This window comes from Mustelus asterias, chromosome 18 (genome assembly GCF_964213995.1).
Source record: "Mustelus asterias chromosome 18, sMusAst1.hap1.1, whole genome shotgun sequence".
Classification (NCBI taxonomy): domain Eukaryota; kingdom Metazoa; phylum Chordata; class Chondrichthyes; order Carcharhiniformes; family Triakidae; genus Mustelus; species Mustelus asterias.
The window spans coordinates 75242327-75314415 of NC_135818.1; positions in this window are offsets into that span (position 1 = coordinate 75242327).

The following is a 72089-nucleotide window of genomic DNA, read 5'->3' on the forward strand; positions in this document are numbered from 1 at the left end:
AACCTCCATCACCCTTTGTGTGTAGAAGTGCTTTCTAACATCTCTCCTGAATGGTCTGGCCCTAATTTTTAGACTATACCTCCTAGTTTTAGAATCTCCAGAAATGGTTTATTTTTACCCTGCCTTTTCCTGTTAGTATAGTGATGCACTATCAATAAGGCGAAAGACTACCGATATGCCAATATAAGTGTAGGCTTTTATTCACAACAGAATCAGGAGCAGATCCCAACAATTAACCGACCTGGACTGAACAAGGGGGAGGAGACAGCCACCTTTATACTAGGTGCTGAGGGGAGGAACCAAACTGGAAGGGGATGTGTCCAGGTATGACAAACACACACAACGGTGGTCCATATAGGACAAAGGCACAACTGAGGTCCACCACATATAGTGAACACTTTGATCAGATCACTCCTTAACATTCTAAATTCTAGAGACAACAGGTCTAAGCTAACATCATGGGAACAGATGTGACGGAGGCAGAGAAACTGGGAGAATGGCATGGAGTCCTTACAGGAAACAGGGTGTAAGGAACTGTCGTCAAGATAGCTGTGGGAGTCATTGGATTTTAATGAGCATTGATGGTCAGTCTATCACCAAAAATGGAGACAGATGGGTGGCACAGTGGCACAGTGGCTAGCACTGCTGCCTCACTGCGCCAGGGACCCGGGTTTGATTCCAGGCTTGGGCCAATGTCTGTGTGGAGTTTGCGCATTCTCCCCCTGTCTGCATGGGTTTCCTCCGGGTGCCCTGATCTCCTCCAACAGTCCTAAAGATGTGCTGGTTAGGCGCATTGGCCATGCTAAATTCTCCCTCAGTGTACCCAAACAGGCACCAGAGTGTGGCGACTGGGGGATTTTCACAGTAACTTCATTGCAGCATTAATGTAAACCTACTTGTGCCATGAATAAATAAACTTCAACTTAAACAAGGAAGGGAAAGAAAGTGTCAGGGATGGACCATGTGAAGGTGAGAGAGGGCTGAAAATTGGAAATAAAATCTTTACAGTTTTCCAAATCCAGACTTGAGCTGGAAGAGGCACCGATATAGTCATCGATGAAACAGGAAAAGAGTTGTGGGAGAGGGCCAGTGTAGAACTGGAACAAGGAATGTTCCACATCCCCACAAAAAGACAAACATAGCGGGGAATCCATAGCCACAGCTTTTATTTCCAAAGACGCTCTTACTTTCATCAAAAGGTGCTATGGGATTGTTTCCATGTATTCCAGGAGGCAAAGGGAGTCTTAGTTTAACATCTAATTCTGAAAGACAAAACCTCCAATAGTGTGGAAATGTCCTCAGTACTGTACTGTAATGTTAGCCTGGATTAGCCATCGTGGGCAGCACGGTGACACAGTGGGTAGCACTGCTGCCTCACAGCACTAGGGACAGGGGTTCAATTCCAGTCTCAGGTGACAGTCTGTGTGGAGTTTGCACGTTCTCCAAAGATGTCTCCAAAGTCCAAAGATGTGCGGGTTAGGTTGATTGTCCATGCTAAAATTGCCCCTTAGTATCCTGAGATGCGTAGGTTAGAGGGATTAGCGGGTAAATGTGTAGGGATAAGGGGGTAGGGCCTGGGTGGGATTGTGGTCGGTGCAGACTCGATGGGCCAAATGGCCTCTTTCTGCACTGTAGGGTTTCTATGTTTCTATGTTCTCCCCGTGTCTGCGTGGGTTTCCTCCGGGTGCTCCAGTTCCCTCCCACACTCCAAAAATGTGCAAGTTAGGTGGATTGGCCATGCTAAATTGCCCCTTAGTGTCTCATTAGCCATGGGAAATGTGCGGGGTTACGGGGATAGAGCGGGGGACAGGGCCTGGGTAAGATACTCTATCAGAGAGTCAGTGCAGACCCAATGGGCCAAATGACCTATTCTGTACTGTAGGGATTCTATGATTATGGGCTGTGATTTCAGGAGAGATATTTAAACCTTCTGACTCAGAGGCACGAGGGCTACCAGTTTGCCCAAGCTCAGACCCCTTGTGCAATGTTGACAGTTGTTTAACTTTTTTTGTCGTTCAACTAGCCACACTTCTGCATTTAATCTTAGATGCCGAATGCCTCATTTTCTTTCACACTTTAGGTTAAAAGGATCCAGATAATAAATAATGAATCCTAAAACTTAGCTGACACTCATTCCAGGAATTACAGATTAAGCTTGTACTGATACAACTATTTGCAACAAGAATAGAATGAGATAGATTGTGACTTTCTGAACTAACAGAGTGAAACTCTCATTTATTTGATGTATCATGCAGTGATCTTATATTCAAATACACATGCGTGTACATATACTTCCCATTTTATGCCATGGTTTAGTTCATGCTTAACAGGATGCTCTACACATTTAACATATAACTGGCAGTTACCCTGAGGTGCTGATGTTTTATCATTCAAATACTTCATAATGTTAAAAGTGTGCAAAAAAGGGATTGATGATTTAAACTGTTTTTCATTCATAATTGATGAAGACTATGTGATTTTAATCATCGTTTTAATCTTCCCTCCTGAAGAATAGAATTTTTTAAAATTCATTTGTGGGACATGGGCATCGTTGGCTGGCCAGCATTTATTGTAAGAGTTTTAACAACACCAGGTTAAAGTCCAACAGGTTTATTTGGTAGTAAATACCATTAGCTTTCGGAGCGCTGCTCCTTCGTCAGATGGAGTGGAAATCTTCCACTCCATCTGACGAAGGAGCAGCGCTCCGAAAGCTAATGGTATTTGTTACCAAATAAACCTGTTGGACTTTAACCTGGTGTTGTTAAAACTTTTACTGTGTTTACCCCAGTCCAACGCCGGCATCTCCACATCATGACGAGCATTTATTGACCATCCTTAATTACCCTTGGAGGGTAGTTGAAAGTCAACTACGTAGCTATGGCTCTGGAGTCACATGTAGGCCAGACCGGGTAAGGACAGCAAATTTCCTTCCCTAAAAGACATTAGTGAACCAGATGAGTTTTTCTGACAATCGACAATGGTTTCCTGGTCATCTCAATTCCAGATATTTTATTTTTATTGAATTCAAGTTCCACCATCTGCCGTGGCAGGATTTGAACCCGAGTCCCCAGAACAAGAGCTGATTGGTTTTTACAACAATCCATGATAGTTTCGTGGTCACCAATACTGAGATGGGGTGTCATGGTGGCACAATGGTAAACACTGCTGCTTCAGCGCCAGGGACCCGGGTTCAATTCTGGCCTTGGGTGACTGTCTGTGTGGAGTTTGCACATTCTCCCCATGTTGCGTGGGTTTCCTCCGGGTGCTCCGGTTTCCTCCCACAATCCAAAAGATGTGCGGGTTAGGTAGATTGGCCATAGTAAATTGCCCCTTAGTGTCAAGGGGGACTAACAGGGTAAATAAGTGGAGTTACAGGGATAGGGCCTGGGTGGGATTGTGGTCAGTGCAGACTCGATGGGCCAAATGGCCTCCTTCTGCACTGTAGGGATCCTATGACATTCCAGATTTATTAATGGAACTTAGATTGCACCAGCTGCCATGGCAGGATTTGAACCCCTGTCCCCAAAGCATTAGCCTGGACCTCTGGATTACTAGACCAGTGAAGTCACCACGATACCACAGTCTCCCAATAAATCTCCCTCCTGAGATAATGGGCACAAATGGGATTAGAAACCATAATCGGAGATTGTCTGACTGTACCTGGATAGATACAATGGAAAGGGCTGCGGGTAGTCCCAGCTGGTTGGATATCAGAGGAGGTGGATGGTGTGGCCAACCATGTCATAGGCTGAAGACAGTTCAAGAAGGATGGGTAGGAATCATTTGCCATGATCACAATCAAATAGGATGTTATCTGTGACTTTGATAAAAGGCCATTTTCAGATTGCAGTGGGGCAGAAACTTGATTGATGGGACTTAAACATTGAGTTGAGGGAAAGATGGGCATATGTTAAAGGGGTGACAACAAGTTCAAGGGCTTTGGCAATGTAGAGGACATTGGAGGTGGGCAGTAGTTCACAAAATTAATAGGGTCAAGAGGAGCTTGGTGATAATGATGGATTGGAAACAGAGAGAGCCACCTAAAGGAAAAGGAACTGTTAAAAATACCAGATTTAACGTTGGGTGGTCAGTAGTTTGGTGGTAATAGGTTTGAGGGACAAGGTGAACTTGGAGAGGGCATGAGGAGAAATGGAAGAGATAAACTAAAAAGGATTAAACAGGTTCAGGGGCGGGTTGAAGCTTCAGATAGATTATGGTTTGGTGGGCAAGGGAAAGTGAGGGAAATGGTAGAGGCTAAAAAACACGGGGCGGCACGGTAGCACAGTGTTTAGCACTGCTGCCTCACAGCGCCAGGGACCTGGGTTCGATTCCCGGCTTGGGTCACTGTCTGTGTGGAGTTTGCACATTCTCCCGGTGTCTGCATGGGTTTCCTCCGGGTGCTCCGGTTTCCTCCCTCAGTCAGAAAATGTGCGGGTTAGGTTGATTGGCCATGCTAAATTGCTCCTTAGTGTTAGAGGGATGTCAGAGGGGATTCACAGTGTAAATATGTGGGGTTACAAGGATAGGGCTTGGGTGGGATTGTTGGTGGTGCAGGCCGATGGGCTGAATGGCCTCCTTCTGCATTGTAGGTATTCTATTCTATGAACAAATGACTGCAATCTTAATGACAAGAGGTCCATGAATTGCATTTACTGGTGGGAGCAGGTTGGGGGGTGAGAGGAAATTAAGAAAGTTTTTAGCAGGGATGAGAAGCTAAGGGTTGTCTCCAGGACGTCACTGAAGTAGTGATCAGTTTTAGCAGAGCATAGAAGGACTTGGTTCAGCTAGATCTAAGATAAATTGTCAAAGCAGTCGTTTCCAATAGACTTTCAAGTCTGCGTCCTTTGGTCTTAAGAAAGCTGAGATGTTTAAAGTTTATTTTATTAGTGTCACAAGTAGGTTTACATTAACACTGCAATGAAGTTACTGTGAAAATCCCCGAGTCGCCACACTCCGGCGCCAGGAGAATTTAGCACAGCCAATGCACCCTAACCAGCACATGTTTCAGACTGTGGGAGGAAAGGGGAGCACCCGGAGGAAACCCACGCAGACACGGGGAGAGCGTGCAGACTCCGCACAGACAGTGACCCAAGCCAGGAATCGAACCCAGGTCCCTGGTATTGTGAGGCAGCAGTGCTAACCACTGTGCCATCGTGCCACCCATGTGAACTGTATGAGGGGAAATGATGAGGGGAAATGTCCAGGGTGAGAGCCAGAGCAACAGTTTGACTGGTGCCTCAATGGTGGACAGGCAGGGTGTGACTGCATTATTATGGTCAGTAAAAGGGCCATGGACTGTTGGGCATTTGTAAACGCTCTTGTTACTTCACACCCAATTTAGAAGTGTATTATTAAGTTAGGAACATATTTAGATGTTTACAGCAGCTGGAGTCTCCAACCCATAAATAAACAAGCAGGGCTCCAATCCCTATCTGGAGCGGCATTAATACTCAGACTTCCTTTGGGGAACAAATTTGCTGGTCTGTGTGTGAAAGGAAACATAGAACAGAGTCAATGCCATGGTCTTACCGTTAGAAATCAATGTGTTTTAAAGCTGAGACATTTTACAATGCCCCAAACCGGGAGAGGTGATGACAATTCAAAATCGAACCTTCCAGTGCTGGAACTGAACAAAAGCTCCCGATAACTTTCCCGGGAATCTCTGTTGTCAGCTGCTGGTCAGAGACAGGTCTGCACCCTTTAGGCCAATGGGCATCTTCCCGTAATACCTCTGACTATTTTTACAGAGCCCTCTGGTGAAAGAGGAAGGAAAGTCATGTGCAAAAAACGATGAAAGGCATCATTAACACAACAAAGGGAAACAAAACGCATCTCTTGTTAAGAGTGCATAGCAATAACAGGTGGTTGTGTGGGGTTACCAGGCTGCTGTGTGCCTGGTGACAATGGCCCAGATTTTTCTGTTGAAGTAACATCGAGCTTCCTTTTGCCGAGAAAGAATTAACTCATGAATTAGGAATTGCCACAAGTTACTGGACAGTTTGTACCGTTCCACAGTTAGCCACACAGAGACAACAGCTTGCTCTCAACCTCCCTGTCAGCTCTTGTGAAGTTGTTGCATTTGTGCATTAATTGCCAATTAAGCCCGCTACAGAAAGTTAGAGCGGGAAGTTAGCAGAATCAGAATACAATGCCAATCAACATCTTCAGGCCAGAAAGTGCACAATTTAAGTATGGACCAAATTGTTCTTACAGATGTGTAAAATTAACTTACTCGAGAAAAAAAAACCTTGTTTTATCGTTCCGTCCCTGTTATCTGTCTCGCTCACTTACTCTGATCTTTTCTTTTCTCTTTCTCACTTGGTTCTAATTTACCCTATTTCTTTGTCATTTTCTTAATATGTCAATCATAAAGAACAATGATACAATTTTATTCCACACAGTACATTGAAAGAATGGTCCCCTTCAGTCAGTAAATTACATTACCATCACCAGTTCCTGTTAGAATTACCACGTGTATGCAATTGTCAAGTGTTTTCCTGTCGTGTGATCAGAATGAGGTCTTCAATGCTGTGCGTTTTTTTTTAACTTAATCATCATATTTTAGTGAAAACAATGATCAGAAAGAACTCTTTATCTTCTGTGAGTTTGAACCACATCAATACAATTTCCACCACAGGTAGAGCAAGCAGGCATGTCCTAAATATACCCCAGCCAGGATAGGGATTGAACCCACTGTGTTGCTGGCACCAATCCCTCAAAGGAATTTTACCGCCACACCTGCCCCGGAATCGCAGAAAGACATTCTCCGTTGGCCTCGGACGGGATCTTACAAGCCTCGGGCCGGCGAGGCGGTTAAATTCTGGCACGAGTCTCTGAGCCAACATGCGCTTTCACACACATGTTGCCACCTGGAGATAGTGATGGTAGAGACACCAACTTCCTTTCCATCACATAGCTGACCAGGAATCTCTCCTGTTCCTACCACCTGTCTTGGTGTGTGTTAGAAGGATTTATAGATTGATACTTATCCTGTTTGGCCGCATTATCAACACACCTTCCTTGGCCACCAAGTCCTGGAGTGGGACTTGAACCCGGATCCGCTGGCCCAGAGGCAGAGACACTACCCATTTCACCACAGGACATTCGTCCCCATCTTACACTGAACTTTGTTTACTGCAGCCTCAAACATCAGAAATGTACAAAAGAATTATTGATACGGAACCATAGCACTGACACAGGGCATGTGGTTCAACTGGTCTAGGCCAGTGGTTGTGCTCCAATCTACCCCCATCATTTTCATCTACCCAATCAGCATATCTTTCTAATCTGGTTCATGACCATAATGGCAGGAACATGGTTGATGTGCGTTTTCATATATTTCCATATCATTAAAGACAACCCCCTCAACCATATATTGACCTCAGGTCCGATTTTCAAACCTTGCCAACGTGATGCATCCTCCGGCCTCTGCGGTGGGGTGGGGGCAAGGTTACTTTCTGCTTTTATCAAGGCACCCTTGATGCCCCAATCTCAGTGCAGCCAGGCTTTGCTGGCGCGTTGAGCTGGAAATCGCAGGCATTCGAGGGCAACCAGGAGAAAAGCCAGAAACAACCCAATTCTGCCTCACTTCCTTGGGAATATTTGGCCAGAGTCTATTACGGGTTTCTGTCCCATTTCCTGTCATTAGTGTCATGGAATAAGCTTTGCTTAAGTGGTACTGACAGAAAAATCCTGCCCCATACCCTAAAGACCAAAATGAAAAGTGGAAATCTAGCAATAGAATCACCACAGGAAATGGGCTCCATGCAATGGAGTCCACACAATGGGGTCCACAGGATATAGGGTCCACACAATGGGGCCCGCACAATAGGATCTGCAGGAAATAGGGTCCACACAATGGGGTCCACAGGAAATGAGGTCCACACAATGGGGTCAACAGGAAATGGGATCTACACAATGGGGTCCACAGGAAATGGGGTCCACAGGCAATGGGGTCTGCAGGAAATGGGGTCAACAGACAATGGGGTCAACAGGAAATGGGGTCAACAGGCAATGGGGTCCCCAGGAAATGGGGTCAACAGACAGAAGGTTTGCTCTGTGAGGCAGCAGTGCTAACCACTGGGCCATCGTGCCGCCCATAATCTGTTGAACTCTGTCTCCTTCCCCAAAGATGCTGCTTGACCTGCTGAGCATTTCCCAGCCTTTCCTGTTTTTATTCCAGCATCCACAGTGATGACAGGACTGTGAGTGTTCTAATTTACTTTGCACTGCTCCAGTTTCTGCCCAGCTCTTAGACATTGCACCCTTATTACTATCTTGTTTCCCCGGATCAGAATATGGCTATGTGTGGTCTTTTATTTGTCAGGCTTTTTTTCTCTCCCTCTTTCACACACCGAACCTCCTCCAGTCTCTGTTATTACAATTACAGTGCATGTGGAACATTCATTCAGTGTTCTAATCAATTAAGGAGTGATTTGTTTGTCCGACATCTCGTTGGCTGATTTTTATTTTAAAACAAGCACTTAAATTTACAGTATTGATAGCAGGGATGGATTTGTCCAGGTTGATGTTTGGGTTAAATTTCAAGACTCGCTGTTGTGCTATCCTTCCGAAGAAAACACAATCCTTTTGAATTTTGTAAGCATTTGGATTTGCTCAGTGTGTATGAAGAGGCAGACACTTTAAACACCTTTGCCATCTCACCTCAGTGCTTAGCTTTATTAAATTGAATGTAGACAAGTACAATAGAAAATTCAATGGGGACTGAGGTACTGATGTGTTCCATACTCTGGTATAGCTCAATGATTCATTCCCTGTAATCTAAAACTTCCTAGGCTACATGCTCCATAGGTCCAGTTTGCTTTAAGTTATTCAAAGGTAAAATACGGTGGATGCTGGAATAAAGCCGGAAAGGCTGGGAAATGCTCAGCAGGTCAAGTAGCATCTTTGGAGAAGGAGACAGAGTTCAACAGATTATGGGTGGCACAGTGGCACAGTGGTTAGCACTGCTGCCTCACAGCCCCAGGGACCCGGGTTCAATTCCGGCCTTGGGTGGCTATCTTTGTGGAGTTTGCACATTCTCCCTGTGTCCGCGTGGGTTTCCTCCGGGCGCTCTGCTTTCCTCCCACAGTCCAATGATGTGCGAGTTAGGTGGATTGGCCATGCTAAATTGACCCTTGTGTCATGGGGACTAGCTAGGGTAAATGCATGAGGTTAAGGGGATAGGGCCTGGATGGGTTTCTGGTCGGTGCAGACTCGATGGACCAAATGTCCTCCTTCTGTACTGTAGGATACTATGACATCTATGGGAGCGGCGTTTGCAAGGTGGGGGTTGCAGGGAGAGGGGGCAGGGGGATTGAAAGCAAGGGCACAGTGTTGGCTCTCAAGAAGCCCAACCCCCAACTCCTCCCATTCCCCATGCTGATATCCCGCACTTTAATCAGCCCTTGGCCTTTGATTGAGTGAAGCGTCTCCCACCAAGGTGGCCATCAGCCCACAGCAGTTCACCTGTCCTGCACGCCACATGGTGACAGGCCCTCTTCCAGCTGGGTTTTTCCCAGCAGTGGTGGAGTGAGGCTCTTAAGCGGTCATTAATTGGCCGTTCAAGGACCTGAATTGGTGGTGGGGACGGGAAGGTCGATCTTGCTGCCTGGAACTTAATTCTGGTGGGGGCAGAAAGGCGGCAGGTTTCCAGTAAGTACATTTCTATTAAAAATAAATAAATATCATCTGGTATTTAGCCTTGCTCCGGAACATTTCATGATGTCAAGTGCAGTGAGAGAAAGAAAGTCAATTGCTTCACAATGAATGGAAGGGGAAATTTTACTCGCCTTCGCTAAACAGCAAAAGAAATGGGTCTTAAATCCACCCTAGTAAATGCCCTTCCCACTTCCCAGCCCTGCACCAGCTGGAGCAGAATATTCCATCTGATGTGAAGTTCAACAATCTCCGATGGTAACTTTCCCGGGACGGAGGGTGACAGTAACGCTTCTGCTGTAACCACCTCCACTCATATCATTAGTTTCTTTATTTTCCCAGCCACCCCCCCGCCCCTCCCCCTCGTCTTGTGCCTTCACGATCCCTTTAATCAATTAATAATCACTCCTGTAAACCGTCCCCCCAACCCTACCACAGGCCTTCCTTTTTGATCTTTTCTCCACTCAAACCCACCGCATTATTGCTGTATGTGTTTTGAATATCTAACCTTGTAAAGTTTTTTTATTAGTGTCACAAAGTCAGCTTACATTAACACTGCAATGAAGTTACTGTGAAAATCCCCTAGTTGCCACACTCCGGCGCCTGTTCGGGTACAATGAGGGAGAATTTAGCATGGCCAATGCACCTAACCAGCACATCTTTCGGACTATGACAGGAAACCGGAGCACCCAGAGGAAACCCACACAGACAGTGGTCCAAGCCGGGAATCGAACCCGGGCCCCTGGCGCTGTGAGGCAGCAGTGCTAACCACTGTGCTATCATGCCGCCCTTCTTCCAGCGCTAATGAAAGGTCATTCAACGTTGACTCTGTTTCACTCACTCTAGATGCTGCCAGACCTGCTGAGTGATTCCACAATTTTCTTTCCGAAAAGTTGCTCTGATACAAAGATGAATGGTGTGTAATCTGCTGCAGTGCGAATGTATTGCCGATAGGACTGCGTTTAACAATTACTGCAAAGCCACTGAGTATATATTTGATAAAGAAAACCCATGACAAGCCATATTCATGTCGAAAACCCAACCACTCCGACTCCCTCACAACCTCCCCTCGCCGGGGCGGCACGGTGGCACAGTGGGTTAGCACTGCTGCCTCACAGCGCCAGGGACCCGACTTCGATTCCCAGCTTGGGTCACTGTCTGTGCGGAGTCTGCACGTTCTCCCCATGTCTGCATGGGTTTCCTTCGGGTGCTCCGGTTTCCTCCCACAGTCCGAAAGATGTGCTGGTGAGGCGCATCGGCCATGCTAAATTCTCCCTCAGTGTACCCGAACAGGCGCCGAAGTGTGGGGACCTGGGGATTTTCACAGTAACTTCATTGCAGTGTTAATGTAAGCCGACTTGTGACACTAATCAATAAACTTTCCAAAGTTAGAAACTCAAAACACACACATCACCAAAGTGGTGGTTTTCAGTGGAGGAAAGATCAAAAAGGAAGTCATGTGATAGGGTTGGCGGAGGGGTGGGTGGCAGGAGTGATTATTAATTGATCGAAGAGATCGTGAAGGCACAGGCCGGAATTTTACCGGCAGCCCTGCCCCGATTCCAGGGGCGGGGCGAGGCTCGGAGGACAGCATTCCCCGTTGGCCTCGGGTGGGATCGTACGAACCTCGGACGGACGTGCCGGTAGAATTCCACCCACAAGGCTGGGGGGGGGGGGAGGGGGTGGTGGTGGGGGGGGGGGGGGGGGGGGGGCTGCGGGGGGGGCAGGGGTTTGGGGGGTTGGCTGGTAAAGTAAAGAAACAAACAAAATGAGTGGAGGTGGTTACAGAAAAAGCATTACTGGCACCCTCAATCTCGTCAGAGATTGTTGAACGTCACATAGGATGGAATCTTCTGCTCCAGCTGATGGAGAGCTGGGAAGCGGGAAGATCATTTACTTGGGTGGATTTAAGATCCTCCGCTGTTCGGCGGAGATATTGCCGTGTGAATGTGAGCCTACTTGTGACGCTGATGAATAAACTTTTTAAAAAAAACTCATTCAGAGGGTGAATGCTGGTGGAGAATGGGTTAAAAAGGGAGAACCGCAGGGGCCACAAAGCTGGTCCCCGAACGCTACTTCTCGGCATGTTACTTCCTCCTGCATATTGCACTGTGCTGTTGTTTATCCCTCGGAAGGATTGCGACTATAGATAGAATCAGTGGCACCGTGTCTGTCAGGGAGCAGCTGCTTCACTCAGCCGCACTGTGTTAATTGCTCTGCTGTGCTTGCAAATGATTCAGCTGAAGATCTGGCGGAAGTTAGGACTCTGCTTGTCAGGTGGAGCAACTCAACAGCAGGAGGAGAAACAAAGTGACCAGGGGGGCCCCAGTGGCCTGTTGCCAAAATGTTTATTTTTTCAGGGGCTTGGGAAAGAGGTGGGGGGTTGGGGGGAGTGGGGGTTGGGTTGGGATGGGGAGGGGGTGGCGGATGGTTGCTCAGGCTTCTATAGTGACAGACAGACTGCGACAAGTGCCAAGACGAACACTCGATTTCTTATTCATTACCTACCCTGTCAGTCAAGCAAGTGTAAAAAGATCGGTGCTGGAGAGAGAGAGGGTGGGACTGAGTTTACAAGCTTCAGGGTCCAGGTCTGTTAGTGGAGTGTAGCCTGGTGTGATTCCAGCATCGATATCAATACTCGCTGCAAAAACTTGCTCACGTTTCAGCAGTTTTCCCTGGACGTGCGGATGGTTGAGGGGCAACCGGCTGTAGCCTACTCAAATTGCTCGATCTCCATTAGCACGTTGATCGAAAACAGACCTTTCGTACACTCCAATTGGCAGCTCCTCACGTTAATTTTCCAACTCGTACGTTTGAGAATGTGAATTAATGAGAAAGGAGGGTGAGAAACGCGGAAAGACAAGAAAGAGAAAGGGGTAAAGGAGGAAGGAGGGACACAACGAAACGGAATATTTTCCAGCCAGGACTGCAGTTCCAACAAAGCAGCCGGCCTTAATCAGAAATGTCAAAGTCCTGGTATTAATTACAACCTGACTTGCACCCTGTGCTTCAGGTTCCTGCACAGGTTTTTCACTCAGAAACAATGACCACATATGTAAGTTCAGCGTTTTCGCAAAGCTGTTAACCAGAACGTACTGTCCTAGGAATTGGGTGAACAGTTGTTATTTGACTCAGTAACACAAATGGACTGCTTTCTCACTTTCGCACAGTTTGTGCACTGTTTTTGCTCCATCTGGACCTCTTAGATAATATCACAAATCTATTTCCCATTCACCACGCATGCATGTTTAAATGGAGACATGGCATCGCATCGTCTTGTCTGATCCTTGAATGCGGGCACGGAATGGATGCCAGTTGTGTGGGTCGATTTGCCAGGTGAATGCACCTGACCTAATGCCCAACCGCATCAAAGATCTGGATTTTCCCGACCGTGGGGTGGTGGACTTTCGGGGAGGAGAGGGGGGTGGGTCTGGGAAATTGAGAGGGAGCTGATTGGGTTGGCTCCCTGACACATTCCCAACACTGGGGAAGTTGCCCAGAGGCAGACCGGGACGCAAATCTGCTGCCTACTGAATAGAGAGGGAGGCAGCCAATTTAGTTAATTAAGGCCCTGGTTGTGGGCAATTGTTTGGGCTCACTGGCATTTTCCCAACCAAAGAGGATCCCCTCTACGAAGGGAGGCCACCATTTCAATGGGGGCAGGTGGCAGGTTTTGGTGGGGGGGTGGATGGCGGTGGTGGGGTGGGGGGGGGGGGTGGAGGGGGGGGGGTGGGTGGGGGGGGGGGGGGTTGTGCCAGAGACTCTAGCCTTCAAAGTGGGCACCGCCAACAGCAAAGGCCACACATGCGGTCCAACCACTGCTGCCAAAAGGCATTTCCCTCCACTCTGGAGGAGTCTCCTTGCCTCTCTGAATGTAAATGTTGCCTCTGAAGGCATCTCCCTTTCGAGGCCCCACTTGAGATTTCCTACCTGTCTCAGGAACACCGACTCCCTTTGGGATTGCCAAGAATCCAGAGCTGCCGGCTTGGTGATTGGATTAAAATCCAGCCTACCATCCTTAATTGAGTGTCAAGCACAAGGATGGCCAATCAGGACACCACATCTGGGAAAATAGCCCCCCCCCCGCCCCCCCAATCTGGTTCCCAGTAAGTGTGGGCTCAAGATCCCTATTTGATTCCCAACTTCGGGACATGAAACATGGGGAAAATCCTTCCTATTGGTTAGTTTTTAATGATAAAATTCACAAGTGGCACAAAGATAGTTTAGTGACAAAATATTTGGTTGGTTTCCTGTTCCAATATTTTTCACAGGGGTAGGGGGAGATAAAGAAAGACTTATCTGGAGGTTCAAATATTTTAATTACAGGAGTTGGGTGAAGTGTTGCCAGCTCATTTTCAACTTCACGGTGGTTTGAACCTTTGAGTGAATATTCCTCTCTCAGGGTCATACAGTCATAGGGCAGGATGCTCCATCTCTGCAGCGTGCTTTGCGGCAGCCAAGGTGGCCCTCCATCCGCTGGAGGTGGGATCATCTGGTTCCATCGCTGACCATGGGGCTTCCTGTTGTTCAGAGGCTATGAATGCTGCAGCGAGTAACTCACCTCCTGAGTCCTAACCACCATCTACAAGGCACAAGTCAGGAGTGTGATGGAATACTCCCCACTTGCCTGGATGGATGCAGCCCCAACAAGAAGCTTGACATCCAGGACAAAGCAGCCCGCTTGATTGACACCACATCTACAAACATTCAATCCCTCCACTACCGACACTTTGTAGCAGCAGTGTGTACTATCTACAAGATGCACTGTAGCAATTCACCAAAGATCCTTAGGCAGCACCTTCCAAACCCACGGCCACTTCCATTTAGAAGGACAAGCTACAAGGGAACAAAATCCACCTGCAAGTTCCCCTCCAAGCCACTCATCATCCTGACTTGGAAATATATCACCATTCCTTCACAGTCCCTGGGTCAAAATCCTGGAATTCCCTCCCTCATGGCAATGTGGGTCAACCCAAAGAACATGGACTGCAGCAATTCAAAAAGGCAGCTCACCACCACCTTCTCAAGGGTAACTAGGGATGGACAATAAATGCTGGCCAGCCAGCGATGCCCATGCCCCACAAATAAATATTTTAAAAACCCTCCGCTGCCAGGGGTCACTTTTGGTGGGACCAGAAGATTCCACTGGCGGGAACAGCTGGAAAATCCCGCCCAGAGAGTCATGTATCGCACAGAAGGAGGACATTTAGCCCATCAAGTCCACATGCCAGCTCTTCAACGATCATCCAAGCAATCCCATTTCCCCACTCCGTCCCTGTAACTCTGCTAGTTTATTTCTGTCAAGTGCCCAAGCAAATTTCTTTTGAAATCATTAATTGTCTTTGCTTCCACCACCCTCATGGACAACAAGTTCTATTCTTGAGTGCGAAAGCCTTCACATCACTGTGCGTTTTTGTTTCTTATCTAATTAGTCAGTACAAGTCAACCATGGGGAGGCAATGGCCCAGTGGTATTATCGCTAGACTGTTAATCCAGAGATTCAGCTCATGTCCTGGGGACCCAAGTTCGAATCTTGCCACGGCGCATGGTGGAATTTGACTTCGATAAAATAAATTTGGAATGAAGAATCTACTGATGACCATGAAACCATTGTTGATTGTTATAAAAACCCATCTGGTTCACTAATGTCCTTTAAGGAAGGAAATCTGCCGTCCTTACCCGGTCTGGCCTACATGTGACTCCACAGCAATGTGGTTGACATTGAACTACCCTCTCAAGGGGCAACTAGGGATGGGCAATAAATGCTGGCCCAGCCTGCGACACCCGTGTCCCATGAATGAATTTAAAAAAAACCATCCATCAGTGGCACACTGGTTCGCGCTGCTGCCTCACAGCGCCAGGGATCCGGGTTCGATTCCCGGCTTGGGTGACTGTCTGTGCAGAGTCTGCACATTCTCCCCATGTCTGCGTGGGTGTCCTCTGGGTGCTCCGCCTTCCTCCCACAGTTCGATTGGTGCTGGTTAGGTGCATTGGCCATGCTAAATTCTCCCTCAGTGCACCCGAACAATGCCGGAGTGTTGCGACTCAGGGATTTTCACAGTAACTTCATTGCAGTGTTAATGTAAACCAATTTGTGAGACTAATAAATAAAAGAATATATATATATATATCACTGAGAATTCTGTGTTCGCATGCTGCATTTTTCTTTGCAATTGTGAGCAAGAGCATGGGAAGCTAAATAATAATGACAACCCAGATAGGCATATAGCAGGAGTGGGGTTTCATGGTTAAATGGTTTCATGATGGGTAAGAATGGGTGTGTAGGTGTGCAAGCACTGAGTGATTTGTAATTACGCCACGCTATACATGCAGACACAAACTGAATTGATAGTTTCACAGATTTGGAAAGAAACTGGTTGTGCTGAGTGAAAGAAGCTACAGTAGCACATTATAATAATTGAGCATTGTTTTCTAAGGTGTATCAAGATATTAGCTTTGTTCCAACTGAGTAAAAGCAAGGTTTTAAAACAAAGGTTATTTTCTTTACAATTTTATTTTCACAATCTAGGCATGTCTGCAGTGTACAAGGAAGGGCCATGTGATACAATTCTAATGATGTGGAGATGCCGGCGTTGGACTGGGGTAAACACAGTAAGAAGTTTAACAACACCAGGTTAAAGTCCAACCTGTTGGACTTTAACCTGGTGTTGTTAAACTTCTTACTGCTAATACAATTCTAATACAGGCAACTGGCGAATTCTATCTGTTCAATTGGGCGGCAAGGTGGCACAGTGGTTCGCACTGCTGCCTCACAGCACCAAGGATCCAGGTTCAATTCCAGCCTTGGGTGACTGTGTGGAGTTTGCACGTTCTCCCCCGTATCTGTGTGGGTTTCCTCCCACAGTCCAAAGATGCGCAGGTTAGGTGGATTGACCATGCTAAATTGCCCCTTAGTTTCAGGGGGATTAGCAAGGTAAATACGTGGGGGTTACGGGGATAGGGCCTGGGTGGGATTGTTGCCGGTGCAGGCTCGATGGGCTGAATGGTCTCCTTCTGCACTGTAGGGATTCTGTGATTTTGTGATATGTTTGATTTGTGTCTCAACATGTTGCTGAAATTGGGTGATTGGATTAATTGGGTGAGGAGAGGTGCCAAGAGACACCAGAGATGGTCAGCGACTAATTGCCATGAAAAGATTACTTTTAGAGACCTTGGCTGGAATTCTCTGGTCTCATACCCCTCGCAACCGCTGCCAGCGAGAACGGAGAACTTGGTGCTCAGCTGGAAAATCCCAGCTGCAGGCGAGATCGGAGAATTCCAGTCCTTAATGTCCAGTCCAATTTGCATAGCAGTTTGACAACGTATGTATCTGTCTGTTACTTTTCCCTCTTCCGAGGGAATGAAAGACCTGCATTTATGTAGCACCTTTCACAATCCCAGCCAATTCCAATGTGTAGCCACTGTTGTAATGCAAGAAAAGTGGCACACAGCAAGATCCCACACACAACAATATGGTAACAATCAGATAATCTGTTTTTAGTGATACTGATTGGGGGATTTATTTATTCATTCATTCATGGGACATGGGCATTGCTGGCTGGCCAGCATTTATTGCCCATCCCTAGTTGCCCTTGAACTAATTTGATTTGATTTGATTTGATTTATTATTGTCGCATGTATTAACATACAGTGAAAAGTATTGTTTTTTGCGTGCTATGCAGACAAAGCATACCGTTCATAGAGAAGGAAATGAGAGAGTGTAGAATGTAGTGTTACAGTCATAGCTAGGGTGTAGAGAAAGATCAACTTAATGCAAGGTAAGTCCGTTCAGAAGTCTGACAACAGCAGGGAAGAAGCTGTTCTTGAGTCGATTGGTACGTGACCTCAGACTTTTGTATCTTTCTCCCGACGGAAGAAGGTGGAAGAGAGAATGTCCGGTGTGCATGTGGCCCTTAATTATGCTGCCTGCTTTGCCGAGGCAGCGGCAAGTGTAGACAGAGTCAATGGATGGGTGGCTGGTTTGCGTGATGGACTGGGCTACATTCACGACCTTTTGTAGATCCTTGCGGTCTTGGGCAGAGCAGGAGCCATACCAAGCTGTGATACAACCAGAAAGAACTGAGTGGCTTGCTATGCCATTTCGGAGGGCAATTATGAGTCAACCACATTGCTGAGGCTCTGGAGTCACACGTAGGCCAGACCAGGTAAGGATGGCAGATTTCCTTCCCTAAAGGACATTGTTGAACCTGACACTAATGAGAACCAGTGCATCATTGCTTCTCATGACTTTCCTAATGGGCGCTCCCGTGAAATGTTCCTTCGACCGCCCTCTATTTCCATAGCCAATGAGAATCAATTGGCACCATTTGATATATCAAATAGCCAACCATTCGGTCAGGGGAGGAAGGCTTCATCTTTAGGAGTGGTGCTGAGCCCAAGGAAAATGCCAAGAGTAAAAACCTCAAACTGTAACTGTCATGTTCATACAAATTGAAAGCTATTGGCCGGAATTCTCCCGTCGCCACTGCCGGAGATTATGGAGAAGTTGACGCTTAGCCAGATCTTCATTTCCTGCAGCAGGACGGGAGAATCTCGTTGGCATGAACGGCCGGAGAATCCTGCTCATTGTGATTGCTGGATATTGTGAGCAAAACACAAACTGAGATGGTTGTGAAACCAAAGAGGGCTTTGGTACAATCCTTGTGGGAAACCCATAAGCCAAAATAACCAAATTTACCAAATGACCCCCCCCCCCCCCCCCCCCCCGCCACTAAGAGAAAAAAAGTTATCAACAAGGTTCACTTTTTGTAACTTTTACTTGAGTCAGAACCAAAACAAATTACACATGAATTAATGGGCGGATGGTACTTCACATAAAAAGGTAAATTTCACTTTAAATTGCCAATACAGCAAAGATACATCTTCCACAACCAGAAGCATTCCCCTTCAGTATTAATGACATTACGTAGTTGTGATGTGGAGATGCCGGCGTTGGACTGGGGTAAGCACAGTAAGAAGTCTCACAACACCAGGTTAAAGTCCAACAGGTTTATTTGGTAGCGATTTGCTACCATAATATGCTGTTCTTTACTTGCTGTTTTAGAATACTGAAGGGCTTGGATAGAGTGGACATGGAGATGATGTTTCCATCCGTAGGAGAGACTAGGATCCAAGGGCACAGCCTCAGAGTAAAGGGCCGACCTTTTCGAACCGAGCTGAGGAGGAATTTCTTTAGCCAGAGGGTGGTGAATCTGTGGAATTCATCGCCACAGAAAGGTGTGGAGGCCAGGTCATTGAGTGTATTTAAGACAAAGATAGATAGGTTCTTGATTGGTAAGGGGATCAAAGGTTATGGGGAAAAGGCAGGAGAATGAAGCTGAGAAACCTATTGCCATGGTTGACTGGCGGAGCAGACTTGATGGGCTGAATGGCCTAATTTTGCTCCTACATCTTATAGTCTTTTGTTTTTATTCATGCAAGATAGGTCATGAGCCTTATCTGACAAAGATCTCACCTCCGTATTTGACAGGTACAGTTATCATCAGCAAAGCACATTTCAATGAATCTTCCTTCCTGTGGGTCATGATAATCCTGATGATGTAGCATTTCAGAATTATTTTTCAACCGACCAGCCTGTTCATAGTTTGTCCACTTCTGGTAAAACATCCAGATCTTTTGCGCCTCCAATCTAGTACATAGGCTTTCAGGTTTCAGGCCTTTTTAGCCAGCTCACACAGTGCCTCCAAAATTCCCTGGTCTCTTTAACAGAAAAACTTGACCTCTTCCTGAGATAAATTAATTTCTTCCCACAGCAATGGTATCTGTTCTTCTTTCTACCTCTGGCTACTTTCTCTTTCTGTCTGCACCTGTCCACTGCTCACAAATCCTTTCAAATATTGATTTAATTCTCTTTAAGTGATGATATAGGCCATGAAATTCCATATTCCCAGAGTTGCAAAAACCAGGGATGAGACCTAATGGGCAAGTCTCTGGCCATTTTTCTGTCCATCAGCAATTTTAATAGATTTGTCATGTCATGTACACAAAAGGAGGCTGATTGTATCTCCCATTTGTTCCCAGTAACTTCACACCAATTAACAAGAACAATGAATGGGATTTTCTGGCCGCTCCTGCTGGTGGGATCGTCCAGTCCAGCCGATGGTGGCTGGGATTTTCCAGGCCCATCTGGCGCATGCACAAATCCCAGCATGGCTGCTAACTCTGACAAGAAACCCATAACAGGATTCGCGCCAGTAAGTTCTCAGAATGAGAAACCAGTCGTGATGACCAGGCCGAGGGCTCGGAGGTGAATATCTCCCCCAGTTGGTGAGGGAAATGGCTGGGCTGTGCCCTGGCACTGTCCCTAGCACCTGAGGGGGTTATAACGTCCTGATGTCGGTGATAGGATGAGGAGGTCTTTAACTTAAATTTGAAATCGGTACACCCTGATATCTATGGAGCCGGGCTTGCCGGTGTCTTTAGGCCCTTCCCCTCAGGAATGACGGTACAAAATACTGCTTTTTTTGGACAATGTGTCAGATGATCTGGAGAGAAAACCTATCAGTTTCTCTTGAGAGAAACATATGGTTTTCAGTCAGAACCTGCCACTTTGCTATTGTTTTGGAACATTCCACCCGGTGAGTCCTTGCCGCAGGTTCCCTGGTGATGGAGGGTGTAAACAATGGGAAACCCCGTTAACAGCAGTGGGACTAGAAGGTCCCGTCGCCAACCTGATGGCGGGACACTTCCAGTGAAATCCCGCCCAACGTCTTTAGTTGAAATATAGCGTATTGAAGTTAGCAAATCATCCCTCGGCATACCAGAGGAGCAGTAGCAAACAAAATTTGCCTCTGAACCACATTAAGACATATTAGGTCAGGTGATCAAAAACTTGGCCAAAGAGATATAGAATCATAGAATCTCTACAGTGCAGAAGGAGACCATGAGGCCCATCGAGCCTGCAACGACAGCAATCCCACCCAGGGCCTATTCCCACACATATTTAGGTGAGAATAACTTAATTCATGAAGGATTTTTTTTTAATTACTGTCACAAGTAGGCTCACATTAACACTGCAATGAAGGTACTGTGAAAATCCCCCAGTTGCCACACTCAGGCGCCTGTTCGGGTACAATGAGGGAGAATTTAGCATGGCAAATGCACCTAACTAGCACGTCTTTCAGGCTGTGGGAGGAAACCGGAGCACCCGGAGGAAACCCACGCAGACACGGAGGGAACGTGTAAGCTCCACACAGGCAGTGATCCAAGGCCGGAATCAAACCCGGGTCCCTGGTGCTGAGAGGCAGCAGTGCTAACCACTGTGCCACTGTGCCACCCTATATATATTGGAGCAACTTAATTGAAAAGAAGGCAGAGAGCGAGAGCGGTTTGGGGATGGAATGTTACAAGTTAGAGCCCAAGAACTGAGAGTAGGACAAAGAAAATCAGGGGTCAGCAAGAGGTCAGGACTGAAGGAGCTCCGAGATTTTAGAAGGTTACCGAGTTTGAGGAGGTCACACAGATCGGGAAGGATTTGAACACAAGGATGAGCACGTCAAGACTGAGCCTGGGGGAGGAGACAATGTAGGTCGCTGAGCACATGCGTGGTGACCGAACAGAGTTCGGATACGGGCAGCAAAGTTTCGGATGAAATATAGAACAACATAAAAGAACAAGAAGGGGTTAAACGGTTGAGTAGCCACCTGTTGAAGGTGGCTTTACAAACTGATACTGTGACCACAAAACAAACCACAAGGCATTTAATAACTGATTGGAGTTGAACCTGTGAAGGACTGAAAGACAGCCACGCACTCAACACATTGTGTGAGAGAATACACATCTCCACAAGCTGCCAGAGTCAAGCATGCACCAGTTACCAAACCACCAGCACTTCCTGGAAGTTGAGATGAGAGCGGGCGTCGGTCGGTTCATACCTGCTATCGGCTGCGATATAGTATGCCCGACCCAGGGCTAGATTGACTTATCACCATTACATCAGATTACAAAATTGTTATCTCTTCCGACTGAATAACAAATTGGCACGGCGCCAAAGACACCGAGAAGCCCCAATCCCTCTCTCTCTCCTTTCTTAAGTATTTCAACTGATGTGAGGCAAGAATGTCATTTTAATTCCACCCCCCTCCCCCCAACCCCAGTCAATTGATTTGATGAAGAAGTTTGTCATCACCTTCCCCATTTCAATGAGACAACCGGATTGTATTTAAAACAACTTTCCAAAGAGGTACACAGCAGCTCGGTCAATCCAGCTATGGCAAAGTCTGCTCCTGAAACATAGACTGAAGTCCATGCTAGCGTCATTTCAGCCCTGAGCAAAAGTTGAAGATAGACGTGCCTTCAAGGATCACTGAGAAAGGAATGTTAGGAGTGGGATAAACAGAGACAGGTCTCTCTCTGTTCATTACATTCTAACATTCCTTTACCTCTGACCCTCAGGAACCATTCAAACTTCCCATTATAATAACAGAAGCCAGGCTGTGTCGAGGAAATGAAACTGAGTGCCGAGGCAATGCCTCCACGAAGATCACTAAAGCAGTTTACTTGGTCATTTACCTCATCGTACTGGTGGGAACTTGCTATGTGTAAATGGGCTGTTACATCTCCTTATCTTATGAAAGCAGCTATATTTGAAAACAGTGGTGCAAGGTGCTAAGGAACATTATGAGCAGTGCAATCTAGATGCATGTTGGGTGTGATTTTGTGGGCTCATTAGCCACGATGCAAATTTTGTTACGGCTGCGAAATATCATGAGAGGCCAAAAACAGGATTTGCGCCAGTGGCACGGTGGCACAGTGGTTAGCACTGCGCCAAGAGCTCGGTTCAATTCCAACCTCGGCTCACTGTCTGTGCGGAGTCTGCACGTTCTCCCCGTGTCTGCGTGGGCTTCCTCCGGGTGCTCCGGTTTCCTCCCACAGTCCAAAGATGTGCAGGTTAGGTGGATTGGCCGTGCGAAATTGCCCCTTCGTGTCAGAAGAACCAGCAGGGTAAATAAGTGAAGTTATGGGGATAGGGCCCGGGGTGGGATTGTGGTCGGTGCAGGCTCGATGGGCCGAATGGCCTCCTTCTGCAATGTCGGGATTCTATGAGGTTTCCGATCACCACCTTCCACCCTCCCCCCATCCCGCCCATCCCAATGACGTGAACATGTTCACACCCAGGGAGGGTGAGAACCTAATTTGCATCAACTTGAATGGCAGACTTGAGTTACGACTGGTTTTTAAAAACAGGAAGCAGGCACCATGATTTCTGAGAGGGAGGAAGGAGATGGGCAACCCGCCTCCACCCTATACCATGGCCATCTCCATAGGGGGGCTGTTCAAAGATGTTGGGGGGGAATGTCGTGGGCCTCCTCTGGGATGGGAGCTGTGTCTGGTGTGTCTTGTCCTGCAGCCTGTGTGTTTTAAAAAGTTTCCAGTGAGCTGAGTCGGTCTGCAGCTTGTGTTGTCAGTAAATTAAATGAACACTCAGTCAGGCTGACACCCACACCTGGTATTCCCAGCTCTGCCTTTGCACCTCAAGCAGCTGAGGGATAAACGTGTCCAAATGCACAGCACCTGGCTGGGACACAGCTGTGTCCTGGGATCCAGCAGACTGCCGACTGTCCAATCCTGTGGGACATTCCTGCCTCCACTTGATGTGCATCAGAAGCAGTATAGTGCTCACCAGATAGCGACCCAGGAGCCTGCCTGCTCATGTCGCCCACCGTGGTGTCTGTCCCTTCGATGGTGGATGGTGTGGGTGATGGCTGTGATGCCTCATCCATGTCCTCCTTGGTGATCTCCTCCGAGGTGCTGTCGAAGGTGGGGACAGATGGGCCAGGCTCTTCAGTTGCTGTTCCCGTGAGGCAAGGACATGGGTTTAATACATGGCCTGGTCAAAGGTTTGGACTCCACAGAACTCACTTGAGCCTGGTCATCTGGGTGAAGGTGTAGTGGCTCCTCACTTTCCTCTCTCAGGCCCAGCTCGCCCTCAGTGCAGGTCCACTCCTGCCCCACCCCTGTGAGCTGCATGGGCCTCTCCTCGAATGGAGTAAGGATGCTCACCTAACAGTATCCATTGCCCGTCTTACCTCTCTCCTTCTCCCTTTATGGTGGTGGGCTATCTTCTCCTGTAGGGACACAAAAGGGGATAATGTGAGCTGAACACCTGGCGGTGCAGACATCGAGGACAACCAACACGTGTGGGCCCTGCACATTAGCAGGGAGGAGTTCTGATGAGGAGTGCCATTGGGGAGGGAGGTGATTGAGGATGATGCTGGGAGATTGGGTGCTGAGGCCTATGAGGCATGTGGGTTCCAGCTGACATTCTGGGGGTGGGGTGACACTCGGATGGAGTGCCAAGGGGAGTCAGGGTGTACTTACCCTTGCAGACCATAGTTGGTCGTTCATCTTCTTCCTGTATTGAATCCCTATCCTCTTGCTGTTGGCACTGACCAGTGCTGCCACCAAAATAAACCTGTTGGACTTTAACCTGGTGTTGTTAAAACTCTTACTGTGTTTACCCCAGTCCAATGTCGGCATCTCCACATCATTGGTGACCTTGCCAGAGGATCTCCTGCCAGCCTGTGTGTAAATTGTGCCCCCCCACCCCATCCTCCCACACCCACCTCCTCCACGGCATCCAGCAAACAGCTGAGGGCCCCTTCGAAAATCTGGGAGCCAGTTTCCGAGCTGTTGACCTCCTGGCTTAGATAGAATAGAATAGAACAGTACAGCACAGAACAGGCCCTTCGGCCCACGATGTTGTGCCGAGCTTTATCTGAAACCAAGATCAAGCTATCCCACTCCCTATCATCCTCGTGTGCTCCATGTGCCTATCCAATAACCGCTTAAATGTTTCTAAAGTGTCTGACTCCACTATCACTGCAGGCAGTCCATTCCACACCCCAACCACTCTCTGCGTAAAGAACCTACCTCTGATATCCGTCCTGTATCTCCCACCACGAACCCTATAGTTATGCCCCCTTGTAATAGCTCCATCCACCCGAGGAAATAGTCTTTGAACGTTCACTCTATCTATCCCCTTCATCATTTTATACACCTCTATTAAGTCTCCCCTCAGCCTCCTCCGCTCCAGAGAGAACAGCCCTAGCTCCCTCAACCTTTCCTCATATGACCTACCCTCCAAACCAGGCAGCATCCTGGTAAATCTCCTCTGCACTCTTTCCAGCGCTTCCACATCCTTCTTATAGTGAGGTGACCAGAACTGCACACAATATTCCAAATGTGGTCTGACCAAGGTCCTGTACAGTTGCAGCATAACCCCTCGGCTCTTAAACTCCAACCCCCTGTTAATAAAAGCTAACACACTATAGGCCTTCTTCACAGCTCTATCCACTTGACTGGCAACCTTTAGAGATCTGTGGATATGGACCCCAAGATCTCTCTGTTCCTCCACAGTCTTCAGAACCCTACCTTTGACCCTGTAATCCACATTTAAATTTGTCCTACCAAAATGAATCACCTCACATTTATCAGGGTTAAACTCCATTTGCCATTTTTCAGCCCAGCTTTGCATCCTATCTATGTCTCTTTGCAGCCTACAACAGCCCTCCACCTCATCCACTACTCCACCAATCTTGGTGTCATCAGCAAATTTACTGATCCACCCTTCAGCCCCCTCCTCTAAGTCATTAATAAAAATCACAAAGAGCAGAGGACCAAGCACTGATCCCTGCGGCACACCGCTAGCAACCTGCCTCCAATCCGAAAATTTTCCATCGACCACCACCCTCTGTCTTCGGTCAGACAGCCAGTTACCTATCCAATCGGCCAACTTTCCCTCTATCCCACACCTCCTCACTTTCATCATAAGCCGACCATGGGGGACCTTATCAAACGCCTTACTAAAATCCATGTATATGACATCAACTGCCCTACCTTCATCAACACACTTAGTTACCTCCTCAAAAAATTCTATCAAATTTGTGAGGCACGACTTGCCCTTCACGAATCCGTGCTGACTATCTCGGATTAATCCGCATCTTTCTAAATGGTCGTAAATCCCATCCCTAAGGACCCTTTCCATCAATTTACCAACCACCGAAGTAAGACTAACCGGTCTATAATTACCAGGGTCATTTCTATTCCCTTTCTTAAACAGAGGAACAACATTCGCTATTCTCCAGTCCTCTGGCACCATCCCCGTGGACAGCGAGGACCCAAAGATCAACGCCAAAGGCTCTGCAATCTCATCCCTTGCCTCCCAAAGAATCCTAGGATACATTTCATCAGGCCCAGGGGACTTATCGACCTTCAGTTTATTCAAAACTGCCAAGACATCCTCCCTCCGAACATCTATTTCCTCCAGCCTATTAGCCTGTAACACCTTCTCTTCCTCAAAAACATGGCCCCTCTCCTTGGTGAACACTGAAGAAAAGTATTCATTCATCACCTCGCCTATCTCTACTGACTCCATACACAAGTTCCCACTACTGTCCTTGACCGGCCCTAACCTCACCCTGGTCATTCTTTTATTCCTCACATAAGAGTAAAAAGCCTTGGGGTTTTCCTTGATCCGACCCGCCAAGGACTTCTCATGTCCCCTCCTAGCTCTCCTAAGCCCCTTTTTCAGCTCATTCCTTGCTAACTTGTAACCCACAATCGAGCCATCTGAACCTTGTTTCCTCATCCCTACATAAGCTTCCCTCTTCCTTTTCACAAGACATTCCACCTCTTTTGTGAACCATGGTTCCCTCACTCGGCCATTTCCTCCCTGCCTGACAGGAACATACCTATCAAGGACATCCAGTATTTGTTCCTTGAAAAAGTTCCACTTTTCATTAGTTCCTTTCTCTGACAGTTTCTGTTCCCAACTTATGCCCCCTAATTCTTGCCTAATCGCATCATAATTACCCCTCCCCCAATTGTAAACCTTGCCCTGCCGTACGGCCCTATCCCTCTCCATTGCAATAACAAAAGACACCGAATTGTGGTCACTATCTCCAAATTGCTCTCCCACAACCAAATCTAACACTTGGCCCGGTTCATTTCCCAGTACCAAATCCAATGTGGCCTTACCTCTAGTCGGCCCATCCACATATTGTGTCAGGAAACCCTCCCGCACACACTCTACAAAAACTGCCCCATCCAAACTATTTGACCTACAAAGGTTCCAATCAATATTTGGAAAGTTAAAGTCCCCCATGACAACTACCCTGTGACCCCCACACATATCCATAATCTGCTTAGCAATTTCTTCCTCCACATCTCTATTACTATTTGGGGGCCTATAGTAAACTCCTAGCAACGTGACCGTTCCTTTCCTATTTCTAACTTCAGCCCATATTACCTCAGTGTGCAGATCCCCCACGAAGTGCCTTTCCGCAGCCGTTAAACTATCCTTGATTAACAATGCCACTCCTCCACCTCTTTTACCAGCTTCCCTACACTTAGTGAAACATCTATACCCCGGAACGTCCAACAACCATTCCTGTCCTTGTTCTACCCACGTCTCCGTAATGGCCACAACATCGTAGTCCCAAGTACCAATCCACGCCCCAAGTTCATCTACCTTGTTCCGGATGCTCCTTGCATTGAAGTAGACACACTTCAACCCACCTTCCTGTCTACCAGTACCCACCCTTGACCCTGATACCTTCCCCAATACCTCACCACCCTCACTGACTTCTGGACTACAACTCCCTTTCCCACTCCCCTGACAAATTAGTTTAAACCCCCCTGAAGAGCCGTAACAAATTTCCCTCCGAGGATATTGGTGCCCCTCTGGTTCAGGTGCACCCCGTCCTGTTTGTACAGGTCCCACCTTCCCCAGAACGTGTTCCAATTATCCACGTATCTGAAACCCTCCCTCCTACACCATCCCTGCAACCACATATTTAACTGCACTCTCTCCCTGTTCCTCAACTCGCTATCACGTGGTACCGGCAACGTACCAGAGATGACCACATGTTTCGTCTTGGCTCTCAGCTTCCAGCCCAGCTCCAGAAATTCCTGCTTTAAATCCCCGTCCCTTCTCTTACCTATGTCATTGGTACCAATGTGCACCACGACTTGTGACTGTTTCCCCTCCCCCTTCAGAATCTGGAAAACACGGTCTGAGACATCACGGACCTTGGCATCCGATAGGTAACATACCATCCGTGAGTCTCTTTTGCTGCCACAGAACCTCCTATCTATCCCTCTAACTAACGAGTCCCCAATAACTATCGCCCTCCCGCTCTCCCCCTTTCCCTCCCGAGCCACAGAGACGGACACAGTGCTGGAGATCCTCTCACTGCGGCTCCCCACTGGTATGTCGTCCCCCTCAACCGTATCCAAAGCGGAATACTTGTTGCTAAGGGGAACGACCACCGGGGATCCCTGCACGGACTGCTTCCTCCCAGCCCCTCTCACCGTCACCCATCTGTTTTCAATCCTCGGAGTAACTGTATTCCTAAAGCTTGTGTCTATGGCCATCTCTGCGTCCCTGATGATCCTAAGTTCATCCAACTCCAGCTCCAGTTCCCTAACACGGTTTTGGAGGAGCTGCAGATGGGTGCACTTCCCACAGGTGTAATCAGTAGGGACACTGTCGTCGTCCCTCACCTCAAACATAGTGCAAGAGGAACATTGCACTGCCTGCACACCCATCCCCTCGAGATACCTTGCCAGTACCAGGTAGAAAGTGCAAAAATGAATTCAACTCACCCCTGCTCGCCCTTTCAGCCTAAGCCCTGTGAGCCAAAGTCTTATAGCTCACACTCTGCTTCCCACACACTCAAGCCCTGTGAGCCAAAGTCTTATAGCTCACACTCTGCTTCCCACACACTCAAGCCCTGTGAGCCAAAGTCTTATAGCTCACACTCTGCTTCCCACACACTCAAGCCCTGTGAGCCAAAGTCTTATAGCTCACACTGCTTCCCACACACTCCACTGCCCGCTCCCGACGCTGCCCGCTGTATACCGCAGCCTACCTTTTATACTTCACGCGCTTAAAAAACCCTTCCCAGACTCCTTTGCTGCCCACTTCTAGTTTTCACTTTAAACTTGAAAAACTGCTGTTAAAGTAAAGGCCAAAAAAATACACACACTAGCTGACTAATTAAATAAATAAACAATTCAATTAATCCAATTAATCTCTTACCAGCACTGCTGATTTCAATCACCCCTCTCAGCTTGCTCCAGTGGATCAATGAGGGGGAACCTCCCAGGTAACTGACTTTTAAAGTTAAAATAAAAACCCTTCCAAGACTCCTTTGCTGCCCACTTCTAGTTTTCACTTTAAACTTGAAAAACTGCTGTTAAAGTAAAGGCCAAAAAAATACACACACTAGCTGACTAATTAAATAAATAAACAATTCAATTAATCCAATTAATCTCTTACCAGCACTGCTGATTTCAATCACCCCTCTCAGCTTGCTCCAGTGGATCAAAAATGAGGTCAAGTGCTGTGGAGCTGTTTAAATGGTTGGAGTGCTCAGGTGACCCCAGAGCAGCGAGTCAAATACTTCGCACTTCACAAAATAAATTTTCAAAGTCTCTGAAGATTGCAGTCCAGACTGCGCCCCGGGGGGAGTGGGGGGAAATCACACCGTTTTTCTCACTGGGAAGGTTCACCGGAAATGGTACTTTATTATTTTGGGGGGTAAATTGCTCTTTCTCAAGGTGGGAACGCAATGCTTGTTTTAATACTGACAAAGACACATCTGCAATTCAAGGTGCGTTGCTCATTTGGTGAATGGCTGCAAAGATTGGTACATTTCAGAATGACTTGACAATTCAGAGTGAAAATTAATACGTGTTTGTCACCACGAAATGGGCAATAAATGCTGGCCTAGCCAGCGACGCCCACACCCTGTGAAAGAATAAATTTTTAAAAGTGTTACTTAACAGAATGATCTGAGAATGCTGTACTGCTGATGTACAACATTAGTGCAACAATAACCCACATTCAGTTTACTAGAAACTTGACAGGTTTGTATCAGCGACTAGATAAATTGGCCTCGATTCCCTGTGTTGAATTCAAGGCTCATTGCACCATTTCTGCATCAGTTCTGACTCTAACTCATTCTTACATTCTTTGAAAGAAAGCATGACGATTTAAGAGGAAGAGAAACTGAGGAGAAATGTTCAAACACTCCTCACCTCCCCTTTCTCCCGAAATCAATAGATTTTAAAATGTCAAGCTTTGGACCATTTGTTCATTTGGTTGATCTTCTCTCCTGCTCTTAGCGACCTTGTTAGTGGAGTTCTGTAGTGGAGGACGTGCCCCTGTCTTCATCAATGGACGCGAAGTAGAAATGGTTGAGAGCTTCAAATATTTTGGTGTCCAGATCACCAACAACCTGTCCTGGTCCCCCCAAGGCCGACACTGTAGTTAAGAAAGCCCACCAATGCCTCTACTTTCTCAGGAGGCTAAGGAAATTTGGCATGTCCGCTATGACTCTCACCGACTTTTACAGATGCATCATAGAAAGCATTCTTTCCAGATGTACCACAGCTTGGTATGGCTCCTGCTCTCCCCAAGACCGAAATAAACTACAAAGGGTTGTGAGCATAGACCAGTCCTCACTCAAGCCAGCCTCCCATCCATTGACTCTGTCTACACGCCTCGGAAAAACAGCCAGCATAATCAAGGACCCCATGCAACCTGGTCATACACTCTTCCACCTTCTTCCATCAGGAAAAAATACAGAAGTCTGAGGTCACCTACCAACTTACTCAAGAACAGCTTCTTCCCTGCTGCCATCAGACTTTTGAATGGACCTACCTTATATTAAGTCGATCTTTCTCTACACCCTAGCTATGACTGTAACATTATATTCTGCACCCTCTCCTTTCCTTCTCCCCATGTACTCTATGAACGGTATGCTTTGAATATCGTGTAAGAAACAATACCTTTTATGTATACCAATATATATGACAATAATAGATCAAATCAAATCAAAGCAAATGTGCTCTCATCTATTAAGAGTTTACACACATAGCTGTGGGTCTGGAGTCACCTATAAGCCAGACCGGGGAAGGCTGGTAGATTCCCTTCCCTGATGTGGAGATGCCGGCGTTGGACTGGGGTAAACACAGTAAGGGTTCCCTTCCCAACTGTACGCTGGTAAATGAGATGGTTTTTTTTAATGATAACCAATAATAGCTGTCATGGTCACCATTACTGAGACTAGCTTTATATTCCCGATTTATTAATTCAATTTAAATTCCACCGAGCTGCCGTGGTAAGTTTTGAACCAATGATGCCAGAGCATTAGCCTGGGCTGCAGGATTTACTAGTCATGATGTGGAGATGCCGGCGTTGGACTGGATTTACTAGCACAGTGACAGTACCAACACTCCCCCCTGCCCACCCACCCGCCCACCTCCCCGCAGAAGCTTGTGCTAAGGAACAACACAGTGATTAAAAACAGCATGGTGATTGATGTAGGTTAATAACAGCAGCAACACAGATTACTGGGTGGCACAGTGGTTAACACTGCTACCTCACAGCTTTAGGGACCTGGGTTCAATTCCTGGCTTGGGCCACTGTCTGCACTTTCTCCGCGGGGGTTTCCTTCGGATGCTCCAGTTTCCTCCCACAGTCCAAAAGACATGCTGGTTAGGTGCATTGGCCGTGCTAAATTCTCCCTCAGTGTACCCGAACAGGTGCCGGAGTGTGACGACTAGGGGATTTTCACAGTAACTTCATTGCAGTGTGTGGTGGACCTCAGTTGTGCCTTTGTCCTATATGGACCACCGTTGTGTGTGTTTGTCATACCTGGACACATCCCCTTCCAGTTTGGCTCCTTCCCTCGGCACCTAGTATAAAGGTGGCTGTCTCTTCCCCCTTGTTCAGTCCAGGTTGGTTATTTGTTGGGATCTACTCCTGATTCTGTTGTGAATAAAAGCCTACACTTATATTGGCACACAGGTAGTCTTTCGCCTTATTGATAGCGCATCAATTTTATTCACAACAGTTGACCAGCATGGAGCAGTTTCTAAAACCCGACAAGTTAGCATTAGACCCTCAAGAGGTTGGAGCCTCTGATAAATTCGATCATTGGCTGGACTGCTTCGAAGCATTCGTCGACACCGCTATGGCCATCGACACCGACGACACTAAACTCCAGGTGCTCCGCGCCCGGGTAAGCGAAGCTGTCTATGGAATTTTCCGGGACGCTGCTACATACGCGGACGCTATCGAACTCCTAAAAGGGCAGTTCCGAAAGAGCCCTAACGTGGTTTACGCCAGACATCTCCTAACTACCCGCAAGCAGCAGCCAGGAGAATCGTGCGCCCAATTTCTGTGTGCCCTGCGGGTCCTAGCTCGAGCTTGTGACTGTTAGGCTATTACAGCAGCTCAGAACACGGAGGACCTGATCCGCGACGCCTACGTTGCGGGCATTGAGTCTACATACATCCGGCAGCGCCTGCTGGAACAAGATGACCTAGATCTCCGAAGAACGGCCACGATGGCTGAAACGTTAGAAGCGGCCTCTCACAATCTCGGGTCTTACCTTGCATCCCGTTCTACCGACGGCTCCACCGCGACGGCTGTTCCGGCGGGGCCCAAATGTTACTTTTGCGGCCTACCCAAGCACCCTCGGCGTCGCTGCCGGGCGAACGACGCGATTTGCTCCGGATGCGGTAAGCTAGGCCACTTCGCTAATGTCTGCCAGGCAAAGCCGCTTCCGAAGCCTCGTGGCGCCACGTGTGTTCCGCGGGCGCAGCCATCTTTAATGCAGGCGGCGGCTGCACGCGAATCGCCATCTTTAATGCGGTCACCGGAAGTGCGGGAATCGCCATCTTTGAGACTGGCATCAAGACGCGCTGAGCAGGAAGCTTTATCCGTGACGTCATCAGACAGGGACGAAGACGGATTCTTCTTGGATTCGACGGTGGCATTGATTTGCCTGGACCAGTCGCAGCCTCATCAACTCTCCAAGTCAATAATGGAGATCAAGGTAAATGGTCATGCAGAAAACTGCCTGTTCGACTGTGGGAGCACAGAAAGTTTTATACACCCTCGCACAGTGCGTCAACATGCCCTTCCCGTGCGACCCTGGAGCCAGACCATCTCCATGGCCTTGAATTCTCACTCAGTGGAGGTCCTCGGGTGCTGCTTGGTGACGCTGACAGTACAGGGCACAGTCTACGAGCGTTTTTGGCTCCTCGTGCTGCCGCGACTCTGAGCAGCTGTCCTGCTGGGGTTAGATTTCCTCAGCCATCATAGGAGCGTCATCCTGCAGTATGATGGCCCTTATCCCCCGCTCTCCGTCTGCAAGGCGCTGTCACTGCAGCGCCCCTCGCGCACAACCTGCAGTCTCTCGACCCTCAAGATCACCCCCCCCCCCCCTTATTTGATAACCTCACCCCGGATTGTAGGCCTATAGCCACCAAGAGTAGGCGCTATAGTGCAGATGACCGGGCCTTCATTCGGTCCGAGGTACAACGTTTGCTCCGGGAAGGGATTATCCAGGCCAGCACCAGCCCCTGGAGGGCGCAAGTGGTCGTACTTAAATCGGGGGAGAAACACCGCATGGTGATTGACTACAGCCAGACCATAAACAGATATACCCAACTAGATGCGTATCCTCTTCCCCGTATCGCGGACATAGTCAACCGCATCGCGCACTATAGGGTTTTCTCGACGATCGATTTGAAATCGGCTTACCACCAGCTCCCTATCCGCTCGGAGGATCGCCCATACACTGCCTTTGAGGTAGATGGCCGCCTCTACCAGTTCCTCCGAGTCCCCTTTGGTGTCACCAATGGGGTCTCAGTCTTCCAGTGAGCCATGGATCAAATGGTAGACCAGCACGGGCTACGGGCTACGGGCCACTTTCCCGTATCTGGATAACGTCACCATCTGCGGCCATGACCTGCAGGATCATGATGCCAACCTACAAAAATTCCTTCGTACGGCCACTCTCCTGAACCTCACATATAATGAGGCGAAGTGTGTTTTCCGGACACGCCGCCTCGCCATCCTTGGGTACGTGATAGAAAATGGTGTCCTTGGCCCCGACCCAGCCCGTATGCGTCCCCTTATGCAGCTTCCCCTTCCTACTACTCTCAAAGCACTGAGGAGATGCCTGGGCTTCTTCTCCGACTATGCCCAGTGGGTTCCCCGTTACACGGATAAAGCCCGTCCGCTCCTAAAATTTACCTCTTTTCCCCTGGCGGAGGACGCCCGTCAGGCCTTCGACGACATCAAAGTGGACATCGCGAAGGCCGCGATGCATGCTGTGGACGAATCCATCCCATTCCAAGTGGAAAGTGATGCGTCTGACTTTGCCCTAGCCGCCACCCTTAACCAGAGGGGCTGTCCGGTGGCCTTCTTTTCCAAGGCCTTTTACAAGGCCCTGAGATTCGACACTCCTCGGTCGAGAAGGAGGCCCAGGCCATCGTGGAAGCCGTCCGGCACTGGCGCCATTATCTTGCGGGCCAACGATTCACCTTAATTACGGACCAGCGGTCAGTTGCCTTCCTGTTTAACACCAGGCAAAAGGGCAAGATTAAGAATGACAAGATCTTGCGGTGGAGGATTGAGCTCTCCACCTACAGATATGACATCATGTACCGGCCCGGGAAGCTCAATGAGCCCCCAGATGCCCTGTCCTGGGGATCTTGTGCCAGCGCCCAACTAGACCAGCTACGGTCCCTCCATAACGACCTCTGTCATCTGGGTGTCACCAGATTTTTCCACTTTGTCAAGTCCCGTAACCTGCCCTACTCCCTCGAGGAAGTTCGGACGATTACCAGGCAATGCAGGGTCTGCGCTGAGTGCAAACCGCAGTTCTACCGGCCAGGTAGGGCGCACCTTGTAAAGGCCACTCGCGCGTTTGAGCGCCTTAGCATTGACTTTAAAGGCCCCCTCCCCTCCTCTAACCGCAATGTTTATTTCCTGAATATCATTGATGAATATTCACGTTTCCGTTTTGCCTTCCCCTGCTCGGACATGACCTCGTGTCTGCATGGGTCTCCTCCGGGTACTCCGGTTTCCTCCCACAGTCCAAAGATGTGCAGGTTAGGTCGATTGGCCATGCTAAAAATTGCACCTTAGTGTCCTGAGATGCGTAGGTTAGAGGGATTAGCGGGTAAATGTGTAGGGATATGGGGGTAGGGCATGGGTGGGATTGTGGTCGGTGCGAACTCGATGGGCCGAATGGCCTCGTTCTGCACTGTAGGGTTTCTATGATTTCTATGACTTGAGGCAACTAGCCTCTACCACCCTCCCAGGCAGTGCATTCCAGACTGTCACCACCCTGTGGGTTAAATGTTTTTCCCCACATCCCCCCTAAACCTCCTGCCCCTCACCTTGCACTTGTGTCCCCTCTTGTTGGCACAGGTGGGCACAGGAAGCTGAAAAGCGAGGAGAACTAGGAGTCACATTGAGCTGAGGTCACACTGCTCACAATAAGGTTTATAAAAAATTACAAACTTTACAAGAACCCATCAATTTGAATCATATACAATATAGTTTAGATGTTTAAAATTGTCCCCAACAAAATTTTTTCTTATCTGAAAAGCTTAGGTTTCTATAAGACAAAATTCTAGAAGACATCCCCATCATGGAACTATTTTTTTATTCATTTGTGGGACATGGGCATCGGTGGCTAACCAGCATTTATTGCCCATCCCGAGATGCACGTTGAGAGTCGACCACATTGCTGTGGATCTAGAGTCACATGTAGACCAGACTAGATAGGAATGGCAGATGGGTTTTTCCGACAATCGACAATGGTTTCATGGTCATCAGTAGATTCCTAATTCCAGATTTTTTTTTCCCTATTGAATTCAAATTGCACCATCTGCCGTGGTGGGATTCGAATCCGGGTCCCCAGAACATTAGCTGAGTTTCTGGATTAATCGTCTAGCGATAATACCACTAGGCCATCGCCTCCCTGAGGACTTATATTTTAAATTGACAGGAAGACGGCCCATTCACACGGTTCTTGCCAAAGAATGCTCAGCACCCAACCTGGTTCCCTGTGTATTCATGCAAAGTTGCTGCAAAAGATTTTTTTTAAAAACCTGAGGGAAACTACTGACAGAAACAGAAAGTAATCAGAATTAAGCTTTTGATTAGTGCAACGAGGGCAGTTGCATTTATATAACACCTTTCGTGATCTTGAGATGCCCCACAGAACTTTGCAAAGAGCTGGCCAAATGGCTTTAAAGTGTAGTCACTGTTGTAATGGGGGGAATGAAGTGTTAACCTATGAACTCTTCTCAACTTTCTCTGAGGTAACCTGGAAAGCAAAAACAAAAAATATTTTGCCCAATTTATGTGAGTTGAACCAGCATTAAGTGACAAGCTACAAGCAAAAGCAGCAAGTGTGAAGAGCTCAAATAGGATTTCCACAGAACATGCCTTTACATTTTAACTGTATTCTAAATAGTTCTATTAAATGTGTTTTCTTCATTTATGTTCATCGCTGAGTCCAAGAACAGCCAGTTAAACGATTCATTTGTACAATCAGTGGCAAGTTCCAAAATGACTGTACAGTTTCATATTTCGAGTTTGGAAGGATTTATCTGAATGCAAGTCATGAATGTAAACCTGTTTATTTAAGCAGAACCTTTAGATGAAGAGTAACTACGGTTGCATGATATTTGATACAGAACGATTCAAATTAATTTGATCCTTTCTCAACTTGCATGTATTTAGTGGCTTTTGCTACAAAAAAACTAAGCAGATAGTGTGGAAAATGCTACTCTCTTGTACTGCCTGAAAAGCTTTATTTATGTAAATAGCAATAATTATTCATCAATCTGCAGCAGGTAAGAAATCAATCAAAAACCATTTCGAGAAATCAATTAAAAATCACATGCACCACCTCTTTAGAGGATTTCTTAAGCTGGCTGCAATTATGTTTTTTTCATTCATTCGTGGGACATGGGTGGCGCTGACTAGGCCAGCGTTTATTGCCCATTCCTAGTTGTCCTTGAGAAGGTGGCGGTGAGCTGCCTCCTTGAATCGCCGCAGTCCACATGCTGTGGGTTGACCCACAATGCCGTTAGAGAGGGAATTCCAGGATTTTGAGCCAACGACTGCAAAAGAACAGCGATATATTTCCAAATCAGGATGGTGAGTGGCCTGGAGGGGAACTTGCAGGTGGTGGTGTTTCCATGTATCTGCTGCTCTTGTCCTTCTAGGTGGAAGTGGTTGTGGGTTTGGAAGGTGCTGTCTAAGGATCTTTAGTGAATTGCTGCAGTGCATCTTGTAGACAGTACACACTGCTGCTACTGAGCATTGGTGGTGGAGAGATTAAATGTTTATAGATGTGGTGCCAATCTAGCAGGCTGCTTTGTCCTGGATGGTGTCAAGCTTCTTGAGTGTTGTTGGAACTGCACCCATCCAGGCAAGTGGGGAGCATTCCATCACACTCCTGACTTGCTCCTTGTAGATGGTGGATAGACTTTGGTGGGTCAGGAGGTAAGTTATTTGCCGCAGTATTCCTAGCCTCTGATCTGCTCCTGTAGCCATTGTGTTTATGCTGCATGTGAACGAGCCCCTTCAGCAGTGCCCCTACCCTTCCCAATCCTGGCCTCACCACCACCATGATCTCTTGTGTAAGGTGGGATTTTCCGGTCTTTTCTGTGGGCAGGACCCTCCGGTCCCGGGGAAGGCGATCCCATGGGCAGGTTCCTTGGCCGCAAAGCAGGCAAGCAATGCAAAACGTTATGGACTTCAACGGGTCGAAAGATCCCACTGCCGTCTAATGGCGAGCCGCCTCTGCTACGGGAAAATCTGTCACGCCGGGTGAGGTGGGGAGTTCATTCCCTCCAATACAACAGATGATGGAATTTGAATTCAATAAAAAATAAATCTGGAATTAAGAATCTACTGATGACCATGAAGCCACTGTCAATTATCGGAAATACCCATCTGTGTTCACTGATGTCCTTTCGGGAAAGAAATCTGTTGTCCTTATCCAGTCTGTCCTACATGTGAATCCAGAGCCACAGCAATGTGGTTGACTTTCAACTGCCCTTCAAGTGTAAGGTCATTAAAAACCCTTTATTGTTTGTGTATGTATTCACATAGCACCTTTAGTGTAAAGAAAGATACTTCACAGGACCATTATGAAGTAAACTTTCCCATCGAGCCACATAAGGTGATATTATGGCAGATGCCATAGGTTTTAAGGACCATCTGAACAAAAGGTGGCAAGATGGAGAGGCAAAGAGGTTTAGGGAGGGAATTCCAGAGCTTAAGGGCCAGGCAGCTGAAGGCACGGCCACCGATGGTGCAGCGATTAAAACTGGGCATGCTCAAGAGGTCAGAAGGAGTTGAGTGCAATATACGCGGCGGCACGGTGGCACAGTGGTTAGCACTGCTGCCTCGCAGCACCAGGGACCCGAGTTCGATTCCCAGCTTAGGTCACTGTCTGAGTGGAATTTGCACATTCTCCCTGTGTCTACGTGGGTTTCCTCTGGGTGCTCCGCTTTCCTCCCACACTCCAAAGATGTGTGGGTTAGGTGGATTGGCCATGCTAAATTGCCCTTAGTGTCAGAGGGTCTAGCTAGGATAAATACATGGGTTATGGGGATAGGGCCTGGGTGAGATTGTGGTTGATGCAAACTCGATGAGCCGAATGGCCTCCTTCTGCACTGTAGGATTCTATGATTCTATACCAGATGGTTGCGGGGGGGTGGGGGCTGGAGGAGATTACAGAGCAAGGGAAAAGTGAGGCTCTGGAGGGATATGCAAACATGGATGGGAATTTTAAGACTGAGGTGTTGCTTCAACTCAAACCAGTGTAGGTTAGTGAGCACAGGAACCGCAGGTAAACAGGATTTGGTGCGAATCAGGGGCAGGAGAGTTTTGGATGTGCTCAAGTTGACTGAATGTGGAGGCCGGCCAAGAGGCCATTGGAATAGTTAAGCCTCAAGTTAGCAAAGGTAGGGATGAAGGCTTCAGCAGCAAATAAGCTGAGGAAGGGGCAAGGGTTCAGGCGACATTACAGATCTGGACTATGATGGTTCCAGTGCTTCTGATGATGTGTCGTTGGCAATTCATTTCAGGGTCAAGTATAACACCAAGGCTGCGACCAATCTGGTTTGCGAGGCAGAGAAGTGGAATCAGCTGTTAGGGAATGGAGTTTGAAACAGGGACTAAAGATGATAGCTTCAGCCTTCCCAATATTGAATTTGTGGAAATCTCTGTGCTTTCAGTACCGGGTGCTGGACAAGTTGACTGATCGTTTTGCAACTGTGGCCTGAATTTTACACTCCTTCCCCACTGGGTTTTGAGGTGGGGGGAGAGAGCATGAAATTGAATGGATGGCATTCCCTCCAGGATCCCACCTGGCCCAACCTGAACATGGTTTAATGATGGAGTGGGCAAGGCCTCAGATGGGAAGCCCACCCTTGCCCCTATTAAGGCCCTTCGGTGACCACTTAGAACATAGAACACTACAGTGCAGTGCAGGCCCTTCGGCCCTCGATGTTGCGCCGACCAGTGAAACCAATCTAAAGCCCATCTAACCTACACTATTCCAATATCATCCATATGTTTATCCAATGACCATTTAAATGCCCTTAATGTTGGCGAGTCCACTACTGCTGCAGGCAGGGCATTCCATGCCCTTACTACTCTCTGAGTAAAGAACCTACCTCTGACATCTGTCCTATATCTATCACCCCTCAATTTAAAGCTATGTCCCCTCGTGCTAGCCATCACCATCTGAGGAAAAAGGCTCTCACTGTCCACCCTATCTAATCCTCTGATCATCTTGTATGCCTCTATTAAGTCACCTCTTAACCTTCTTCTCTCTAACGAAAACAGCCTCAAGTCCCTCAGCCTTTCCTCATAAGGCCTTCCCACCATACCAGGCAACATCCTGGTAAATCTCCTCTGAACCCTTTCCAATGCTTCCACATCCTTCCTAGAATGCGGCGACCAGAACTGTACGCAATACTCCAAGTGCGGCCGCACCAGAGTTTTGTACAGCTGCAACATGACCTCATGGCTCCGAAACTCAATCCCTCTACCAATAAAAGCTAACACACTGTACGCCTTCTTAACAATCCTATCAACCTGGGTGCCAACTTTCAGGGATCTATGCACATGAACACCAAGATCTCTCTGTTCATCCGCACTACCAAGTATCTTACCATTAGCCCAGTACTCTGTATTCCTGTTACTCCTTCCAAAGTGAATCACCTCACACTTTTCCGCATTAAACTCCATTTGCCACCTCTCAGCCCAGCTCTGCAGCTTATCTATGTCCCTCTGTAACCTGCAACATCCTTTCGCACTGTCCACAACTCCACCGACTTTAGTGTCATCCGCAAATTTACTAATTATCCTTCCACGCCCTCATCCAGGTCATTTATAAAAATGACAAACAGCAGTTGGCCCCAAAACAGATCCTTGCGGTACACCACTAGTAACTGAACTCCAGGATGAACATTTTCCATCAACCACCACCCTCTGTCTTCTTACAGCTAGCCAATTTCTAACCCTTAAGTGACTTAATGGTCACGTAAGGGTCTTTTCCCCACCGGCATGAAAATCATAGAAATCATAGAAACCCTACAGTACAGAAAGAGGCCATTCGGCCCATCGAGTCTGCACCGACCACAATCCCACCCAGGCCCTACCCCCATATCCCTACATATTTACCCACTAATCCCTCTAACCTACACATCTCGGGACACTAAGGGCAATTTTTAGCATGGCCAATCAACCTAACCCACACATCTTTGGACTGTGGGAGGAAACCGGAGCACCCGGAGGAAACCCATGCAGACACGAGGAGAATGTGCAAACTCCACACAGTTTGTGGCTGGCAGGCACCAGATAACCGAGGGTGGAAATTATAAGAATACAGTATCCTCAATTCTGGGCAGGAAGTTGGAGGGAGGGTGGGGATGCTTCCATCGGAAGTACCCTTCTGACCCTCCCCTCATTGACCAGACACCTCCGATGCGCCAGGCCAATCCCTCGAATACCCACTCACCAGCATCCTCCCCTCCCCGCCCCAAACCAGCGACACCACCCAGGGCATCCCCTACCCACCCCTCCCCGGGACCCTTGCCACCTCGGTTCACTATGGCTCCCTGCATTATTCACAATACTGCAATACCTCTTCTGGCCACTGCGGCACTGCGCTCGGATGTGCTGTAGAGCACAGCTGATTGGCTTTCCAAGTGTGTGGACCGAAGTCCTGCTTGCTGCCAACCAATGCTCATCTTAGTCTAGAAAGGCAGTAGGCCTGTCGGAGTCTGCGGGGATGGGTGGGGTTGAGTCATCCAAAATACTCAGGCCAGTGCAGGAGGATCCAGAGAGGTGGCGATGAGGTCGGGTTGTCATCCGTGTACACGTGCCAACTAAAACTATACCTCTGAATGATGTTGCGAGGGGAAACATGTAGCTGAGCAATAGGAAGGGGCTGAAAATTGACCCTTGGGAGATACCAACTGTACGTGAGCAGGAGCAGAAGCAGAAGCCACTGGAAGTGAAACTTTGGCTGTGATTGGATACATGTAAGTGCAGTCCCACCCAGCTGAACATCAGTGGAGAGCCTTTGGAGGGGCCAGTTACCAGTCCATTATTATTTGTTAAGGCTTTGGTGATTTGGTTGGTTATATGTGCAGCTTTTGTTCAGACAACTAGTTTCCTATTTTGAATGATTATGGTAATAGTACTGATTTTATGTTCTCTGTGAAGAGGCAATTATTGGTTTGAGTGATATTGAATGAGTATTTAGAGTTTGTCACTTGAAAAGCATCAGATGGCCAGTATTTTATTTATTTTTATCAGTGTAGGCTTACACTAACACTGCAATGAAGTTACTGTGAAAATCCCCTCGTCGCCACACTCAAGCATCTGTTTGGGTACACTGAGGGAGAATTTAGCATGGCCAATACACCTAACCAGCACATCTTCCGGACTGTGGGAGGAAACTGGAGCACCTGCAGAAAACCCACACAGACATGGGGAGACTACACACAGACAGCGACGCAAGTCGCGAATCGAACCCGGGTCCCTGGCGCTGTGAGGCAGCAGTTCTAACCACTGTGCCACCGTGCCGCCCCACAGTAGAAGGGAATAGTGCAATACAATGGAACAGCAGTGAGTTGAGGAATATTCTCATTCAAGAGATGGCATCAGGGTTTAAGGTCTGGCTGCGTTTGGAGTTGAATGTAGCCAGATGCTGACTGACACATAATTAGACAACCATAGCCCATTACATTATTCATCCTGCAATTCCATTGAAACAAAAGATAATTGAGAGTACAACAAAAAAAGAATATGCTACATTAAATCGATGTGACTTCTAAGAAATGATGTTTCCTCCATAGAAATATTGATAGATCCTTATACATAATGAATATGATGACCATTAATGCTTACTCTGTGAAAATGAGCACTGTCGTCTTGGCAAAGATTGGGCTCCAGGGGTCATTGATGAGTGTACTTGCCCAGCAGTTGGCCTTCTTCCATGGTTGACACATTTTATACATTAAAAAAAAAACGACTTGCGCGTGCCTTCAGAGTTTAGGTTTCAATTTGAATCAAAAACTAAATGATGCTAAGTGCTGATTTGAGTGATTGGAATTTGACGCAACAGGAGCAAATGGAATATAATTTGATCCATTCGAATTGTGTACAGCACAAGTAAATTGAATTGGTCCATTGGGCATATCTAGATAATAGATGTGGTAACATCCATTGAATGCATGTACAATGGGAGTGGTGTTGTCTATTGGATTCCTGTGCAGTGAGTAGGAAGTGGTCCCTGGCATGCCTATACAATAGGTTATGATGTAACCCTTTGGATTCCTGTACATGGGGGCAAACTGCAAGCACCTTGGCCTGTTAAAATTCTCCCCCTTGTTAAGAATTCTGCGCAATTACCTGTGCGTGCGAGCTTGATTTTTATTTCCTAATCTATCCTGTCGTCCCTTTTTGCAGTTTCCACGCGTTGCAATTTCTGAAAGAACAGATCCAGATCTGTGGTTCTCACCTTCTTCACAGCACCTGTGGCCTTTCGCACAATTGAAAAAAAATATTCATTTTATACACATATTAAAAAGTGGAAATGAGTTAATAATGGATACCTGTCAGCGAATTACAAAGCAATAATCCAATTGAGGGTTTCCATTGACATTATAAACCACAAGAGCTAAAGGTTAATGAAGCTTGAGCAGTTCATTCGAACCTTGAGATTAGATTAATCCCTTAAGGTCACTGAGAGATATCTGTTACTCAACATGATATGTACATATTAGTGAATTTCATTTACAATTCTATTTTTTTTTTGCGCTGCTGTTGCCTGGCTTCACTTCTCAGTTACCAAACTGCAAAGGAGCACTGTGTTTGTAATATGGCATCGGCTCCACTGTCAGGCTGCCTTTTTAAAGTGACTCACGTAAAAATCACTCCCATAATACATATTATGAAACGGTCTATTGCTTTGGCAGCCTATCTTATTGAATACTTTAATTCAGCCTGTGAATATTCAGGGAACATCAATCAGCGTTTAAGCAAAAAAAAACAAGCTGAAGCCATTTTATGCTCAGCATGTGGTAATTGTGTATTTTTATCTCCCTGTTGACCAGTTTTGCCTCTTATAAGCTATCATTTTGTCAGCTGCAAGCTTGTGTGTTAGAATATTAACTGCTGCGCACTTTCCTCCATTTTCTCTGCTTTTGTAGCACTGTACTGGAGGGCTTGAGAGTATTGCTGCCCCATTGAGAGTGCCCCCCCACCGTGTCTCCCCCCCTCCCTCCGTGTTCCTCCGCCCCCCCCCACCCCCCCACCCCCCTCATTTATTGCCAAGAGTTCAAAGTTGGTGCAGTGATCGGAAGTCCACCCTATCGCCATAAATCCATGGTTGAACAACTTAATGTTTTTCTCATAAAAAGATATTCTTTCACTTAAAGAACGTGTTCTGCTTTGACGCAAGAGTGGGTTCATTTGGATTTTTAAAAATTTGTATTCATGGGACATGGGCGTCGCTGGTTGGCCAGCATTTATTGCCCATCCCTAGTTGCCTAAGGGCAGTTGGGAGTCAACCATATTCCAGTTGCTCTGGAGTGACATATAGTCCAGATCAGATAAGAACGGCAGATTTTCTTCCCTGAAGGACATTAGTAAATCAGATAGGTTTTTCCGACAATCGACAATGGTTTCATGGTGTTGTACTCAGGGTGCACTAGGACCCTGCAGATTCCACTCAACCGATGTGCTTGCCCAATAAGTTTTACCCAGGTGTTTTAGCAAGTTACTGGCAAATAACTACCAATGTGAGTCAGTTCAACCAACGCAACTTTATTTCAGACAATTTTAAGATAGGATAGCACACTTTAATTCTAAGAATTCTTATTCTAACAATCCACCTTAACTGCCTGTTTCACTAGAATACAAATACTTCCCAGACCTTGATTCCTTGTCGATTCTCTGGTTCCGATTGCTTGGTTCCTGCTGCCTATGATTGTCGATCTCTCTCTGTCTCTTGTCTTTGGTCTCAGTCTCGCTCTCCCGGCGTAGAAGGCTGCTCGTGTCTTCACCGTGTCCAGCCCTGCCTCGGGATGGGCGGAGAGGAGGTGTCTCTACTTGCCCTGCTCGAACTGGGGGTCTTATACCTTTCTGGCTACTTTCCAGAACTTGCCGGTGTTTTCGTCCAATCGGGGGCCCTGACTTGATCAGTTCTGCCATCTCAAAACTTTGTTAACAAGTTTTGATGGTCATTAGTTGTTTGCCAGAGTTCTGGTACCTTTTTTGGGTAAGAATATGCATTTGCTCTTATTGATTTTGTCTGATGCAATATCTAAAGGTGTTTGTTTCATCAAAGAGGGTCGTATTATTTCCCAAATATATTGGGGTGAGTTCCTGATTATTGTTTTATCAAGTCACTACAGGGGTTATTGGGGGTAGGACTGATTCTGTGTCTTATGTCTCTGGTATTAGAGAGTTCCCAGCATGCTGTGGTGCACTGGTCAACTTACTGCTGGTCTGTTTCATATACATCTTATAGGGCTGCTACAATGGTCATCAGTAGATTCTTAATTCCAGATTTTTAAAATTGAATTCAAATCCCACCATCTGCTGTGGCGGGATTTGAACCTGGATCACCAGAGCATCAGTTGAGCTTCTGGATTAATAGTCTAGTGATAATACCACTAGGCCATCACCTCCCCTGTGACACCGCTCGGTGATTTGATTACATTTTATCAAACGCTCTATTCGTCCCCACAATGACTCCCCCCTCCTGACCACTGAGCCTTGTCATTCATAGACTATCACAGTTTGAGATTCCCCGTACTTTCTGCACACGTGGAACCTCAGTCAGCCAAATTGCTGAATTAACCCCCAACTGCGCTGGATGTGGAGGGAGTTTTGCTTGGCTAACACCTGCTCACACTGGTGACTAGGTTGAGGCTGGCCAAGCTCAATTCATTGAGGACACAGGGAGTGAATCATTTATTTCGACTCTTGGACACAAGGCCTCGATTCACTGCGTGATCCTGCTCATCAGAGTCAAAGTGGATAAGGCGCAAAATCCGTCCAGTCAACTCATCCGAATGACTTCCGCACCAATTCCTGCCTCTCCAGCACTGCTCTCCCCAGCTCAGCAAGCTGGAGAGCTCTGTACACCAAGAGGCTCAGACTGTGCTGCTGAAGACTGCGTGGTACTCCTCTTCTTTAAAGGAGGCCCACTCTTAAAGGGAAAAGCTGAGAAAAAAGATTGCCCCAGTGAAAATTCTTAAAAAGTGAATGGGTGGGGAGGGTGCATCTTATAGGCCTCTGCCAGGTTTGTTTAAATTGAGTTGATTTATTATTGTCACATGTATTATCATACAGTGAAAAGTATTGTTTCTTGCGCGCTATACAGACAAAGCATACCGTTCCTGGAGAAGGAAAGGAGTGCAGAATGTAGTGTTACAGTCGTAGCTGGGGTGTAGAGAAAGATCAACTTAGTGTGAGGTAGGTCCATTCAAAAGTCTGACAACAGCAGGGAAGAAGCTGTTCTTGAGTTGGTTGGTGACCTCAGACTTTTGTATCTTTTTCCCGAAGGAAGAAGGTGAAAGAGAGAATGTCCGGGGTGCATGGAGTCCTTGATTACGCTGGCTGCTTTGCCAAGGCAGCGGGAAGTGTAGACAGAGTCAATGGATGGGAGGCTGGTTTGCGTGATGGATTGGGCTACGTTCGTGACCTTTTGTAGTTTCTTGCGGTCTTGGGCAGAGCAGGAGCCACACCAAGCTGTGATACAACCAGAAAGAATGCTTTCTATGGTGCATCTGTAAAAGTTGGTTTGTTTTAGTTGGGGGGGGGGGAGCGGGCACATGAAGTAGTGCAGGTGCCCACCCAACATCTAACGTCACCCCCATAAGAAAGGTTTGGGCAGGTGCCAAAATCGGTACACCCATCATATTTAAAGAGGTGATCTAGGGCCAGTTTAGTTTGTTACCAAGACAATTGACCCTGATCATTTGCTGCCCGCACCACAAAACATTCGGTGTGAGCAGACGGACGGGAGTGGGCCAACTTTTTAAAAGGTTTTTGGATTGGCTTTCAATTCCCAAGGGCAGAAATCCACTCGGCCCTTGTTCAACCTGCCCACAGCAAGTTATGGCTTCATGCGAGAGACGGGAAGTTACTTTTCTTTCAATAACCTTTTCTTAAACAGATTTGTCAGCAAATCGGATACCCATCACATTGAAAGGGCAGTAACTGCGAGGATGTGAAATTAGCTAAGACTCAGCAAGCAACAGTGAACAGACTGGTGGGGTGGCACGGTGGCACAATGGTTAACACTGCTGCCTCACAGTGCCAGAGACCCGGGTTTGATTTCCGGCTTAGGTCACTGTCTGTATGGAGTTTGCACATTCTCCCCGTGTCTGCGTGGGTTTCCTCCGGGTGCTCCCGTTTCCTCCCACATTCTGAAAGATGTGCTGGTTGGGTGCATTGACCCGAACAGGCGCCGGAGTGTGGTGACTAGGGGAATTTCACAGTAACTTCATTGCAGTGTTAATGTGAGGCTTACTTGTGACTAATAAATAAACTTCACTTTACAGGGATGAGGGACTTCAGTTACGTGTAAGGACGAGAGATCGTGGGGCTGTTCTCCTCAAAACAGAAAAGGTTAATAGATTTGGAAGAGGTGCTGAAAATCATGATTGATAAAGTAAATGAGGATATTCTGTTTCAAATGGTGGAAGTATTGGCAATACGAGGACACAGATTTAAGATGGTTGACAAAAGAACCAGAGGTTATCTGAGGAAATGTTTCTTTATTCAGCCAGTTGCTATGTTCCAAATGCACTGCTTGAAAGCTTGGCAAAGGTATAGTCAAAAGTAACGTGTAAAAGATAGTTGGAGGGGAAAAGAAAAATGCAGGGCTATGAGCAAATGATACAATTAATTAAACACCTCTTTCAAAGAGATGGGACAGGCTCGATGGGTTGAATCACTTCCATCACTGTATAAAAAGAAACCAGGCGTCATGAAGAACAGAAACAGACTGGTGAAATAGACACATGGCAGATTAAATTTAACACAGGGAAATGCTAAGTGACTCATTTTTGGAAGAAGACGGAGAAGCAATATAAACAAAATGGTGAAATTTGGAAGGGGGTGAGTAGAGAGACCCAAGCATGTACACACACAAGTACTGAAAGATGATAGGACATAATGAGAAGGCTGTTGGGGGGGGAAGAAGCATGCAAAAGTTTTGGCTTTATCGATGTGGATTACAAAAGCAAGGAAAATACCTTTATAAAACACTGATTAGGCCTCAGCTGAAGGCTTGTATTCAGTTATGGGCACTGCACTAAAAGAAATATGACAAGGCTTTAGTCAGAATCCAGAAGAGATTTATTGGAGTTGCCAACTCTATTTAACTTGCAGACGGAAAGAAAAAGAAGGTACCACACCAGAGAGGATTTTATGGACACGCTTGTCCCGAAACTGTAAAACTTCACCCGTGGTCAACAGATCTTACCATGGTCCGCCCCTTGCCCGCTCCAATTCCCGTGGTAGGTAAAACTCCACCCAATGTGCCTGTTTCAGTTCAACTAAATAAGTGACAGCCATTCGCTGTTTTATGCCACAGGACAATACCTTGATCAATCAGAGTCAGGCTTCCTGGTTTAAATTTTCAAACAATGTTTGGCAGTTAACTGTCAGTCACCATCAACTGGCGCATTCTCCGTAGCCACACCTCTACTAATCAGATATCATTTGCCAACCAAGCAGCACTTTCTTCGCCGACAGTATGAAGTTGTTGGCTCCCCTGACATTGGTACTCTTGCAATTGCCCTGATGCGTTCAAAACAAAAGAACTTCGACAAAATGTCTTTTGCAGCAATATTCAAACTCCAATTGAATGATGATTTTCCCCCCCTGCTCCAGCCGTTAGTTGGCCAACACATCCATCCTTGTGACGTACTGATGATTTTCCCCCCCTGCTCCAGCCGTTAGTTGGCCAACACATCCATCCTTGTGACGTACTGTCTACGCCATATTGAAAAGCAAGTAGACTCATTGCCCTATTGGATGATGCTTGACTGTAAGTCACACAACCTTTTTTTCCACAATTTTTAATGTTTTTATATCTGGCAAAGAGAAATGCTCAAATAAAATGACAAAAAAAAACCCTTATGTTTTTTAATGTCCCAATGATTTTTTGTTGGGGTTGCACACGGCAGCGCCCTGGAGATTGAGTTTCGACTCCAGACAAACTTTACCAGGGCTGAAAGAGTTCAGTTGTGTAAAGAACAAAGAACAGTACAGCACAGGACCAGGCCCTTCAGCCCACCAAGCCTGCATCGATATATAGTTTCTATCGCCCTGTTCACCTCCCGTTCATGTGTCTATCAAGATACACATTGAACGTTGCTAAAGTGCCTGCTTCCACCACCTCCACTGGCTGTGCATTCCAGGCACCCACCACCCTCTGTATGAAAAAAGCTCTCCGCACATCTCCCCTAAACATCGGCATGGTGGCACAGTGGTTAGCACTGCTGCCTCACAGCTCCAGGGTGCTGAGTTCCATTCCTGGCTTGGGTCACTGTCTGTGTGGAGTTTGCACGTTCTCCCCGTGTCTGCATGGGTTTGCTCCGGGTGCTCCGGTTTCTTCCCACAATCCAAAGATGTGGGGATTAGGTGCATTGGCCATGCTAAATTGCCCCTTAGTGTTCCAGGATGCATATGTTTGGGGATTAGCGGGGCAAATATGTGGGGTTACGGGATAGGGCCTAGGTTGTCGGTGCAGACTCAATAGACCGAATGGCCTCCTTCTGTACTGTTGGGTTTCTATGATCCCACCTCTCATCTTAAACCTGTGTCCTCTTGTAGCAGACCCTTTCACCCTGGGAAATAGCCTCTGACTATCCATCCTATCTATTCCTCTCATAATGTTGTGGACTTCTAATAGGTGAGCCCTCAGCCTTTGTCTTTCCAGTGAAAACAATCCGAGTTTATCCAACCTCTCCTCATACCTAAAGCCCCCCAGACCAGGCAACATCCTGGTAAACTCTCTTTGCACCCTCTCCAAAGCATCCATCTCCTTCTGGTACGTGAAGAGTCTATAGAATCTGAAATAGTTCTTCCCCACAGCAGAAAGGTTGAGAGGAAATTTATGAATGGTTTTGATAGAGTAAATCTGGAGAAATAGTTTCTAGTGGGAAAGGCTGGTGACATGGAACATCGTAGAACATCATCATGATCATGGAGGAACATCTTAGAATCCTTACAGTAGGGAAGAAGACTATTCGGCCCATTGAGTCTGCACCAACTCTCCAACAGAGCATCATACCCAGGCCCTAACCCCATAACCCCACGTATTTTCCCCACTAATCCCCCTAACCTACACATCTTGGGGCAATTTAGCATGGCCAATCCACCTAACCTGCATATCTTTGGACTGTGGGGGGAAGCCCGGAGCACCCGGAGGAAACCCATGCAGACACGGGGAGAACATGAGATCGCAAATTTAAGGTGCTGGGTTAGTGAACAAGAGGCATGATCAGGAAAAATCTGTGTTTGCACATTAGCTTGTCATGATCTGGAAAGCACTGCCTGACAAGGTGCTGAAAGCAGATCTCACATTCAAAAGAGAATTGGATAAAAATCTGAAGGGAATTATGAGGGATGATTAGACAGCTTTTAAAGAGGTGATGCTATCTCAATGGGTGGGCCGAATTACTTCCTTCTATGCTGTATAAGAAGAAAAACAGACTTAGGACCATAAACAGACAAATGAAGCAGATAGACACATGACAGATTAAATGCAGCAAAATGTAAAATGTTTCGTATCGGCAGGGAGAATAAAGTGAGCAATAAAATGAAAAGGTTTAATTTTAAAAGGGGTGTGCATACTCAAGGAGAAGTCCAGTGACGCAGAGGATTAGCATTCCTACTTCTGAGCCAGAAGCTCAGGGTTCGAGTCCCACCCAAGGATTTACTGGCCAAGGAAGGAGCATTCATAATGCAGTCAAACAGGTTAAGTTTGTCAACCTGCAAATCCTTTCAAAACACATCAGTGGCAGGCGGTAAGAACGGGAGAGACTCATGGTCAGCCATGCTTGATGTGGAGTGGCGCCCTTCAAACTACAAGCCCTTGGGTGACAGACGAGTGATCTGTTCCAGGAAAACATTCACGATGGGAGGAGATGAAAGTCTGCCTTGTGCAGCACTAGGTGAGAGAAAAGAAGGAACAAACAACAGCATACTCAGAGTGTGCAGGACAAGTTGGGACAGAAGGACTCAGGAAGGTAGCAGGGAGCAGTTTGCCAGGGCCTTGGTGGGCTAGGGTGAGGGGGGTGGGATGCCCGGGGCAGGAGAGCAGTAAACTATCCTAAAGAATGCCCTTTCGGGGGTAAGAAAAAGCAAAACCAAAGGCAACTGCATGTATAGATAGGGGGCATCTGATACTCTATTAGTCTTTTTGCACCACTGTCAAAGCTTTCTTTCAGCCATTTATTCCTTCAGCCTTGATGGCGGACATCGGAGAGGTGATCTTACAGAGAAACATTGGACAATAAGTGGTATGCAAGGCTGAATCCTGATTAAATTGTCAGAGTAGGAGAAACGAGTGAGGTTAAATTGCCCGTTAATCTCCCAAAATGTGTAGGTTGGGGGGATTAGTGGGGCAAATGTATGGGGATACGGGGATAGGGCCTGGGGGAGATGCTCTGTCCAAAAGTCGGTGCAGACTCAATGAGCCGAATGGCCTCTTTTTGCACTGTTGAAGTTAAAGTGGAGTGTGTGGAGTTTATTAAAAGTGAGAGGAGGTTATTAAAACACATGTTTAAGGCTAGTATCAGTGGGTGATCTTGATCGGGGCGGCATGGTGGCATGGTGGTGAGCACTGCTGCCTCACAGCGCCAAGGACCTGGGATCGAATCCGGCTTGGGTCATTGTCTGTGCGGACTCTGCATGTTCTCCCCGTGTCTGCGTGTGTTTCCTTCGGGTGTTCTGGTTTCCTCCCACAGTCCAAAGATGTGCGGGTTAGGTGGATTGGCCATGCTACATTGCCCCTTCGTGTCAGGAGGACTAGCTAGGGTAAATGCATGGGATTATGGGGATAGGGCCTGGGTGGGATTGTGGTCGGTGCAGACTCGATGGGCCGCATGGCCTCATTCAGTACTGTAGGGATTCTATGATTCTATCTCATGCAATAAGAAATTGCACCTATTTTGCATCTTTCCCGATTCCATTGACTTAACTTTACACAAACTCACAATGTCAAACATACCACCAAAAGGCAATCAATGCATGAACTGGGCTCCTGAGTAGAGTGATGGAGAGGAAATCCCTAGAAACCTTGAAGAAACAATTGAATGCTACAGCGAGGGGACTTCAGGGTAATTCAAGATGCGTAGACCGAGTGGTCACATGAGAACATGATGACACAGCTACATAAGAGGTCACATGGCAGGAACATAGGAGTTATCTCTGGGATCTTGGGCAGAGCACAAGTATTGTGAGCAGATGCTCATCTTAGCAATAAACTACCTTTATTGGAAGTCCTTGATGTCAGTAAAACGAAGGAGATAGTTGTCGACTTCAGGAAGCGTCGTGGAAGACATGCCCCTGTCTACATCAACGGGGATGAAGTGGAAATGGTCGAGATCTCCAAGTTTCTAGGTTTCCAGATCACCAACAAAATGTCCTGGTCCCCCCATGCCGACACTATAGTTACGTAAACCCACCAACACCTCTAACTTCTCAGGAGGCTAAGGAAATTTGGCATGTCCGCTACGACTCTCACCAGATTTTACAGATGCACGATACAAAGCATTCTTTCTGGTTATATCACAGCTTGGTATGGCTCCTGCTCTGTCCAGATTGCAAGAAATGACAAAGGGCTGTGAACGAAGCCCAGTCCATCACTCAAACCAGCCTCCCATCCATTGACTCTGTCTACACTTCCCGTTGCCTCAGAAAAGCAGCCAGCATAATCAAGGACCCCATGCCTTCTGCACATACTCTCCTCCACCTTCTTCCGTCGGGAAAAAGATACAAAAGTCTGAGATCACTTACCAACCGATTCCAGAACAGCTTCTTAGAATATCTCTGGTGCAGAAGGAAGCCATTCGGCCTGCACCAACAACAATATTTACCCTACTAACCTCCCTGAGAACCCCCTAACACTAAGGAGCAATTCAACTTGGCCAATCAACCTAACCCGCACCTTTTTTTTGAACTGTGGGGAAAAACCAGAGCACCCGGAGGAAACCCACGCAGACACGGGGAGAATGTGCAAACTCCACACAGTCAACCAAGCCAGGAATTGAACCCGGGTCTGTGGCGCTGTGAGACAGCAGTGCTAACCATTGTGCCACCGTGCCACCCCAGACTTTCCAGCTGCCATCAGACCTTTGAATGGACCTACCTTACATTAAGTTGATCTTTCTCTACACCCTAGCTATGACTGTTTAACACTACATTCTGCACTCTCTCCTGTCCTTCTCTATGAACAGTATGCTTTGTCTGTACACTGCGCAAGAAACAACACTTTTCACTATATGTTAATACATGTGACAATAATAAATCAACTCAAATCAAATTAAAACAAATCAAATCATGGAACGCACAAATTTCTACAAAGATGGATGAACTCTAGAGAGCCAAATGGCTCTCCTCAGTAGTAATTTCCTCAGGACCTTATCTCTTTTTCTTTATTAATTTCTTCCTTCCTCGGTGCTGAAACAACCTTTCTGTATGACTCCACTTCACACCACAAATTTCCCGAAGATTTATTGCAAATACACACAAAATGGGCAAAATGTTTTTGTCTTCCAATACAAATGTTTTTAGACTGTCAATCAAACCCAACAAATGTGCTCCACCATATCAACTTGAATTGGAAGATAATAGGATCATTTTCACTTAAGTGTATAGTTTTACTTATCCCATATACACAGCGCACACATACGCAGCACATTAATGTTCCCATTCTCACCTCTGAAATTGCTCACAGTTACACTGCTCATTTAAATGGTGCCGATACCTTTTATTCATTCATTGTCAAAGAATTGCCAGAGTAAATGTCATCCTGTTCTCCTCTATGCTTTGTTGAACTGTCCTATTAAAACACCATTCTTCTCTACGAATTGGTTTTGCTAGCACAGTACACACCAATTAATAGGCACTTTGTTAGTTGGTGTGTTTATTTAAAAGGGAACAGTACGCTCCAACAAAAACAATTGTCATCCATTACAAGCTGCTAGCTCCGAAGGAACAAGCGTTTGAAGGAAATAGATTACTCACACTGCTCCCCTTTAAGAATCTTCCACTGTCAAATACGTCACACGTTTGTTCTGCCTTAAGGCCTAACATTATTCTTCCGGCTGCTTTCTCGTGGGCGCCATGGCGGCATAATGGTCAGCACTGCTGCCTTGCAGTGTCAGGGACCCGGGTTCGATTCCTGGCTTGGGTCATTGTCTGTGTGGAGTCTGCGCATTCTCCCCATATCTGTGTGGGTTTCTTCCCACAGTCCGAAAGATGTGCTGGTTAAGTGCGTTGGCCATGTTAAATTCTCACTCAGTGTATCTGAATAGGTGCTGGAGTGTGATGACTAAGAGATTTTCACAGCAACTTCATTGCAGTGTTCATGTAAGCCTACTTGTGACACCAATAAACCAAAAACATTTTTACCGCAGCCTTCAACAACCCCTCTTTCCCCAAGATGTCCAAGGGCTGGGTTCTCCGACCTCACCCGCAGCTGGGAGACTCCAGCCCCGCTGCAGTGAACGGAGATTTGGCTGAGCGTCAAATTCTCGCTGGCAGCGATGGCAAGGCGTGCATGGCCGGATAATTCCGTCGGCCCAAATGTTGGAACTTGTTGACTGTACATTTGACCAGTAAATTGATTTGATTTATTATTGTCACATGTATTATTATACAGTGAAAATATTGTTTCTTGTATGCTTTACAGACAAAGCAAACTGTTCATAGAGAAGGAAAGGAGACAGTGCAGAAGGTACTACTACAGTCATAGCTAGGGTATCGAGAAAGATCAACTTAGTGCAAGGTCGGTCCATTCAAAAGTCTGATGGCAGCAGGGAAGAAGCTGGGAGGATTGTTAAAGTGAGATGCCTGCAGATCGGCTACCTTCGTTGGTGGATGCGAAGGAGAGAAAGTTTGGATTAATTCATAGAGCGCTCCCTCTGAAAATCATCTTCATCTTAATATAGCTGAGATTCCCCCATCCAATTAATAAAATAGATGTTTTCCTACCTCTCATTTTATACCTCATCTGCCACATGCATTGTTATTGACCAGACAACTTCAAAATGCCTCACTGTGGCATGGATCCAAGTTGTTGGCTTGAGGTGGGTCCAGTTATGGGAATGATTCTCACAGTGTGAAGATTGGAAGGGGATCCCACGATGGGAATGAGTCCCCAAGTTTCTGGTTTGAGGTGAATCTCATTCGAATTTTTGAAGGCTGCAATAATGGAAAGGGAGCCAACTTTCTGCAGGACTCATTAAGGGGTGTCGATTCAAATCAAGGGAGCAGGGAACCTTCTTTGGGACCAATACCATTATCCAGACAAACAAGGATGACCCAGCATCATGCAACGTTTGGCCATTTGTCTTGCCTGTTGACAGAGCAGTGTCTGCTTGCTGCTTGACACCATACCAAGATGATAAGCTCATCTTGCAATGACTCAGTATCACAAAACAGCAGGTTTTTAAGATCAGTAACTGTTATTCATGGGAAATTTCACTGTTAACTTATTGACAGGTGCTCCCTTTGGTTCTGTTGAGGTTTGGTTGCAATCTTGTGAACATTGACCATCTGTGCAGTCCAGGAGCTGATGGGATGATGTCAGTGCTCAGCAACTGTTACTTATGCCACAATTAAGTGTTAGCTTTGGCTCAGTTGACAGCACACTTGCTTCTAAGTCAGGTTTCGTATCCCACTCCAGCACACTATCTAGGGCGAGACTGGCAATCCAGTGTTGTACTGAGGGAGTGCTGCACTGTTTGGGTGGCTGTCTTTCAGATGAGATATTCAACCAAGGTCTCAGCTGGCCACTTAGGTGGGCAGAAAAGATCCCATATCCCAAATTTCGAAGAGGTGCTGGAGAATTACCCCAGGCGTCCCAGTCAGCATTTATCCCTGAATCAACATCAATAAAAAAAAACAGGTGGCACAGAGGTTAGCACTACTGCCTCACAGCGCCAGGGACGTGGGTTCAATTCCGGCCTCAGACCACTCTCTGTGTGGAGTTTGCATGTTTTCTCCATGTCTGCGTGGGTTTCCTTTGGGTGCTCCGGTTTCCTCCCACACTCCAAAGGCGTGCGGGTTAGGTTAATTGGCCATGCTAAATTGCCCCTCAGTATCGGGCGACTAGCTAGGGCTCCTGTGTCCTTCCAGAGTCCGAAAGACGTGCTGGTTAGGTGCATTTACCCGAACAAGCGCCGGAGTGTGGCGGCTAGGGGAATTTCACAGTAACTTCATTGCAGTAAGCCTTACCTTGTGACTAATAAATAAACTTTACTTTACTAAATGCATGGGTTTACGGGAAGAAGGTATGTTTATCAGGTAAGTAAAGGGGATGTGGGGGTGGGGGTTTGGACATTGTGGGGGAGCTGCAGGTGGGAGAGGTCAGGTCCAGTGGCGGAGTGGGGTGACAGTAATGACACTTCAGTGTGTATAGCAGGACAGCTGAGTGAGCTGTCGCCATCCTCCATGGCATGGCGGGCTTGATGGCATGTGTCCTGCCATCATGCCTGGGAGCCATATTGAAAAGGCGCCCAACATCACTGACCTACCATTGAAGAAAGATGATGGACCTGCTGAAGAAAGAAGATGGATCTCCAGGGCTACTCTGAGGCTGAAAGATGGACCTACTCAATGAGACTGAAGCTGGAAAATCCCCACGATAGATGCTCCCCCAATGCACACAGCTGCGGTGTTCCAGGGTCTGATGGCCTTCATCCCAAACTCCAGAGGCAGCCCCAAGCCTTCTTCAGATAAGTCCCAACTTTAGCAGGCCACGATGGTCCAAACTTTCTCACCCTGGCACGGCCACAATTCCAGTCGGGCCTTCATATGCGGGATATAAATGGGTTTCACGCGGGCGGCACCGTAGCACAGTGGTTAGCACTGCTGCTTCACAGCTCCAGGGACCTGGGTTCGATTCCCGGCTTGGGTCACTGTCTGTGTGGAGTTTGCACATTCTCCCCGTGTCTGCGTGGGTTTCCTCTGGGTGCTCCAGTTTCCTCCCACAGTCCAAAGATGTGCGGGTTAGGTCGATTGGCCATGCTAAAATTGCCCCTTAGTGTCTTGAGATGCGTAGGTTTAGTGGGTAAATATGTAGGGATATGGGGGTAGGGCCTGGGTGGGATTGTGGTTGGTGCAGACTCGATGGGCCAGATGGCCTCTTTCTGCACTGTAGGGTTTCTATGATTCAATTCCCAATCCACAATGGCGGGCACCATTGGGAGATCCCGCTGGCCTGGAACCAATGTTTGGTCTGCTGCCGGTTTCCCCACCTCCTCCCCCCCCCACCACCTACCCCCTACACTCCCCACGGAGGCACAGTGGTTAGCACTGCTGCCTCACAGCACCAGTGAGGGACCCGGGTGTGATTCCCAGCTTGGGTCACTGTCTGTATGGAGTTTGCACATTCTCCCTGTGTCTGCATGGGTTTCCTCCAGGTGCTCCGGTTTCCTCCCACAGTCCGAAAGACGTGCGGGTTAGGTGCATTGGCCATGCTAAATTCTCCCTCAGTGTACCCAAACAGGCGCCAGAGCGTGGCGACTAGGGGATTTTCACAGTAACTTCATTGCAGTGTTAATGTAAGCCTACTTGTGACACTAATAAATAAATTACTTGTCCCCTCCAATAGTCTTTTATCACAGATTTTGGCTGGAATTATCCGGCCATTCACGTCAGCGGGATTCTCTGGTCCTGCTGTAGTGAATGGAGATCATAAACAGTTTCTGTACCCAATATGTGCCCATATTTAGGCACTAAGGAGTTTTAATACACCCACCTTAATGTGGGTGCATTTTTCACACTGCTCCATGTCCACATGTTTCACTGACATCGTAGAGAACTTAACCTCTATTTCTTTTTGACTACTTTCCAGAAAAATAACCAGACACAAATGAACTCATCAGAGCAGATTCAGTCACGACACTGAGTTGCAATGGCAGAGGGCACAACGCTGGAAATGCAGCACAGCCCCTGATTATCAGCTGATTAAACTTGCAGTCGCGTGGTGTATGCTCAGTGAGTCACAGGTTCCCATGGGAGAATGAGATTGGGAGGTCAGTTCCATCAGTGGGTCGAGATAGAGATCTACTCCTCCCACATACCACAACTAGATAAATCTACATTTGTTGCAGGTGGCACAGCAGTTAGCACTACTGCCTCACAGCGCCAGGGACTCGGATTTAATTCTGGCCTCGGGTGACTGCCCGTGTGGAGTTTGCACATTCTCCCCGTGTCAGCATGCTTTCCTCCGGGTGCTCCGGTTTCCTCCCACACTCCAAAGATATGCAGGTTAAGTGGATTGGCCATGATAAATTGCCCCTTAGTGTCCCAAAATGCGTAGGTAAGGGGGATTAGTGGGGTAAATACTTGGGGTTACGGGGAACAAGTCTGGGTGGAATTTCTCCTTAGTGTCAGGGGATTATTGTCGGTGCAGACTCGATGGGCCGAATGGCCTCCTTCTGTAGTGTGTGGATTCTATGATTCTGTGATGTGGAGATGCCAGCGTTGGACTGGCGTGGGCACAGTAAGAAGTCTCACAACACCAGGTTAAATTCCAACAGGTTTATTTGGAATCACGGGCTTTCCGGCCACTGCTCCTTCATCGGTTAAGTCACTCGTGATTCACCTCGTGATTCCAAGTAAACCTGTTGGACTTTAACCTGGTGTTGTGTGACTTCTTACCATTATTCTATGAGTGGTGTAATTATACAGATAAGCAACCCCTTGATTATAATTATTTCATTTATTCATTCATGGGATGTGGCATCACACAGAAGGCCAACATTTGTTGCCCATCCCCAGTTGCCTTTGTGAAGATGGAAGTGAGACACTGCCACGGTCCGTTTGGTGTAGGTATACCCACAGTGCTGTTAGGAAGGGTAGATCCAGAATTCTGACCCAGATACAATGCAGGAAACATGATGTCGTTCCGAGTCAGGATGGTGTGACTTGCAGGTGAATTTGTCAAATGGCGGTGTTCCCATGCGTCTGCTGCCCTTGCAATATAGAGCTCACGGGTTGCTGTCCAAGGAGCCTCGGAGCATTGCTGCAGTACATTTTTCAGATAGCCATGGCATGTCCATGGAGGAGAGAGTGAATGTGTAAAGTTGATGGATGGGGTGCCCTTCAAATGGGCTGCTTTGTCCTGGATGGTGTTGAACATCTTGCATGTCATTGGAGCTGAACTCATTTAGGTAAGTGGAGAATATTCCATCCTGACTTCTGCCTTGTAGATGGCAGAAAGGATAGTTCAAATCATTGCAGATAAAATGCAGCAGTTCATGTATTATTTGTTTCGAGGTGGAAGAGGAGGAATTGCGTGTCCTGTGCTTGCACGGGAAGGTGCTGCGGGAAAAGGGAAAGGTTGTTGGAAGTGATTGATACCAATCTAACCTGGCTTCCATGTCTTTGTATTGAGCTGAAGGTTAATATTCCATTCACCTTCTTAATGATCTTTTCTACCTGTCCGCTAGATTTTAATGATTCCTGTATGTAGCCTTTAAAACCTCTGGCCCCTCCACAGACCCTAGCTTTCTAAAGAATATTCTTTCTAGGTCCAAAGCTGTGAACTGATTTTGATTTCAGTAAGAAATCTCACAACACCAGGTTAAAATCCAACAGGTTTATTTGGAATCAGGTGAGTCATCTGATGAAGGAGCAGCGTTCCGAAAGCTCGTGATTCCAAATAAACCTGCTGGGCTTTAACCAAAAGAGAAAACGCTGGAAAATCTCAGCAGGTCTGGCAGCATCTGTAAGGAGCTGATGTTTCGAGTCCAGATGACCCTTTGTCAAAGCATTTTGTCCCCTGTTTCCTCTTTTGGTTTCAGATTCCAGCATCCGCAGTAATTTGCTTTTATTCACAGTTGGACTTTAACCTGGTGTTGTGAGGCTTCTAACTGTGCCTACCCCAGTCCAACGCCGGCATCTCCACATCATGATTTTGACTTGTTCACAATCAGCAAATTAATTAATTGTCTTATTTCAGCCAGCCATTGATTCTTGCCCTGGAAATATGTGATGCCCTTGTGCTGTGATGCCCTGAGGTGTAGCATTTTTGAGGTTGCATTTTCAGGTGTGGCTGCCTTGAAAGGCAGGACATGACAGATGCACACGAGATGCGAGCCTTTTTTAAATTGTTTAAACGTTGTTTTTCATCTTCCTTTCAGTCCATTTTTGTGGTGGCATTAGTGGTTTAAACTGCTTTCCTTGGTGGTCCACTGGGGGAGATACATCTGCACCAATCCTTGGTGGTCTGTTGGTGGGTACGGATCCAAGCCCCTGGAGACTAGTAATAGGTATGCATCCAAGTCTCCAAGGAGGTCTCATTGTGGATATGGTTCCAAATTCCTGGTGGTCTGGTGACAGTGTGCCTGTGATTCCCTGCCAATATTGTAAAAGATCTCTCTTCACCAAGTGTTACAGTAAACAAACTCTCTGGAAATTAAAGGATCGGAGTTTTGTTCTGTCCAAAAGCTAAGCTTCAATCTGAAAATACTGGAGGTACACACCTGATGCGCTAACAGTGGAATGGAGCAGTGGCAGCCTTGTTACTGTGAAACGTGTCTCAAAGTCATAGGGTGCTCATCCCAAAACCGTAAAATCCCACCCGAGGTCAATGGACATTTTCATAATCCGTGTCCCGCCCATTACAATTCCCGTGACGGGCAGGACAGGAAAATTCCGGGCACAGAGTTTTACAGCACAGAAAGAGGCCCTTTGGCCCATTGTGACTATGCTGGCCATCAAACACCTACCTATTAGGTTGATTGGCCATGCTAATTTAACCCTAGTGTTTAGGGTTAGGGGATTATCATTGAATCCCTCCAGTGCAGCCCATCGAGTCTGCACCCAACACAATCCCACACAGCCCCTATTCCCGTAACCCCTCATATTTACCCCATCTAGTCCCCCTGACACTAGCGTTAATTTATCATGGCCAACCAACCTAACCCGCACATCTTTGTACTGTGGGAGGAAACTGGAGCACCCAGAGGAAAACCCACATTAGCAGGGTAAATGTAATGGTTAGCACTACTGCCTCACAGCGCCAGAGATCCGAGTTCACTTCTGACCACGGGTCACTGCCTATGTGGAATCTGCACATTCTCCCCATGTCTGCGTTTGTTTCCTCCGGGTGCTCCGGATTCTTCCCACAGTCCAAAGATGTGTGTGTTAGGTTGATTGGCCATGCTAAATTGACCCTCGTGTCAGGGGATTAGCAGGGTAAATATGTGGAGTTACAGGAATAGGGCCTGGGTTGGATTGTGATTGGTGCAGACTCGATGGGCCAAATGGCCTCCTTCTGCACTGTAGGGATTCTATGATTCTGTAATATTCTGACCCTATTTTCCCGTACTTGGTCCGTAGCCTTGTTTGTTATGGCGTTTCAAGTGCTCATCTAAATGCTTCTTAAATGTTGTGATGTGTTCTTCATCGCTTCTTCTAACACACACAGAAACTTAAATTTGTCAATTGTTTTCTTTGTATTTGCTTTGCAGATGTGGAGTGACCTTTGATCATTTTGTGTTTTTATTACAGATTTCCCAACAAGTTGTTACGTTTTTTTTCAGTTTTTATTGGAAGTTGAATCTAAAGTAAAGTTTATTTATTAGACACAAGTAGGCTTATGTTAATGAAGTTCCTGTGAAAATCTGTTGGGGAGGCTCATTATGTAACCTTGGCTGGCACATAAAAACCCCAGCTGTGCTACTATATCGACCAGTGCTGTACCTTTAAACAGTGCAAGAAGTGGTAACCAAGACACATCTGAAAGGACACACAGAAACTTTCCTCTGCCCATTTCGGAGGAGGAAAATTAAACAGCAGCTATTGCCAGAATAGCAGGGTTAAGCTGACTATTTCTGCTGATCAGTAGCTCACGTGAGACACACACACACTGCAAAATCATAGAATTGGGGTGGCATGGTGGCACAGTGGTCAGCACTGCTGCCTCACAGCGCCAGGGACCCGGGTTCAATTCCGGCCTCGGGTCACTGTGTGCAGTTTGCACATTCTCCCCGTGTCTGCGTGGGTTTCCTCTGGGTGCTCCGGTTTCCTCCCACAATCCAAGGATGTGCGGATTAGGTACGTTGGCCATGCTAAATTGACCCTAGTGTCAGAGGATTAGCAGTGTAAAAATGTGGGGTTACGGGAATAGAGCCTGAGTGGGATTGTTGTTGGTGCAGACTTGATGGGCCGAATGGCCTCCTTCTGCACTCTCGGGATTCTATGAGTCCCTGCAGTGCAGAAGGAGGCCATTCGGCCCACCGAGCCTGCACCAACAACAATCCTACCCTATCCCCATATATTTGCTTTGCTAATACCCCGAGTCTCAGGGTCAATTTAGCACAGCCAATTAACCTAACCCGCACGTCTTTGGACTGTGGGAGGACACCGGGGCACCCGGAGGAAACCCACGCAGACACGGGGAGAACGTGCAAACTCCACACAGATTGTCACCCAAGGCCGGAATTGAACCCGGGTCCCTGGAGCTGTGAGGCAGCAGTGCTAACCAGTGTGCCACCGTGCCACCCCAATGGGGTCAGGTCATTCTTTGCACTAACAGCAGAGAAGACAGCGCTTGAATGCACGACCATGTTGGTGGCAAAGGCGGCACATTCATGCGCTTAACATGTCAGGGACTTACAGCAATTACAGAAGCGGCACAAAACTCCCACATGGTAAAATCGTACTGCAGCCTAAGTGAGATGTGTTCATGCTCGCATTCCTTATCGAGAGCAGCGAATGCAGTTCGGCATACTGACAACAGTGCAAAACTCTGATGGGAAATTATCGGAAAAATAAATAACATGCTTTCTTTGTAACAATACTCTGAATATAGGACGAGAACAAATTCTGACATTAAAAAAAAGACCAGAACCGTCCAGATGGGAAGCTTCTCCCGTGGATGAATGCTAATTATTTAATCCATTAATCAAACCCAAATCGATAAGAACTCATGATTTATTGATTGACGGATCAGACCCCCCAGTGATCAAATGCTTACAGGATGCTTACAGTGGATAAATGGACCATAGTTGCACAGGAAGAGAGAGCAGGGGTAGGATAATAAATAATGTAGATACCTGCGGCTCTGAAATCCCATCTCCAATGTGTTCTCTGTGCGAGGGCCAACTGTAGGTTAAGTGCCCAGAAGTGGCTTATTGTGTTGGTGGTTCATGCCATTACCCAGCTTAGTGCTCTGCAGCCAGATGGAGAGAAGACAAACATTATTCCTTTCCGTCTAGAAACAAAAAAAAAGCACAGTTGCGTTTTATTACTTTTGTAAGGCCTAACTCTTTGGGCTTTGCATCCGATTCCTATTTGATCACCTTGCTACATTTCAGAGTGGACCGTTTTCACCCACAGAAACGGAACTAATTCAGATTTTCCTCTGTGCTCTGCTCATTTAAGCTGGTGGAAAAATAGCTCAGTTCCCGGCTGTTGCCAGGCAAGCCATAGCAACTCTCCTTGGGCTCCAGGAGCAAAAAAAGATCCCATTTGTTGTGCTTCGCAACATGGGAAGGAACTTGTTTCGTGGGGTGGAGGAGCGGGGGCTGAAAGTACATCGAGAAACAGTGACCAGAATCTAAAACCAAAAGAGAAAATGCTGGAAAATCTCAGCAGGTCTGGCAGCATCTGTAAGGAGAGAAAAGCGCTGACGTTTCGAGTCCAGATGACCCTTTGTCAAAGCTGATAATTTGGCCAGAATCTTACGGACTTCCACGCCGGCGGGATTTTCCCATCCTGCTGCAGTGAACGGAGGTTTGGCCAAATTCTCTGACATCACTGCAGTGGGAGCATGTGACGTGAACCCAGTAAGAACTTGCCCAGTGAGTTGGCAACAAATTCTACATCTCTCCTTATTTTCACAAGTGGGAAGTAAAATTTGGAGTACTGTAATGTGGGCTGTTGAGTTGTAATCACCAGTTTGACACTCTCACTCAAAGTGGAGGACCAATGAAAGGGTTTCTTTGTTGATCTGCAGAGAAGTTGGGTTGGAAGGATGGGCTATTGCATTTTCTCCTACCGGTTCTTGCCTCGATCATGCCATCTTCTTCGGAAATTCAGATTCGCTCTCAGGAGGCTGGAAATTAGCATGGGTACCAAATTATCGAGCAAACATTTAACTCAATCAAAACCAAACTCCTTTCTCCATTTCTTTAAACAAAGGAGTCAACCAGTTAGAAATAGATGGGTTTGCAGGAAAATACACGCCGTCGCTATAGTTAAGAAAGCTCACCTCTACTTTCTCAGGGGGCTAAGGAAATTTAGCTTGTCCGCTATGACTCTCACCAATTTTTACAGATGCACCATAGAAAGCATCCTTTCTGGATGGATCACAGCTCGGTATGGCTCCTGCTCTGCAATAAACTACAAAGGGTCATGAACATAGCCCAGTCCATCACACAAACCAGACTCCCATCCATTGACACTGTCTACACTTCCCACTGCCTCGGGAATCAAGAATCCCACATATCCCAGACATACTCTCTTCCACTTCCATGGGAAAATGAAAGAAAAGCCTGGGGCGACTAACCGACTCAAGAACAGCTTCTTTCCTGCTGCCATCAGACTTTTGAATGGACCTACCTTATATTAAGTTGATCTTTCTCTACACCCTTGCAACGACTGTAACACTATGTTCTCCACCCTCTCCTTTCCTTCTCTATGTATGTTGTGTTTTGTCTGTATAGTGCGCAAGAGACAATACTTTTCACTGTATCTCAATGCATGCGACAATAATAAATCAAATCAAATCAAAGAGGAATTTGATACCAGTGTGATAAATGTTTGAACACTAACATCACCCATGGCATTTTCAGAAAGATGAAAAAGAAAGGCTTTTTAAAAATTATTTCATGGGATGTGAGCAGCACTGGCTAGGCCAGCATATGTTGTCCATTCTCCATTGCCCTCAAGAAAGTTGTGGTGAGCCGCCATCTTGAAGCAGTGCAGTCCATGTGCTATTCAGTAGGGCCTGGGTACCATATTCTGTCAGAGAGTCGGTGCAGAATCGATGGGCCGAATAGCCGGCCTCTTTCTGCACTGTAAGGATTTTATGATTCATAGTCTTTCTTACACAAGAATGAATAGTGCATTAATGTTTGCTTAATTAGATGTGCTATTGGATGAAGATATTATAGAGAGGTTTTTGTTGATGTATTTTATTCCAAGGTTTGACCAACAGAATGTCACAAATGGATGAGAAAGTGAGGTATGGTGGAGTTGTGGTGGTGAAGGAATTATCTTCTTAGGAAACCAGGGTCTTAGTAGACGCTCCTGAACAACCTGGCCTGCATAAAAGCATTCTTGCTGATATTATTGAGGACAAAGCAGACCACTGAGAACTTGGATACCTGCCCCAGACAGCATTATCAGGCTCTCTTCGAGCATCCAGGAACAGGCTTATTGTGCAATTAGCGCTGCTGCCTCACAGCGCCAGGGTCCCAGTTCAATTCTGGCCTTGGGGGATTGTCTGTGTGGAGTCTGCACATTCTCCCTGTGTCTGTTTGGGTTTCCTCCGGGTGCTCGATTTCCTCCCATACTCCAAAGATGTGGATTGGCCATGGCAAAATTGCCCCTTAATGTCCCAAGATGTGTAGCTTAGGGGGATTAGCCATGGTAAATAGGTGAGGTTCCGGGGATAGGGCAGGGGAAAGGGCCAGGGAGTGGGTGCAGACTTGATGGGCTGAATGGCCTCATTCTACAGTGATTCCATTGTTCTACAAGTACAGTGGCAAGATGGCTTTCATTGTACACCTGAGTGGTTGGATGGCAGAGAGAGGTAATCAGTCAGGTATAGGTTGAAATCATTATGCCAGTCATTTGTACAGCATGTATTCAATGACAGAATGGTCTGGGTATGGTCACACTCCAACTGCACATTATTGGAATGCTCACTCTTCCTCTACACATCCCCATCAACATAGCAGTTCCATAAACATGTGCTGTTGATGGCTCAATGCAGCAGTGAGAATCTCACCAACCTGCTAAAACCATGTGTCCCTGTTATGGTCCGTGTGGGAAAACCAAGAACCCAAAATAAACAAATTTACTGAAAGACCCCCAGTTGGAGAAATTACCAACAAGGTTTCACTTTTTGCAGCTGTTGCTTTACCATGAATCAGAAACAAATAAAATATAAATTACCAGGCAGATGATGCTCCAAATCACTAGGTAAGTTTCACTTTAAACAGTTGATACAACAAGTCTTCCACAACCACAAGCACCCACTTCACGCCCCGCAGACATGTGGCACTACATACCTACACGGCTCCACAATATACTGCTCTTTATTCATGCAGGGTAGGCCAGGTATCTTATCCAACGACAGCCTTCACCCTCTCCGAGGTATGATGGTCATCAGCAAGGCACACTTCGATAAGCAGTTAGACAGTTACATGGGTAAGATGGGTATAGAGGGATATGGGCCACATGCAGGCAATTGGGACTATCTTCGGGATTTAAAAAAAAAGGGCGGCATGGACAAGTTGGGCCGAATGGCCTGTTTCCATGCTGTAAACCTCTATGACTCTACGAGGCCTATAAAATAATGAGGGGCATAGATCTGCTAGATAGGCAATATCTTTTCCCAAAGGTGGGAGTCTAAAACTAAGGGCCATAGGTTAAAGGTGAGAAGGGAGAGATACAAAAGGGTCCAGAGGGGTAATTGTTTCATACAGAGGGTGGTGATTGTCTGGAACAAGCTGCCAGAGGTAGTAGTAGAGGTAGGTACAATTTTGTCTTTTAAAAAGCGTTTAGACAGTGTGGTGAACCATAGTTGGTTACCACTATGAGTGCTGAGCCATGGATGGTCAGCACTATGGGGTTTGTAGATATGTTACTGTAATTACTGTTGGTGTTAGGGTTGGGCTGTTCTACCTGTTGATATTGTTCTGTGGTACACTCCAGTTGGCTCCGCCTACCAGGGGAAGTATAAAGGTCACTGCACTGCCTGGAGACCCTTTAGTCTGGGATTGTATTGTATATAGTGTGCTCCATTCTTGTCAGTAATAAAAGCCTTTATTTCCCAGGTACAATCTAGCCTCCCGAGTGATTTAATCACGCATCAATTTTATTACTGACAAAATTTTGAAAACCATGGAGCAAATGTTGAAACCTGATTGGCTATCACTAGATCCACGTGCGGCAGGAGCGTCGAACACTTTCGACCATTGGTTAAAGTATTTTCAAGACTACATCGATGCCTCAACAGCCATTCAAAACGACGATGATAGACTGCGGGTCCTCCACGCGAGGGTAAGCGACACTGTATACTTAGCAATCCGCGATGCCCAAGACTACAAAGGGGCCATCGAACTACTTAAGAAGCGGTACAACAAACCGCCAAACGAGATCCATGCTCGACATCTTCTAGCCACTCGACGGCGGCAGCCCGGCGAAACTACAGTACAGTACCTGGGTGAACTCCAGCAGCTAGCCAGAGCCTGCAACTGCAAGCCAGTGTCGGCGGCCCAGTATACGAACGACTTGATCCGCGATGCGTTCGTGGCGGGAATCGGCTCGTCGTACATTCGCCTCCGGCTGCGAGAGCAAGGTAATCTAGACCTCGCTAAGACAGTAGAATTGGCTGACGCTATGGAGACGGCCTCCAGAAGCCTAGAAACGTACCCCACCGACCACGTGGGAACATCGTGGCAAGTACAGCCACCGACTCTACTTTATTCAGCGGCTCCGAAAAACTGCACGATTGTGTTTCCAACCTCAGACCTGACGACGGCAGCAGCTCCAGGAGGCCCGCGGTGTTACTTCTGTGGATTGGCGAAACACCCTCGGCAACGATGTCCAGCCAGAACGGTATTGTGCTCCGCGTGCGGAAAGAAAGGGCATTATGCCAAAGTCTGCAGGACCAAACCACCCTCCAAACATAGCAGCGCGGCGTGTGATTCTCCAGAGCCTGTCTCCTTGTCTCCAGCGTCTTCGTGGTCTTCCACCACGTGCGATTGCAGAGCGCCGCCATTCCTGACGACGGAGACGCAAGACATGTGCGAACTGCAGGGGCCGCCACTTTTAGCGATCCATGGGCGCAGCCATTTTGGTCGGCACCAACCGCGGACGACCAGCAGGGGTCATCATCATCAACCATCTCAGCTGCCTGCAGCGGCACCCAAGACCCAACGGTGGCGTCAATCATCCTGGACCAGGCCAAGCCTCACAGACTCGACAAGTCCATGATGGACATAGAGGTAAACGGACGCCAAATTCATTGTTTGTTTGACAGCGGGAGCACGGAGAGCTTCATTCACCCTGACACTGTGAAATGGTGCGGTCTCCGAGTACGGACTGTCAGACAGACAATTTCGATGGCGTCGAGGTCCCGGTCTGTTACCGTGCTAGGGAGCTGCGTGGTCAACTTGACGGTGCGGGGCACAGTTTACGAGAACTTCAGGCTCCTTGTGTTACCGCACCTTTGCGCTCCGATGCTCCTGGGACTAGACTTTATGGTCCACCTGAGGAGTGTAACCCTGCAGTACGATGGGCCACTCCCTCCACTTTCAGTGGGAGCACAGCAGCCTCCAAATTGCCCAGCGCACTCCACGTGTAGCCTCTCGACACTCAGAATCACCCCACCATCCTTATTCGAGAATCTAGTGCCAGGCTGCAAGCCCATCGCAACCAAGAGCAGGCGTTACAGCGCTGAGGATCGGATCTTTATTCGATCTGAAGTTCAGCGGCTCCTCAGGGAAGGGATCATCCAACCTAGCTCTAGTCCATGGAGAGCGCAAGTAGTGGTGGTTAAAACTGGACACAAACCCCGGATGGTCATAGACTATAGTCAGACCATTAATAGATACACGCAGCTGGATGCGTATCCTCTCCCGCGCATATCTGACATGGTCAACCAGATTGCGCAGTACCGGGTGTTCTCCACCATTGACTTGAAGTCAGCTTACCACCAGCTCCCCATTCGCCCAGAGGACCGAAAATACACAGCCTTTGAGGCGGATGGTCGTCTTTATCACTTTTTAAGGGTTCCCTTTGGCGTCACGAATGGGGTCTCGGTCTTCCAGCGTGCAATAGACCGAATGGTGGACCAAAACGGGCTGCGGGCTACCTTCCCGTACCTGGATAACGTCACTATCTGCGGCCATGACCAGCAGGACCATGATGCCAACCTCCTTAGATTTTTACGCACTGCGTCTCGCCTGAATCTGACCTACAACAGGGAGAAGTGCGTATTTCGCAAGCGCCGTTTAGCAATTCTCGGATACGTGGTGGAAGACGGGGTCCTTGGCCCTGATCCAGACCGCATGCGTCCCTTCCTGGAACTCCCCCTGCCCACTAGCATCAAAGCACTGAGAAGATGCTTAGGCTTCTTCTCATACTATGCACAGTGGGTTCCCAATTATGCGGACAAAGCCCGTCTGCTCATCAAGTCTACCTCCTTTCCCCTAACAACAGAGGCTCGCTTAGCCTTTGAAGGGATAAAAGCCGACATCGCGAAAGCCACGATGCGCGCTGTTGATGAGTCCATCCCCTTTCAGGTGGAGAGTGATGCATCTGATTTCGCCCTGGCCGCCACACTTAACCAGGCGGGCAGGCCCATCGCCTTTTTCTCTCGCACCCTCCAAGGCCCCGAAATTCGACACTCTGCGGTGGAAAAGGAGGCCCAGGCCATTGTGGAGGCCGTTCGGCATTGGCGCCATTACTTGGCTGGAAAACGATTCACCCTGCTCACGGACCAGCGGTCCGTGGCGTTCATGTTCAACAACACGTTACGGGGAAAGATCAAAAATGATAAAATCTTGAGGTGGAGAATCGAACTTTCCACCTACAATTATGATATCATGTACAGTCCAGGGAAGCTCAATGAGCCCTCAGACACCCTGTCACGTGGAACATGTGCAAGTGTGCAGGAGAATCGATTACAGGCCCTCCACAATGATCTCTGCCATCCGGGGGTCACTCGGCTCTTCCATTTCGTAAAGGCCCGGAATCTACCCTACTCAGTGGAGGATGTCAGGTCCATAACCCGAAGCTGCCAGGTATGTGCTGAATGCAAACCGCACTTCTACCGACCTGACAGGGCACACCTCATTAAGGCCACTTGCCCTTTTGAAAGACTGAGTGTGGACTTTAAGGGTCCCCTTCCTTCGACAGATCGGAACGTGTACTTCCTCAATGTGATTGACGAGTACTCACGATTCCCTTTTGTCATTCCCTGTTCTGATACGACCACTGCCATGGTCATTAAAGCATTACGGGATCTGTTCACCCTGTTCGGTTACCCCAGCTATATCCACAGTGATAGGGGCTCGTCATTCATGAGTGACGACTTGAGGCAATACCTGCTCTCAAAAGGGATTGCCTCAAGTAGAACTATGAGTTACAACCCTAGGGGTAACGGACAGGTTGAATGAGAAAATGCTACAGTCTGGAAGGCTGTCTTACTGGCGTTGAGGTCTAAAGGTCTTCCAGTCTCCCGTTGGCAAGAGGTACTCTCTGATGCGCTCCATTCTATCCGCTCACTCCTGTGTACGGCAACTAACGCCAATCCACATGAGAGGATGTTTTCCTTCCCTAGTAAGTCTTCCTCTGGGACCTCATTACCGTCTTGGTTGACGCACTCAGGACCTGTCCTCCTGCGGCGGCATGTTAGGACCCGCAAGCCCGACCCTTTGGTTGAACAGGTCCATCTCCTCCACGCCAACCCTCAATATGCCTATATGGCATATCCTGACGGGAGAGAGGACACGGTCTCTATTAGAGATCTGGCGCCAGCAGGGGACTTGGACACCCCAGTTGCTCCCACACCTCTAGTTAGGGACCCCCCGACCCTTATCTCCCCTCCTGACACGACGCGGGCAGTATCGGGACCACCACTTAATCCTCTTACTCCCGTGTACAGCTTGCCTGAGTCCAGGAGATTGTCACCACCTCGAGGCGTGCTCGAGTCCAGCAGATTGTCGCCGCCTCGTGGTCCACCTGTCCGTGAGGAACTGGAGGAGTCACTGGACACCGCCTTGGAGAGAAGGTCACCATGGTCACCAGAACCGGCGTTACCGCCAGTGTTGAGGAGGTCGCAGAGATGGTGCGGTCCTCCAATACGACTGAACTTGTGATTATATGAACAGTTGTTCTGTTTTTTTTTGCCCCACTGGCCTTTGTTTTTAAAGGAGGGGTGAATAATGTGGTGAACCATAGTTGGTTACCACTATGAGTGCTGAACCATGGATGGTCAGCACTATGGGGTTTGTAGATATGTTACTGTAATTACTGTTGGTGTTAGGGTTGGGCTGTTCTACCTGTTGATATTGTTCTGTGGTACACTCCAGTTGGCTCCACCTACCAGGGGAAGTATAAAGGTCACTGCACTGCCTGGAGACCCTTTAGTCTGGGATTGTATTGTATATAGTGTGCTCCATTCTTGTCAGTAATAAAAGCCTTTATTTCCTGGGTACAGTCTAGCCTCCCGAGTGATTTAATCGCGCATCAGACAGTTACATAGATAAGATGGCTATAGAGGGATATGGGCCAAACACGACAATTGGGACTCGCTTAGTGGTTAAAAAAAGGGGCGGCATGGACAAGTGGGGCCAAAGGGCTTGTTTCCATGCTGTAAACCTCTATGACTCTATGATTACCCCTCTCTGCCACCCAACCACTCGGGTGTACAATGAAAACCATCTTGCCACTGTGCTTATAGAATCATAGAATCACTGCAGTGCAGAAGGACAGTAAGAAGTCTCACAACACCAGGTTAAAGTCCAACAGGTTTATTTGGTAGCAAAAGCCACTAGGCCGATTGGATAGGTAACTGGCTGTCTGACCGAAGACAGAGGGTGGTGGTCGATGGAAAATTTTCGGATTGGAGGCAGGTTGCTAGCGGTGTGCCGCAGGGATCAGTGCTTGGTCCTCTGCTCTTTGTGATTTTTATTAATGACTTAGAGGAGGGGGCTGAAGGGTGGATCAGTAAATTTGCTGATGACACCAAGATTGGTGGAGTAGTGGATGAGGTGGAGGGCTGTTGTAGGCTGCAAAGAGACATAGATAGGATGCAAAGCTGGGCTGAAAAATGGCAAATGGAGTTTAACCCTGATAAATGTGAGGTGATTCATTTTGGTAGGACAAATTTAAATGTGGATTACAGGGTCAAAGGTAGGGTTCTGAAGACTGTGGAGGAACAGAGAGATCTTGGGGTCCATATCCACAGATCTCTAAAGGTTGCCACTCAAGTGGATAGAGCTGTGAAGAAGGCATATAGTGTGTTAGCTTTTATTAACAGGGGGTTGGAGTTTAAGAGCCGTGGGGTTATGCTGCAACTGTACAGGACCTTGGTCAGACCACATTTGGAATATTGTGTGCAGTTCTGGTCACCTCACTATAAGAAGGATGTGGAAGCGCTGGAAAGAGTACAGAGGAGATTTACCAGGATGCTGCCTGGTTTGGAGGGTAGGTCATATGAGGAAAGGTTGAGGGAGCTAGGGCTGTTCTCTCTGGAGCGGAGGAGGCTGAGGGGAGACTTAATAGAGGTGTATAAAATGATGAAGGGGATAGATAGAGTGAACGTTCAAAGACTATTTCCTCGGGTGGATGGAGCTATTACAAGGGGGCATAACTATAGGGTTCGTGGTGGGAAATACAGGACGGATATCAGAGGTAGGTTCTTTACGCAGAGAGTGGTTGGGGTGTGGAATGGACTGCCTGCAGTGATAGTGGAGTCAGACACTTTAGAAACATTTAAGCGGTTATTGGATAGGCACATGGAGCACACGAGGATGATAGGGAGTGGGATAGCTTGATCTTGGTTTCAGATAAAGCTCGGCACAACATCGTGGGCCGAAGGGCCTGTTCTGTGCTG